The sequence below is a fragment of the Siniperca chuatsi genome, linkage group LG1 (genome assembly GCF_020085105.1).
Source record: "Siniperca chuatsi isolate FFG_IHB_CAS linkage group LG1, ASM2008510v1, whole genome shotgun sequence".
Taxonomy (NCBI): Eukaryota; Metazoa; Chordata; class Actinopteri; order Centrarchiformes; family Sinipercidae; genus Siniperca; species Siniperca chuatsi.
This window is the reverse complement of record NC_058042.1, coordinates 28,275,939-28,327,494: the sequence shown is the minus strand read 5'-3', so window position 1 is coordinate 28,327,494 and position 51,556 is coordinate 28,275,939. Positions and strand designations below refer to the sequence as shown.

Below are 51,556 nucleotides of genomic sequence, written 5' to 3'. Positions count from 1 at the left end.
AATAGGCATGTATTTTTAATTATTTTTGTAAATAAGGCAAAGGAAAAGGAAAAGTCCTTATTTACCAAATTAACAGTATTTTTACTCACATAGGAAATCATCACCAACAACACAGAAATTTGCAATACAATAAAATGAATCTTAGAGGCAAATACAGTATTTAACTAACCAAAACCAGGGACATGCACAGACATTTAATGGGCAGTGTCTACATTGTACGTCTAATATATGTTAACACACACACACACACACACACACACACACACACACACACACACACACACACACAAATGGTGCCTGGATAACAAACTGATCAGAAGATGTATATGTTCTGAATATAGAATATTGCATTATAGAAAATGCAATTTACAATTTTTCAAGGCTATAACAGTTAGAGGACACAGATCACGTGATTGAACACAAATACTAACTGATTCATGAGAATCAATTAAGACTAAAACTGTAATATTACTTTTTGACATACTGTTCTGTTTTTGCCATTGGCCAACGCCTGAATAGACCAGAATGAATTCCATCTGCAAGGCTGTTTTGTCTCAGTTTTCTTGAATGGAAACACCCATTCACAGACATGTCGAACTCACCATAACAAGTTTGGACCCCTTGATTTGACTCGGTGATGTCTTACAGTGTAAGATTATTCATGTTTTTTCTTGCCTTTCTCACTTAGAGTTAGAAAGACAATTATATTGTCGGCTTTCAACAACCGATAGTTCCCTCTCTGCAGTAGACCAATAGTTGCTCATCATCAGATGGTTTTGATTAATGCGATCGAATGCTTTTAATTCATCCCCTCTTGCTCCAATCATTGTTTATTAATGACACAACTTCCTTGGTATTTGCGTTCTGCATTGTACTGTGATGACGACCTTCACAACTCCAAATTTACAGGGTACAGTAAAGACAGCCGAATAATAAAACCAAACATTTACACAGAGCAATTGAGAGCTTTACCACAAGAAGTTTGCCCACTGTCCCCATCTGCTCCTGCTTACTGGTACCTTTACGGTTTAAAATCACCACTTCCCACTCATTTCCAAACTGCCTGTTCTGTAGAATAAAGCCCGCCTTGTTAAAGACTGCAGAATTTATTTGTTGCCTGAAGTCCAATTTGTTCGGTATTCGTTTACATTGCATCTCACATATCTTAGTTGGGCCCTCAGTGCCTCTGTCAGGTCTTCGAGGGTTGACCTGTAAGTCTGCAGGGACATGTGCCTAGTCGTCCTCATAAAGGAAATTATGGACGAATACTTTTTATTTAGGTCAGTGACCATGGGAACACTGCAGGTCTTATATTTTCAGCATGTATATTCATTTAGCAAGGCGAGTAAAAGGAAACTGTAAAACTACAGGTAGTTTTTAACCAAACAGTTTGATTGGCCAAAGACGTGTTCCAGTCATACTTATAATTCCTCATAAACAGAGCTAATGTTGCTTTAAAAACAAGAAAGTGGTTGTAATACTAAGTTCTTGTGGTAACCTGGAAACCTGTGTTGATTTTAATGTGGGTTGTATATCCCTGTTTAGAACAGCCACCCTGTTGTGATTAGAGAGGCAGTTTCAACTGATGTCTTTATGTTTAGGGACAGAAACATGTTAACTCAAACTGAAATTTACCGTACATCAGTAAATGTACTTTCCACCACTGTTGAGCATCATCACAACTCTTTGCAGTCCTTTGTTGTGTCTGGTGACATAGTTTATGTCCCAGCACCCATTCTGGATGACCCCCCTTTCTCCTTCGGTTTCTTCTGTCTTTCTGGTGTTCATGCCTTATTGTGTGCTTTCTCTTCATTCTTTCTTTTTTTCTCACTTTGATTGTGTGAAGCCTTTGTGATTATGAGTAATACAAATACCTTTGACTTGACCTAATGCCTCAGAAGGAATTCTTTGCTGTGACTGTGGGTACAAAAGTAATGCAATACATACGTTGTGCAGCTGTCTATAACTGATATTGTGAGTGATATAATTATTTTCAGAGCCCTTGCAATATTTCACCTTGTTTGTCTAACAAACCCACACACATATACAGAACACATGCTAACATTGTATGGTAGCAAGACCTCACATACGGGGAATAAGGTTAGTGTGCAGCTCTAATTAGAATTACCTGTCATCGTTATTCTTCCAGTCGATCTGATTAGCTCTGGGTTCCTAGGAAGCACATTGTCCATTTAATTAAAGCATATAGCGATTAACTTGGGAAGCCTGGTGCTGAGTGGACAGTGAGCAGACCTCCATTTTGGCTCAGTGTGCCATTAATGTCACTCATTAGTCGCGCTGTTTTTGTTCCCTTTGGGGCAACGTCACCTCCAAAGTCTGTTAAGACTTAAAATATTTCCCTTGAATGTAAATGGAATGATGAATAATCCTGTCTTTTCCATTGTGTGTGTGTTCTACCACCACCACCTCTGTGTATGACTTACTGCATGCCGCAATGTTTCTCCCAGGCCCCACAGATGTGTATGGTGCAGCCTGACTGCGCAGCCTGATTCATGACGAGGCTTTCACATTATCTTTTCAGAGCTGTTTAATTCGCAGTTTCACCGAAGAGATTTACACATTTTCCCCATTCCGTCCCCCACTTCAGGCTGGCAGGATGTAAATTAAAAGTCTGCTGGGGGAATAGAGTTCCAACTATGCACACTTTTTCATATATCTGACTTTTGTCTGCATGTGGTCCTATTTAGCTAAAGTGGTAGATCACTGCCAGGCGTAGGGCTCTGATTCCTACTGTGACAATGCATGCTGGAAATTGAATGCAATCATACAGTACATTTGGTTATGGACTTTTTCGTGTAGTGCTATAGGGTTAAGTATTTTGCCTTTCCAATGAAGGAGGACTAAATTATAGAGATCCTGATGCACATAACTAAACTCTATTTGTATTGTGGGTCATTCAGACTAGGGTCTTTGTAAACCTTGTAAGCCTGCATGTGCAGAAAAACTGTCGAGGGCAGCACCTAAAAGTCACAGACCCTTTTCCTTTGTGGCCCTGTGATGTTGCTGATCTGCACGTCTGACCGCAGGAGCTGCCCAGTGTGTGAAAAAACAGGAGCTGCCCAGTGTGTGAAAAAAGAAGGTCCATCCTCTCCCACATCTTGTAATCCCTCCCGTCCAAAGAGGTCATGGCCGTGTTGGGAGGAATTCCAGACATAGCCACCATTTCTACCCCATTAAACTGATCACTGAACACATACAAAGTGTGAGCCCTCTCCGCCTGGCTGGGTCACGGTGCTACCACAACGCGATCCCCATCTGACTGAGTAGGATGTAGTTGAGGGTTAATCTACCTACATTAGTTTACACAGGTTCTCATTTATCAAAATACACCCTCCAACCAAGCCAGTAAAAACCCTTATTCTTAAAGTAAGTACCACTGGCATGACTGATGAAGGTCACACATGGGACAGGATTTTTTTTAGAAAGTAAAAGATACATTTCCTCACAGTTTCAAAAGAAGAACTAATACTGTAGGTGTTGTCATTAGGGAGTATTTGTGCTATTGCAACATTTGCTGCAGGTGGTTCACCTCAATAACTCAAAGTTTTATCTACAACTTGAAGTTCTTTGGTAACCTGCTGTCGTATTTCTCTATGTAAATTAAAATAATTCTAACGTTTTAGTTTCTTGCTTTCTGACTTTAATGATATCTTATTGCTGTGGTGTTTCTAATCTGAAACCTCTTGGAAAACATTGTGACATGTTTTACTTAAAATATTGCATTGATAAGGATTGAGTTTCTGCAGGTAGTGCTCTTTTTATTTGTCTATTCAGGCAAGGTAGATATTGCTATTGCTCATGCTTAAAGGAACAGCTCGACACTTTGGGAAACTGGCTTTTTCACTTTCTTGCCCAGAGTTAGATCAGAAGATTAATACCTCTCTCATGTCTATACACTAAATATAAAGCTAGCCAGCAGTCGCTTAGCTTAGCTTAGCATAACGACTGGAAACAGGGGGAAACAGCTAACCTGTCTCTGTCTGAAGGTAACAAAATCTGCCTTCCAGCACCTCTAAATTTCAATAACTAACACTCTGGCATCCCTGGCAGCCTCACGGTGACGAGAAGACTCCAGGAAGTTACTGCGCCAGATCACAGCCCAGTGTCTAGTAGCATCTCACCTGTGATAACAATGCTCAGACTTTGAAACCGATAGTTATCTCTTAACCGGCCGGTAGATAAGTGCGTTAGTTACATCAGTTAAGTTACATACATGACATAAGTTAAATACGTAACGTAACTTAACTTACATACGTAAGTTAAAATAACTCAACATTGACTTCTGGTTTCACACAGGTCTCCTGGACCTCACGGGCGGGGCCAGTGGGAGAAACACACTTCTAGCAGAAGTAAACCCAGAAGCTAGAAAACTTTTTAGGCGTATGCACCAGACGAGCAGTTCTCATTGGAATGAATAGGCGCCATTTTGGGGTCCAGTATCCAGTTCTAATACATCCAGGACCCATTCACCCAACCTCGTCCCTACTCGGACTTTGTCGCTCTTTATGCTATGTCACCTGCCATTTTTTTCTCTTTGACAGTCAAAATGACAAGCCGTCTCTGCACAATATAAGTCAGTAGAGACTAAATGGCGTGAAATGACAAATGAAAAGTAAAAAATACATTGCGATAACACGTGAAATGACTTAAGACATTGGCATATTATTTGGTGATAGCCTGGCACAGATCTGCACTCTACTGAGTGCACACTTCTAGTAATTTTGTTAATTTGTCCCCAGAATTATCCGTTTTGTTGTTGTTCTTTCATCTTATGTAGGCTACTATATCACGTCATCATCCGCCGAGCTGAGCCAAATCCATCACAGTTGACACAGCTTCAGCACATGGCTGCAGTGCTGCACGGGGAGACATGTCGAGGTCTGAGTCATGTCAAAGCCGGACTTGCTTGTGAGAGTCTGTGTTTTCAGCTGCTGACTGTTGGGTGCACCTGTGAGAGCAGAAGGAACTCTCCCTTTCAAGGCCTCCCACAAACTATAAATCATAGGGGCTTGTGTGGGTACAGTAGTGACAGAATTCAAAGGGGGCAAAATGGTAGCGTGAATTCACTCAGGAGGACTGGTGTGAACTGTGAACAAAACTTTCAGCCAGAAACCAGCTTTTGATTATGGCAATTTATTCTTAAAGATTAGATGATTGTGGTGAGGTTAGGACAACAGCAGAGTGAATTTGTATAATTTCTCCACCATTACTTACACCATAAATGAGCATTTCATAAATTGTTTTGGCTTTGCATTGATCGCAGAGCCTGACAAATGTTAGCCATAAACATGTACTAAAAGTGTGCGCTTTCTTATCATAAAAATCTTTCATCCTCATCATTTTTTGTGCAAAAAAAATCCACCACTCTATTAAAATCCAGGCCTCTGACAAGACGAATCGATGCTAATAGCTCTCCCTTCTTCGGATATTGAGCATTTGCCACTCTTTTGCAATTTGTGCTCTTTTAAGGCACAAATACAACTTTTCATGTTGATCTCCCCATGAGCTCTCTGTCATTCTGGTTTGTTTTCTACCCACTGAGTACATGCACATCGCACAATAATTTTGATGATTGCCAGTGCTTGATGTACTGCAGAAAAATGGGAAACGGAGAAGTTGGAGTAGTAGTGACAGTGCTAGGAAATTTGTATAAATTATTCATACTGTGCATTTCACCTTTTTTCAACACAGCGAACCTGCAGTAACGAAGTATTAAAAATAACATTTTTCAAAAGAGGCCTGGTTTTCAAGCTGAAAGTCAGATTTTGAACGGCAGTTGGAAGGTGGATGGACAAAACCTTGTAAAGTAAACCAAAAAATCATTTTCCATTGGCCACACCACATCTCTAGAGCTTTTTATAAGCAGGAAAAAGTCTACTTTTTTCAGTTTAAATTTCATGAAACAATAAGAGGTGATGCCACTGTGTTTTTACAAGTTCATACCTTGTCCCAGTGGCGCAAAGGCCCCAGTTCCATGTCCGTGTGAGAATAAGGCATGTACTACACAACACCTTTAACACAACTCCTGCTGAAAAGTAGCAATGAGACCCGATAAAGACATTTAAAAGGAGAAGTCTGTGGTTGTTAAAGAACAGGTTCTGTAAAATCCATTGCTGTCTGCTGTAGTACAACCAACAAATTGTCAGAAATGATGAAGGAAAGGTCAGCCAAATGTCAATTTATTACTTTTTGTCTCTAAACATAAACCAACATCAAAACATTTGAGTTGTGCATATCACAAAAGATCTGACACTGATGGATCGCTTCTGTGTTGTTTGGCTCGAACAGTCAGGTGTTTACTATGATAAGAGAGGCGTGCAGCACTCATATTTCCTCAGTTTCCGAGCAACACAACTACAGTAAAAACAGAACTGCAGCAATGTATCCAACTGAAAGACATGAAAACCTTTGCCAGGTTTGCTTCATACGTCTCCATACAAGCAGCGTTTGGAGTGTTGCTAATGGCAAGACTACAATTATGAATCAAACAGATGAAGAGAGGTTACAGAGGTCTATTTGTCTTCTGAGTACACTTGTAAAAACAAGTTATCTCTGTGCAGCTCTGTGACATGAGGTCATGATACTGTATTACATTTATCAGGCAAAGGAGAATTGAATATTTTGCTAACACAGAGACTGGAAAATGTTACTTGTCCAGAGTGCATCATGATGGACTGTAAGGACAAAAAGCATTATGAGGAAATAGAATTAGTAACAGTTATTTTCTTCTTTTAACTTAGTCTCTGGTGTTTTCTTTATTTCAGTTCTGATATGCAGGTGTTTCACTGGATTAAATATCAAGAAATGCCAAACATTGCGTGCAGTATTGTGTCTCTTAACATTGTGTAACATCTGCAGTATTTAAGACTTTTTTTTCCTTACTTTACGAAAGGGGACACCGGTTCTTAAAATGACTGACAGCACAAAATTGAAAGAAGTGAGGGTTGTCTGGGAGGGCGTTTGAGAGACGGTTTGAGAGTTTATTCAAGAAAAAGTTTTGCAAGTACAAGTCAATCGTACAATCTTCTTTACAAAGGTGAAGAAAGAATCAACCATTTTTTTAAAAGGAGAAAGGCATCATACTTTAAGCTTATCAGAGTCAAAGGTTAAAGACTGCAATGTGTAAAAAGGGTGGGATACTTTCTCAGTTTCGTATGAGTGGCGGTCATGCAGTGGTTGGGATGGATTCATCATGTCCTTAAGATAAGAGATTGCAGCTTGATTCCTTTGAGGGCAGTACTCTGTTTAATTATTTAAACTTGCACCAAAACCAGCAGTAAGGTCATCCGCTGACATACTTGCATGGGTCAGCACTCTTAACTGATGGAGCTTTGATGCCTCTCCACCATGTTTCTAATAAGAAAGAGTGGATCTAAGTGCCAACATGGATAACCAGCAAGAGAACCATAAACTCGGCCTCTCCACCCAGATACCGCAACAACAACATGTTTCTAATGCAAGGAATTTGGAACTCCTACCTCATTTCACATGTTTAGATGCTGAACCTCACATGCATGGACTTGTCTGAAAGAAGAGACAAGGCTTCCAGAGAGTCAAATGTCTTCCACATAGTCAACACAGATAGTATCGTCAAGGACTTAGACTCCTGGAGTTAATGTAGGCAAAAATAAGAAAGAAGACAACACACATCTTTGAAGAACTCCTTCTGTCATTTGAGTCCTGTTGATGGTGTGCTGTTGCTAAAAACTAATTGGGTCCTGCAATGAAGGTACTTGAAAGTCGGAGATTATCTCACAACAATGATGTGTGGTCAAATGCCTTGCTCATATTAGTGCATTTAGGACTGGCAGGCTCTAATCAAACCAGTTGTGGTTGAGCATGTCTGTTGGTGGACCAGTTGATGTTTAACAGCTAAAAAGATGTGATCTTATTTTCATTTCATGCACACTTTCCCAGGAGGTTTGCTGTGGTATAGGTAGGAGAAAGTGGTCTGAACTGATTTTTGTTGATTTTGCCTTTAGGTATAGACACCACATTAGCACTTTCCCTAATCATTAGATGTTTGTCTTCTAACGGTGACGATCCATTTCAAGTGAACAATTTGCGCAACATCACCTCCATTCTTGCTCGTTGCTGTGGGTGTGCCAACGCCTGCAAGTTGGTGAGGAGCTTGCTCGCTAGCAAACATTATGTAAATAAGCAACCAAGACTTTTACTAACAATTGTGACTTGTAACAAATGTGACTTTGTGCCAAACAGCACTTTGTTTTAGTTTTTATCTGTAATTGGAGAAAAGGGACACACAAAAGAGGGATCCCAGAAACTCCATAGCAGGTAAAGACTAAACTTATTGACCCACCTCTGCATCACTTTGTCTTTGACAGTTTTTCTGCAAATCTCTGTGGAGTCACCAGGCAAATTTCACCCTCATCAAATTTTTCAACTTTTGACCCCCCTTCTTTTCTTTGCGCCACTGGTCAGCCCCGTGTCGCCTGGAATCCTGCAGTGCAAAGATAGAAAATGAATAGGGGCAAAGTTTGCGCTGTACTCAATGGGTCTTCACGGTAAGAAAGATTGTGTAAAGAAAGTACATGTTTGGCAGAGTGCTCTAGAAAATGGCTTCATTTCAACTGTCACATCCTAATTATTTTATGCACCAAGTTTAAAGTCCCCTCTAACTCTCTTGGGAAGTTAAGGATAAATGTCTTTGCTTCTAAGTGTTTCACAACTGGGCAGTTTTATCCATCCAAGAAGTTGGTAACAATGCAGAATGTGGCCGCAGCCCTCAATGAAAAACACATTTCTTCCAGCCTGCTAATATGCAGATAGACAAACACCAAATAAAAACCACAACCAAAGTAAATTGAGAAAAGAGACTCTCCTTCGTGGGAAGAAGAGAAACCATGGCCTGTGTGGTCGTAATAATGAAGCAGAGACTGCCATTTCAACAGCTGCCTTTTGCTGCGGTTCTTTAATAATGTTGCTTTATATATTTTATGAATTTATTTGATTCTAGAGGGAATGGAGCCAAAGGAGACTGTGCCGTTTAATTTGATGTGCTAGACCAAGTTACTGTGTGCATGCATGTATACAGTATGTGTGTTAGTGAGTGCATGTGTATTTCTAACATGATTCATTTGTGGTGAATAAAACCAGCTGTTTCTATTGAACAGTGGCCAAGAACCCCATGCACCGGGGGGAATAGACGGTGTAAGAGACCACTGAGAACAGAGTTACCTAACATCGCCTGACCGTCCACTGACCACTGTGCCGTGCTTTCCACCGAATAACCCTCAATTTCTTACGGGAATCATCAGAAACTGCCCACACAAAAAGAAGTAATGTTACTGGCAATCAAGTCACCCTGAATAAAAACTCACTACAACATTTCTATCATATTCAGGGACAACTTAAGTGTTTTTATTCAGATCGGGACTTATGTTGTGTGTGTGATGCTCAGTGTGAAATTATGAAGACCTTATCAATGCAATTTGTTTGTCTCATATGACTTTATACTGTACATTACTGAATGCACTTACAATTTTGTAGGGTTGTGTGTGTAATATGCCACCAAAATGTATTACAGATTTACTATGGTTTCTTTTTCTTATCAGGTTCTGTAAGCAGAAAATGTTGAGCACACTGCACAACTTGGCTCTGATTTCATTCAATTACTCATCTAGGGTAGGCTCTAATTTGTATTCAAGTTGTTTTATATTAACCATATGTCAAGAAGAAGAATAAAGACACAGCATCTTCTAAGCTGGCCAGCACAGACATTTGCATTTCACAGTAATATGAAAGACCTGTGAAAGGAATGAAGAATGTTCTTTTCAGCACTGATAAAAAGAAACTAAAATATACAGTTAACAGGGCCCGCATGAGTTCATTAATGTCCTTGATTCTAGATGTTAATGTGCATATTGCAATTCATCATAATAATGGGGAAATACAAATTCTGTACATAGTGCGCTGGGTTAATCAGATAGCAGTAATTGCAGTCCAACTTTAAAAGCATATGACAAACTTACAGCTCAAGTAATCAGGCTGTGATTGCAAGTATGATTTAAAAAAAACCCACACAAGCAGATAATTAATATGCATAGAAAACTGACCTCTACATGAAGGCGTTTTTAAAAAATCCCTTTCTTCTTTTTTCTTCTATTTTTAAGTCCTCCTCCCTCTGCCTTTAGCCTACTTTCCAAACCATACTTGACAGATAGATAAGGATTATCTTGTTTATTTCAAAATACACAGATCATGAGACAGCAACACACAGTAAAATCTCTGCTATTTGATTGGCTGTGAGTTTGAAAACACATGCACTGAGCACCTCTTGAGTGAGCCTTGGATTAGCACATCTTTCAGTTCTTCCTAGTCCTGACGCGAGCTTTGTTCTTGTGGTTCCAATAGCATTTTGGCAACGAGTGGACTCTACACCACGTTTTGTCTCATCTGGTGCACCACATTTGTTACTGCTATATGACAGCAGCCTGCTCTTTTCAAACTTTTGCAAAGATCAGAGACAAATTGTTCCAATCTTTCTCAAATATGGGCTGCAGATGGGACTTCAGAAATGAATGGCACTGAGGACCTGCTGATTCCTGCTTCAACAAAACACACTGAAAACAATACTTTTTCATATCATAATTATGCCGATGACACTTATTGTATTGTCTCATAGATTTCCTGATTAAATGAAATGACCAAATCAAGAACTCAGTAGGTGTACCACAATTCCCTATGAAATGGATAAAAGTGAAGTAATACATTTTGGTGCCAAAGAGAGAAGGCTGAAAGTTGGTGCTCATCTTAGCTCGCTGTCACTCAGTCATAATGGATTCTAAAATTTAAACAGATGTGAGAATTCATGTTCAAACATGATTTAGAAAAGTTAATCCATGCCTGTTTTTGTAGAATACTTGAAATTAGCTTTTCTCTGGTCTTTCTAAAAAAAAAAAAAGCTCTCAGACAGCTGCATTCAGCTCGAGTCCTAACAAAGACCACACCAATTATCAAATCTCTGCACTGAATTTCAGTCTGTCAAAGAACGGATGTCAAGTTACTGCTCCTTTATAAATCACTAAGTGTTTTGGGACCAAATTACATCTTGGATCTTCTGCTACAGCATCGACCCACTAAACCTGGCTCTGGTTTGGTTGTTCCCAAAATTAAATCCAATATCCAATACACATGGTGAATCTGCTTTTAGCTACTCTGCTGCACATATTTGGAACTTCTAGAAGATCTGGGACTCACCTCAACATTTATAATATTTTAATCAAATCTGTTTGACAGTGATTTTTATTAAATTCTGGGCCAATTTCACATTATGTCATTCTTATTGTATTTTCTTGACGTTTTAGTGTATTCATTAAAGCACTTTGTGTTGAATGTGCTACACTGAATGTGCCTTCATTTTGAGGTAAACTCGTATTGTTATCCATAGAGTCTTTTTGGCATTCTGTGTATTTGTCATTAGTCAGCCTAGCCTATTTTTTTAATGATTGATTTTTATTCCGGATTAGACATTTTAATCATTAACTCAATTTTCCAGGGTCCAATAGCGCCCCCCAATGCCTGAATTTCCTCCCAGCTCACTGTGATGTTGATGTTGTGAAACTCAATTATGAAATGCGTTGACTTTTAGCATATCAGCAGTGTAAGCTTGGAGGCAATTTTGGTATTAATGGGCGCTATTTAACTACTATTAATATTATTATGCTATACGTCATCACCACCAATGGGCAGTGCGGCTGTATACTCCGTTACTTTAAGTCTCTTCTTTTAAGGCAGGAATGTAAATCCAGAGGGATTAGTGAGAACACACTGAGCTGTAAACCCTTCAGTAGCTCTCCAAGGGGTCTCTGCCTCAGTGCGTAAAGTTGGGACTGGGCTCCGGACGCACAGCGCAGCACTTATTATCCCACAGGCTCCATGTGCGTCACCTCTGCGGGATACTTGAACAGGATCCCTGATATTTTGATACTAACCCACTACCCGCGCCGCTCACTGACAGATGAAAACGTTGGCGTGTTGCTGATGTGAAGGCGTTTTCACTTGAACAGATCATCTGTCCTGGAGCGCAGAGGGGACATGGGTCAACTTTATGGTGCGACTCTTTTACCATTTGGCGCAATCTGTGTTGTTTTCCTGTGGGAATCTGGTGCCAGCTCTATCAGGACGACGCTTGCAGTGGACACCTCGAGGTAAGTCTCATGGACTTGATTAGAGTGTCCTAAAAATATCTCGATCTTATGTGAATGAACTGCATATGCTGATGACGCCATATCAACATCATCCATAATGAGTTTAATCAGGGATGTAATGGTTTACAAATATCGGGTTTTCAGCAAAACGCCACGAAAAACCTAAAGAGAAAGTTTCGAAACAACATTCATTTGTAAGTTTTTCAACTTGAACCGCAACTCCTGAATAACAGTTTACTGATGATGATGATGATCTACAGTGGTTTTTAAGATTAGTGTGAAACTAAATCTCTGTAAACGTCTTGGCAACATCCATTCCACTCACATTAGGCCACTTGTTTAGGCATTTAATTTAAAGTCAAAACAAGATTTCAGATTAGCACACAGTGCCAAAAGCCATAATAGAGTTTAGTCTATGTTTTATTGGTTTCTGCTCTTTACGGCATACTGTGAGAGCAGGCTGTCAAAGAGGAGACCCCTGGATGAACCGCTGTAGCGCGTCTAATCTAATGTGATTTTCAAGGAAATGCAAAAGGCAAAGGGAAACTCCAAATGGTTGGAATCGGTCGCGGTGCAGAGAGCCAAATGTTACTTGTGCTCAGACACAACATGACAGATGCTATTAAGGTGTCCGGAGACAGTAGGTCAGGAGGCGAGGAGTGGATGTGAGTGGAGCACATGCACCCAATATTCTGAGGAGAAGAGGAAACCGCTGAGCAGCAGGTTAAACCCCAGACAGTAAGCCAACAGTGTTATTTTTTTATACATTCCCTCCACCTTGTCAAAATGACCCTCAGACTCATGCTTTAAAGGTTCAGTATAAACTAAACCAAGTAAAGAGTCTTTACATAGTTTACCTGAAACCTTGTATAGACTGTGTATGACTACACTGTAATATTGACATTGCCCCTGGCTGTTAAATTTACATTAATAAAATCAGACTAGTAGCTTTTATATATGTTGCTATTTTGGTTTACATCTTGAAATTCACATGTTCATGGCATTTCTTGCTGTATAACAGGAGAGCTGAGCTAAACCATTAAATCAGTCAGGCCAACATATCGGTCAATTGTAGATATGTCTGTATCAGCATTTATGTTGGGCGATAAGTAACAGTACAGAAATGCCAGAGATTTGTTTGAGGTTATTTAGTAACAGTGTCCATTGCATAGTTTGTCCAGCAGAGAGAACTGACATGGTCTATGGTTTTTACACATTTTTCAACTATAAAATGTCCCGCTCAGTATATCTTGGTCCCAATACTTCAGAAGCGTAAGTTAAGCAATCCTTTGGGCTCCAACTTTCATGAAGTCATGAAAACAAACAGTCCATTCATTTTACAATATTCAATTTACTAAAATATAAAACAGAGAAAAGAAGCAAATCATCACATTGGAGAAGCTGGAACAATACAATGTTTGGCGTCTTTTCTCCCAAAACAATTGCTTGAACAATGAATCAATTACCAGAATAGTTTCCGATAATTTTTCTGACTAATCAGTTAATCAACTAATCAAATGTGTTTCTGTTAAAAAAATTAATATAGGCCGATATATTGTAATCTGATTTTTTTTTATCTCTCAAATATCGATGTTGATATCGGGCTCTAGTATAATGCTATGTATGTATAATACTGTATACTGTACAGAGAAAATAGCGGCATTTTAGCCATTCATGTTAAAGTACTATTGAGGTTTAACCCCCTGATGCACTGGACGGCTGTTTAAAACTATGAATATGGGGGAGCCCTGTTGGCCTAGGGGTTAAGGCGCCGACTGCAATGTCCTCTTTTTACGTCCAGTCCTGGACCTTTGTTGTATGTCATTCCCCATCTCTCTCTCCCCCCGTTTCATGAGTATGTATAGAAGTGCTGGAAAACTGTGTAAAAAGTGCCAGTTATTCACATTTGTGTCTTTCTTTCGTCAGAATGGAGTGTCCAACCAATAAGATCTTGACCGTGGAGTATCCCTGTGTTAGAGCTGGGGGGAAGAACAGCACTTGTTTCAGGTAAGAGTCCCAACTGTCCCTTGGTTCACAGCTGAGGTTTCCACTGGGTCTTCGGTCTCATGAGTCTGAGCCACTGAGTGAAACACCAGGGAGTTACTGTACATTATACATTTATATTTTGTTATTCAGCTGACTGACTTTCCCAGAACAGTGATTTGCTCAAGGATACTGACAGGACAAGTGGCTGCTGATGCCTGTAGGGAGGATTGACCCTGAAACTTTCTGGGGCTATGGAACAGTTTCTGTAACCACTAAACCACCCCATCTTGTCATTTCCAGAACTCCACACAGTATATCCCCCTTTTGGAAACTATATATCCACTTGGGAGAGAAAAAGAGTAATTTCCTGAAGATCATCACTCAGAGACTGAATGATGATCTTCACTGAAGATGAAGTTTGTAAATGTGTTGTAATTTGTCAACCAACAGCAGCTACCCTTTAAGAAGTCAAGATGAGAAATGTTCACTTACCTTGTCCTGCAATATTCATCTGCACTGAACTGAATTCCACCAGCCTGGCTCTGTGACAGTACAACATAATTTGAACTTGAACTTTCTCATTCTCAGCTTGAGTCCAGAGCTAAAACATTTAGGGAAGGCACCCCCCTCGGGGAGTTAAGGCTGCATCATAACCTAAAATGTAGAAGTAGTCTGACAGGGTTATTTTTATTGCACTGCATCCATTCAGAGGAAGCCAGGGACTACAGGCTCCTTATCGTGATTACTAACACCAAATTTGGTGGTGAAGTATTGAATCATCAGTGAATAGAGAAGTGTTTTTTATAATTTAAACAAGTGCAAATACAACAAAGATGATATAGGAGGGGAATATTAGGCAGTTTTTGAAAGGTATGAAATATTTCTTGATGAAATTGGTTCCTTTCTTGCTCTTCTTTCTCTATTACATACAGTCTCCAGGGGTCTAATTTATGAAAATATCCTTTGATATCATATCGAATGAGCATCTTGAACCATAGGTTGAAGGAAATAATTGAATTCAATGCAGACGTTATGAAAGGTTGTAAGACTTTTAGCTCATGATACATCATAAACAACAGGAGAAAATCAATGGAAATCACTCATTTTGACGTTTCTTCTTGAGCCAAACTTGAGCTTGGATTTGGTTGTTGTCGTAAGAAGATCCTTTAATAAATGAGGCACCAGTTCTGGTGTGAGGCCAGACCATCTGATCTGTTTACTGTCAAGGTTAGACTGTAAGAGGCTCTGTGTCGTGTTTAATTTCTGGCTCTACAAGAGATGTGTGGTGCTGGAGGAGGTGGATTAGATGAGGTTGTATTTTCCTTGCTATGTTTCTCAAAGCAGTTCAGAACAGACCTGGATCAAATTGATTTTGCAAATAACTTCAGGGGCAACCAGATTGATCCATTGTGTCTGTACATAAATATTATTTTCAGTTCAGTTTCAATGAGAGCAGTGTGTTGTCCAGACAGGGCTGATGAAGTGGCCATACATATTTCCATCTTTTTTAGACCGACTGAAAGTTGAAGTTCGTCTGGATGGATGTTCTTACTGTAGGTCTGAGGTCAGTTTCACAAAGGTTTGCTGAGTTATATGGATGACTGTTTGTTTTACTGTCCATGTTCCAGATTTGAGGAGGTTCTGGGTTTTACTCTACAAAGTTCTCCAGACTCAGCTGACAATTGACCGTCTGTAAGCCCCACTCCCCTTAGTTACATTTGCTATGCCTGTCAAGCTTTCCACTGCAGGGCATTGCAGTGATAACGAGGGTAGGTTTACCACTCAGAATTCTTTTAATTTTTTTAAACAATTTTTGATTTCAGGCAGAGGTAGACAACAGCAGGCCTCTCATGTCTAGTCGGTGACCATCGATTTTGCCAGCTAAAATGACAACTGTTGATGGCAGATTTTAGCTGTTTTAGCTAGCAAGCTAATTAAGCTAATGTTAGCTTCATGAGTCTCAATCCAATTTTTTTTTTTGTTTACAGCTATCTCGTTTTTGAAACAAAAATTGTAAACAAGGTCTTAAATATGCATTTGATGGCTACATACATGATGTCGTGCTTAAGATGCAAAAAGTCCTCATCAATTGATGATCAATGTAGAAGACATGGAAGTAAAGAAACAGCATTGTTGTTCTTGTATTAGCCCTACTATTATAAGCAACATAAGGAAAAATGTTACACCATACCATTGTAACACAACCTTGTTTGGCTGCTTACCTTAAGAGAAAAGGCTTTTAGGATGCGGACTTACCAGTGTGTTTGGCAAACGTAAGGCTATCTCGGATAACATTGGTGGGGGTTGCTGAGGACTTCCCCAAATACAATAAAGAGCAGAACAGAGCTGCTAATGTTAGCATAAACTCTGAACTCATCCATGGCCTGTGTCCACATAGTGGGGAAATACTAATGCAGTTAGTTAATGATGTACTCCTTGGCCTTGGAAGTACTTCTTGGTTACTACCGTAGGTAGTAAAGTAGTTAGCTGGACATGCTAACAATTGCATCTTATTTTAGGACAGATTAACAAACTGTTTAATCAATTTCCTACACTTTTGCTGGTGTTTTTGGTTTTGAAGAAGCGATTTTAAAAAGGCACTACCCTCCTTAGATCCCGAGTATTGTTTTTACTACAGTGATGACTGCAACGCATGTGGTGAAATCCCAAGCTTGACAGGCCTACCGTGCCTAGTTACGGTTGCCAAGCTATAATTGGACAATTTAAGTTTTTAAACTGTATTTGACCCAGACCTGGTCGGCCTAACAGTCTCTCTACCCACAGCTCTGTTGTGTCCAGACAGGATGGACATTTTCCAATAATTTCTGGTTTTCTTCTCTTATTTCTTCACCTGGCATTACTCTCTCATATTCAAACATTCTGGGAAAAAGAATATATTTCTGGAGTTTTGATTGAAGATGACATGTTAACCATTTGGAAAAATTCACACCTTCCCAAAGAAAGCGGTCTTAGTTGCTATCAAAACAGTGAAGCAAATTATAGTACTTATGGTACTTAAATTATGATAGCACTCAACATGAGACATGAGATTTTATGAAACATATCCTTTGATGTTTAAAAAAAAGTCTTAACAGTGATATTTAAGAAATATTGAACAATTTCTTATGATGATTTATTTGTCCAAATAGAAACTGCCTTTAATAAATGTGTGCAAACTGGTCAGCGCACTGTGACTCTGACTCTTTCCACTTCTTGTACTTGGTTGCTTTTAATGTTGCTGTGGATAAAACTGTTTGCTAAATTCCAAAAATGTAAATGTAATGTCTCTGTCTCAGAGGGTTTTGTGGTGTTGTGCAGACGTAAACCCCCACTGCTCTCACCATCTAAACAAAGACCTTGCCCGCCGCAGGTCTCCTCCTCCACTGTGGTTTTCACAGTGATGAGGGTGAATCAGATCGATTTCTACATTTCTATTGTTCTGGCCAATTCCTGTTCTTATTCTGTCTTCGCTGGAGGTCAGATTTAAGCCGATCCAAGCCAAATATACAAGGTTCGTACCCAGATTCTGAATGATGCGAGTGTGTGTGTGAGAGCTTGTATGTTTATGTAGGTGTCTGTATGAATTGTCTCTGTATTGTCTGTGCTGGCTGTTGCAGCAGGTTTATGATGATGAGACTAAATTTTCTGCTGCTTTCTGATCCCTCTCTCTCTAAACACTCTCAGCTGTGGAGTCCAACTCTGACAGGACTGATGGGCTCCACTAAACTATAAACCATCCTTTCACTTGATTGGCATGTTGTTTTGGTTTAAATACTCTGCAGGGCTCATTACTGCAGTAGATAACACTCATAATATCACGCTACAGTATGTGAGGCTCTTACTCAGATTAAGTAAGGGATGATGATACAGTAGATGTCATGGAAACATGATTGGTTTTTATTGTTTCCATACTTTATGCTACTTTTGTTGCTACACTGATCCATCTCTCCCAGTGGGATCATTATAGTTTAGTATTCCATAGTGTCCTATAAGTTCATAAGCATTGATCAACTTCTGTTATAGTATCATCTCACAGAGGACAGGGAGGGTGTCTTAATAATTTCTGCTAGTGTTTTGAGGAAGTTAACCATTTACTGATTCTATTTCCACAGAATACACTTGTGTGTTTTATATTGTTGGAGAAACAGAAATGAAAAATGGACATAACAAACATGTGGGTTTCCAGCACCTGAACGAGTCACCAAATAACAGCCCTCACTGAGATTAGGCTAAGTAAAGCTTGAATTTTCAAGTCAGTAGTCACACATCGATACTAAATGCCATCCCGGGAGCTACATTTAAGTATGTGTGGGACGTCACGAGAGGGAATTTAATCTCGGTCTGAGGTCAGCTTGTATAGCCTGACAGCCAGTGTTGTGAATCAAATGTTAGCACTGGATCCACCTTAACTGAATTTGGAAGATAATAAATCCTGAACAATGAGCCATGATTGGAAAGCAAGTGGATGTTCTTGCTTTCAGATTTTTCAGAGAGAAAAAAATCACCAAGAGATGTAATGTAGTAAGTGATTTAAAGTGGAAATGATTATTCGATTAATCGATTTGATTTGATTAATCGACAGAAAAATTTATCAAATTTTGATAATTTGTTTTAAAAAAAATTAGACTATGTAACTTTTGAAAGAAGGAATAGCACATTCATTCTCTTACAAATGCAAAGTTTACTTCATTTAGCTTAACTTGACAGTTCATGCAATATTTCTTTATACCGTATTATTATCATCAACCGGTAAACCCACTTTGTACTTCACACTTATTTTAATTTTATACTTATACCCACTTGGTACTTAATTTATTTTCTGACCTGTATTATAGTGTATTATAATTTTGCTTAGAACTTCTATTCCTTTGTGCACTGACATGATAGTGAGCTGCTGTAACAAAAGAGTTTCCCCTCGGGGATCAATAAAGTATTTCTGCTTCTGATTCTGATAAGCATTTAAATGCACCCTTACTCATTTAAATACACTCAGAGGTTTTGCTTCTACAGCCTTACTTGGTCTGGTATGACCAGAAGCTTATGGTGGCTATAATGCTAGCAGACTTGAGGTTACTTGTTTTAGAATCTTATTCCCTATTTGGACCTGTTTTTCTCTGTGACAAAAAAGAGCTGGGCTGAAAATCCTGCATCTGGAATAAAGATAATAAAATGTGGGTAAAGAAACAACATTGAAGCAATTTACAGCAATTGGTGACATTTCTAAGAGCTAATGGCAAGACAACATACATAATTTACACCTATTGAGTGACAAATTCACAATTTTTACTTTCCTGTGCCTTCAAGATAGATATTACTGTATAACAGACATAACTGAGTACATTTTCAGACTTTGTAACCCTTCTGTATTTGTGCTACAGTTACGCTACATTTTAGCATTTTTCATTATTCCATAATTGCTACATACATTACAGCCAAAGTGGCCATAGGTCAGCAAAAGTTACACATAGGCAAGCTATAAGCAAGAAAGCCAAATGTTATCTAGTTCTAGCCTCTCAGTTGTGAGGATTTGCTGCTTTCCTTTGTCTAATGTGATAGTAGTTGGGTTTTGGACTGATGGTCAGACAAAACAAGTAATTTGAAAATGACACCATGGGCTTTAGGCAATTGTGATGGGCACTTTTCATAATTTTCTGACATTTTCTAATCTAGACCAAAGATTCATCGACTAAGCAAGACAATAATCAGCAGATTAATTGATGGTTGAAAATAATTGTAAGTTGCAGCCTTAAAATGATTTACAGATGTGATGACTGCAGCGCCCCAACTGTTTGGGTACTACAGTACATTATGAGTGGAAATACAAAAACAAAAGATGGTGATCCAGGTGTGTAGCGATCATCAGAAACTGACGTCACTTCAGATGATGCTGGAGGGAGAAGGACGTCTCATGACACATACAGTAATACCACATCTGTTTCCTCGATTCCTCTTTCCTCACATTTTTAAAGTGCATCTCTTTCTCGCGCCTTAAGTGAGAGGATCTAACCAAGGGAAGACAGTTATTGAATGTCGCTTTCCTCCACAAACACGTACCTGCAGTACAATGAAGTGCAAGGCATGTGGTCGGATGAAAACAGTGCAACACAGGCAGTATTTGAGACAGAAAAAAATCTGGGTTCGAAAAAAAGGAATGCTTACAATCAGTTTTTCTTGACTTTGCCTCCAGGAATATCTCAAGCCTGAGTCACACAGGATTTGATCATTTTGGCAGAATTTTTGCCTCTGAAGCTTCTTTGCGGGGGTCTCTGATATCATTACACTGTTGGCCCATCCCACACATTTTTGCTTTCAAATTCACTATTCATCTGTTATAGATGAAGTACTCACTCACTCACTTTCCACACATACAGTACACAAATACAGATTTGCTTGACCTGACTACTTCTTTACCAGCATCACTAGACATTAGGGCACTTCATTGCTGCCATGACCATTACCTGTTTCTGATCTTCTGAGCCTTCTGTTGTCAGAAGGCAGAAAAGCCTATTTATAGCTGGCATTCACATGTGTCTCATATGTGGATTGTGTTCACATCAGATATGCTGCTGCATTCTGTTTCCTCTTTCTGTTGCCAAAATATGGTTTGGATGAGTATATTCTTGTGATTTCCACCCTTTAAAATGATACACATGTATCCTGAAAATCCATGATATTAGAGTATTGTTCTATCCAAGTTGTTTTTTCCCTGTGTTTCCTGATTGAATATGGATGAAGTTTGTTGCCGTCTATGTAGCTGTGTGGTTTAAGAACTCTTTCAATCCCTCCAGGAATTAAAGCACAATTATCTAATCGCTGCTTTATTTTCAAGATTTTCAATTTTACTCAATCCCTTTAGTACTTGCAACAAATGGTCAAATTGGAAAAATGTGAAGCAATCCAGTTCAGAACCATTGTTACAAGCCAAGGCAGAGCAAACCACAATTCAGCTAAAGTTGTCTTCTCAGGCAAACCATCATTCCAAGACTGTGTATCACCCCTAACAAGCTCCACCAAACACGTTCCTATAGTTATTTAGTGTCAGCCTTGAAAATTTTAAAAAACAAATTTTATTGCAAAAAAATGACAGAAATGAAGAAAATGCTGCAATTAGCATCCTAATTTTTTTGCCACACCACGATATTGGGATGGCAATGTCCGTCTGTCTGTCAGTTGGTACATCAGTCGGTCCAAAACCTATTGTTTGGATTGCGATGAAGTTTTGTACAGACATTCACAGCCGCCAGAAGATGAAACCTACTGGCTTTGGTGATCCCCTGACTTTTCCTCTTTTTCCCAACATGAGGTTGAACTTTGTGGTTTTGAGTGAAACATCTCCACAACTATTGGACAACTAATGACATTCCCATCAGTCTCAGCTGTACTTTGTATTTAGTGCTAATAAAGGAATGTTAGCATGCTAACATGCTGAAATAAGATGGTGAACATGGTACGTGGTACTTGCTAAATATCAGTATGTTAGCATTGTCATTGTTAGCATGTCGACGTTAGCATTTAGCTTAAAGTACAGCCTCACAAAGCTATAACCAAAGAGAGGCTGACTCAAAACATTAACATTTTGCTGTCAGTTTGGCCAGGTGTGTCTCTGACCACCGGTACTGATGATTTGGATTGTGGGGTCCTCAGCATTGTGTGTTTCATTGACACCTGTAAATTACAGACCAGATTATGTGTTTTTTGGTATCTAATTAACAGTCTGATCACCCACATACTGTAGGATACGATATCGGCATCTGAAGCGTGTAAAGTAAAAATGTGGAAGTGACAGACCCAAAAATATGAAGCCATGACTTTGTAAAGACCACATGAGGTTAAAATTTTTACTTGGTTGCTTTTAGTTGGTGAACATTGTTGTCGGCTTGTCTCAGTGAGTTTAAATCTTTCATTGGTATTTGCTTGTTTCACTAAGTGAACCACAGTGTCTGTCTTTTTTGGGTTGAGTTAGTGGGCTACAGCTTTAGACTTTGCTTTGTGTTTTATGCAATCTGTATGACTTCCTTAAAGGAGTTATTGAAGATTAGCTATTGTTTGCTGATCTCTACACATCAGTTGTTCCCTCTCTTCACTTAAGAGCTGGTTTTTGCTCCTTATACAGGCCATGCCAGCTCATGTAATCATATTCGGTCTTGGACATGAAGACCTGTCACTTACTGGAGAGTGGATACCAATGGTTTTGAAGGTCATGCCACAGTGTATGATTATAACATAATTTGAACATCCTGCCAAACAAAAGTTCAGCATGTTTCTTTTGTTTTCTTTGTTTTTTGGTCAGAAAGTACAAGGTGTTAACAAGACCTTGTTAACATGTATTGGAAGATTCCCAAGCACCAAGTCCAAGTATAAACCCCCCACCCACAGTTGCCCTGTGTGTCACCCAGAAACATTTAAAGTGCTCATTAATGAAACCCGACTCATGGCCTGGACTCCATCTCCACTCTACAGCTTCTCTTGTTCCTCTTGTTCTTGTTGGACTCAGATTCTCTGTTTTGCTCTGGAGAGACAGAAGCCAGGCCTCCGTCTAGTAGCCTGAGTATTAACACTGGGGTTGAGGTCAGGTCAAATGAAATAAACAACAAGTTTCATACATGCTAAGTGTTGTTTTGAAGTGTGCATAATTACAGAACTTTGACGGTTGTTTTGGGCTAACCAGAGAAAGTCAGTGAGGTTAGTGTTGAGAAATTGATCCTGTCCTCAAAGATGATCATGTCTGATCATTTCTAGATATATTTTTAAGTATGAGAGGAAACACTTTAGTCTGTCTTAATTTGCTCTTTTCTGACCACCAGTAGCCTTTATTTGTGTCCTGTTAATTCCACCTCTTCGGACCATGGTGTCTTTGGATGGGGGAAGGATGAGGCCACAGGGGAGCATCTCTGGTGTCATGGTCCTGCTGAGAGATGAGGATGTGTAAAGTTTCAGCAGTTAAACCTCTGAAATAACACTGAGATGGGAGAGTCTGCTTACAGACTGAATGATGATTGAATGTCTGACTGACTGACCAATTTGCTGACTGACTGATTGACTTGCTGGGATGATTGATTAACATACTGACAGCTGGAGGCTGAGATCCAAGCTTGAATGGTGTATTTTGTATGTGATCCATGTGTGAGAGTGTATGTGAACTTTTCTCCTTGACACCTTCAATGCAGGACAATTCCCTCTTATCTCCTTTGTCTCCCTCTCGATTTATGGCATTAGACTTGGCTCTTACCTCAACCTTGGATCCTACATGGTCTTTGCACATACTTTCAAAGCTACTAACCCCCCCCCCCCATACATGTCCTTGTGAAACCCCAGTGTTAGTAGTAATGATGCATCACTAAGTGGCAAACTTGCCAGAGAGTCTGAAGAAAAAATCTTTCCAAAACAGGCCAACTGAAAGCAGGACTTTCAGTCAGAATAAAGTGCATAAACAAAAGAGTCACCAGCAGTTCAGAAAAGAGCAACAGCACAGCAGATTAGATATAAAATAAACTGAGGTAATGAGTTACCCAGCTAACCAAAACTGACATGACAATCATTGAGACTAACAAGGCACATACAGAGTAAACAAGGCAGATAAAGCTATGAAAGCCTCATGGCCTCACAGCGTCCCCAGTAAACGAGATAAAACATAATGTAGTATGCTGCTGTGAGGGGTTCTTCACTCTCTAACATGATGGTGACTTTCATGCAGTCATCAGTTTACTAAATTAGTTGACTAAAAATGTGCACGACAGTTCCTCCAGCTGTTATTCCAGCTATTACCATGCCCATCACTCATAAACGGAAAAGCTGATGCATGTTTCTTTGATAGTAATCTGACTCAGTAAACTCCAGAAACTGGGGAAACAGGAGGAGAGATGAATGACAGAAGAACTCTTTTAACAGTCCTGATCCCCAAAACAGTTTTCACTGCCCAGTTTTGGCTTGATGCTCTGTCAAAAAAAGAAATGGGACATGGGAAATGTCTTTTATTAAAGGAGACCTATTATGCTCATTTCCAGCTCTACATTTTATTCTGGGACTCCACCAGAGTAGCTTTGCATGATTCACAGTTCCAAAAAAAATCCCTATTTATCTTACCTTTATGCAGACCCTCAGTTCATCCTCAGCCGTTTTAGCTCCTGCTCCCCCCCAAAAAAAAAGCTAAGGTTGGCAATCATCCCATAAAATATTGAATTGTTCCGCAATTGGAAACTAAAAGACATGTTCCATCTTGAACTGATACGGGACACGCGTTTGTGCTGTATTTTTGAGAATCAATTCAGTGCAAGTCTATGGCAGAGAAATGTTACAGGTTAGACTATAAAGACAGGGCAATTTGTATGAGATATGAGTTATCCCTCAGCCTGTCTGTCATGTCATGTTCCACTACCCAAACAGAGAAGCAGGGGGGAGCGCTTAGAAACAGCTGTTTGCTCTCTCGCTCTCCCTCATTGACTGTCCCTTCGCTTCGTCGACGTTAAACGTTGTTTTGTTGGCAAATTTACCTTAAGACCCTCTTGATTTATAAAATATCTAAGATTAGCGAGTTCACTAAGTGAGTGCCTCTGTACATCAACAGGAAACAGAACTGTAGGATTTATGAATGAAGTTTGGTGAGTAAGCCGAAATCACCGCTCTTACCATTTACAATCACTGCTAATTAATGCCTTCTTTCATCCCACACTGCATCATCATTAGGTTGGTTTCTCACACAGACCCTCGTGGAACTCCTTGCTTGAGTATTTTGGGCTAGCCAGCTCTGTATTTCAAATCACCTCTTAAACCTTTTCTGAAATTCTAATTATGTTTTTATACGGTTTTGGTTTTAGTTTTGTAAGCTCCTTGTTTTACTGTTTTATTCTGTGCAATTCTTTTAAATTTGTCTTGTCATCTAATTACTTTAGCATTTTTACAGTTTACTATGTTTCTTTTACTGTTAAACACTTTGTACCTCTGTTTAGAAAAGTGCTATATAAATAAAGTTATTATTATTTTGAGTACAAAACATACCTAAATTTACAACTTACAACTTGAAATCTCTTTAATGGTCATGATAATTTTGGGACCTGAGAATGTGATCCTACCCCAGAAAAGTTTGCGCAGTCCTGCATTATAAAATCCTCCCTCGACAGGCGTTCTTCTTGACTTTCCCTCTCTTCTTTGAGATTTGATCTGCTCAAAAGCACAAAAAGGAAAAGCAGAGTTAGGGTGACAAGTTTCCTTAAAGTGTCTGGAGAAATTAAAATAATTTCATCTGATGCACATTTTTGTGCACAATGATCCATCTTTTTCATTTGGACTGATCAGTGCTGATATAGACCAGTGAAGACAAGGATCATTGGACATATATTTGGACATTTACAAAGAGCAGCTCCTGGGCCGCTAACAAACAGCGTAGTGAGGTTAATAATACAAAAAGATCATACAAATTTGCACAGACGGGAAAACTACAGGAAGGTGGCAGATGCAGAAAAGGAAAGAAAGTATAGTCAAGGAGAGGGGGGCTTTGGAAGCAGAGGTATTGTTTTGATCCAAACGAAACAAAGCTGCACCATGGCAGGCCGAGCGCGCTCAGTGGGAGATTTGCCTGGAAAACCACGTAAAGGTCTTTTAAAAGAGCAAGAAGGGGAAATCAGAGCAGGGAGGGAAGTTCCTACGTGTTTTTGTCTCTCTCCTGTAATTGGCTTCCCACCTAGAGGAGCACTAACCCTAACCCTGACTGAGGCTCCGCTGACGGCCGCTGTCAGTGACTTAGACGTTCAGCAATAGAACAGCAGCTCTGCTCTGTAGACGTCAACATTACATTCACTTTACGCTCCGTCTTGCATTCCCTCTCAGATTCTTTCCTCCCATTCTTTTTTCATCCATTACCCTCACTTTCTCTGTTTTGCCTCTCTCTCCTCTCATCCTCTTACATCTCCATCCATCCTGCCCATCTGTCTTCCTTTTTCTCCCTTTCTCTCTGCTGTGTCGTTTTCTCTTTTATTCATCTTTATCCAGTTTGTACTTCCTCTCTCTCCATCTCTCTCTCTCTCTCTCTCTCTCTCTCTCTCTCTCTGTCTCTCCCCCTCTCACTTGCTCTGTGATTCACCTTCACTCTTACTTGTGTGTTTCTCTGGCTTCTCTTCCTCTCACATCCCCTTCCTCTTTGTTTTCCTCTTCGGATTAGAAACATCAGTCATTTTATAAATACAGAAGTATATTTGCACGTTCCAGCAGTGTTTCCTGTTCAATTGGTCCCAGATAGCATGAAATACAGAGCACCTGCTCCAAAAACACTCTAACTTTCCTTGTGTGTAACAATGCTGTTTAGTCTAACTAGCTGCCTTGTGTATAGTCTTATATAACTTTACATGTATACAGTGCACAGCAACAGGGATTTCTCCTCTCCCAAAGCACCTGAACTCACCACAGGAGATCACAAAGTGACTGACAGACAGGAGAGAGAGCAACGGTAAAATATATAAACAGAGAGAGAGAGGAGTAAAGGACTAATTATATTTGTGTTGTTCTGATTCAGTTTTGAATACATATCTACAGTTTTTTTGACAACTTGACAGCAACTGACTTTTTTCACAGCAGCCATTTTGACTTATCATAGCAGGAGAAGCACAGGTGTTGCTAATAACATCAACAATGGCTGCATTCAGTTTATGTTCCCTGGTATTGTGCATGCTGCCTGACTGTCATGGCTTACTAAGACACTTCAATGCTTTTCCTGCTATGACACATTAAAATGCTTTCAGTGCATTGTAAGGCAACATTTTCAAAACGACAGTGACTGACTGACATGTTTATCACTCATTAGTTTGGAGGGTCATCATCACTAGAGGGGATTTACAATTTTCTAATGTACAAAATGTGGAGCATTACATTGGATTGTTAGCAGAAAGTAGTGTACAAGTGATGGACACTATAGGCTATAGAAAATAAATTAGGGCAAATATATATATATATATATATATATATATATATATATATATATATATATATATATATATATATATATATATATAAACATATAATAAATACGGAGTAAAATAACAGGACACTGAAACTGTAGCAGATAAATGAAATTCAGCCATTATTAATTGTATTATTTATGTGTTTTTGCTCTTGTCTGTAGGAACATCCTCAGTGTGTTATGTTAGCAACATTTCATGTTAGAGTCGGACACTGACAAAACAGTAACCGCAACCTAAGCAAATGTTAGCACTAATAACATTAGTCAAAATGAACAATCCTTTGACTGTTGGTCAAATGAGTGGCTCACTGTCAAAGACAAAAAGCCTAGGTGTTAACTTTCTTTTTGTTCAGTTGTATTTAAGTGCTTTACCATACTGGTTAGCCAATATTTATGTGAATGAAATGAACTGCAAACTGGCAGTGTCTCTTTCTCTCACTGTGTCAGAGAGACAGATACAGTGAGAGAAACAGGCAGAATGTATCACATCATTGAAGTGCTATTCATCTGTATCTGGTTGTAAAGACAGATGGCTGCTTTCTATAGCAGGTGATGAGAAGCAGGCGTGTGTGTGTTCGCATGTTCTCTCTTCATCCTACTGCAAGTATGATGTTTTAGTTTTTCTCACTTGAATTGAAAATGTGCCTCTGTATTTTCCTCTTCCTTTCTAAAAAATGAGCTGTTTGTACATGTTATCATCGCTCAATAATAATATAACTCACACATTTCACCAGCAGCCCCAGTGGCCTGTCCTTCAATGATAGGATCAATACAAAAATGGACAAACACTAAACAGTGAAATTAGGTGCTGAAGTGAGTTATGTCAAACAGCAGGAAAGCCCTGACTGAAGAATGGAAGGAGGAGATTTGATTTTGGTCTGAAACAGGTAACAAGGACCAGATGCCTGCATCAGTGTGTGTGTGTGTTGTGTGTCTGGACATATGTTTATGAGTAGTATGTGAATATGTTTGTGCATATGTGTGTGTGTTGTTATACTTTGTAGATGTCTGGATTGAATATCACTGCATTTGATACTTTTGTGTGTGTGTGTCTGTCTGCGTGTGTGTGCACAGGTGCACATAAATGAGATCATCCTTTACGCTTGTAAATGTGTGCACAACAGCGGATGCGTATGCAGCCTGACTTTGTAGATGTCTGGTGGTACTGAGTGGGACAGCATTTGATAAACTGTAAACATATGTGTGTGCATATATGGTATGTACATATTGCGTGTGTGTGTGTGTTCTGGTGATTAAATTCCCCCTACCAGCAGTCTACTGTTTATCATAGAGGATTTTAGCAAGGCGCTGACAGCTCTGTCTTCAGCTCAGTCCTCATCATTAACACTTTTTTTTTTTTTTGCCTTAAGCTCGTGAGCTCAAAATGTTCAAATGCTTGGTGAAATCTCTGCTCTCACCAGCGGAAACAAATAGTCGACTCGCACATGAGGGCAACACATTCGGACTGAACACAATCCACTTACGGATTGTTTGCGCTGCATCCAGAGGTCCACAGGGGCATCCTATTCAAACTATCACTCTCTTTTCTCCCTTCGGCGTTTGCTGTCTGTGTACTTTGGACGGTGATCAACAAACCCCAAGCTGTGGGAGCAGTAACCTGTTCATTTTTCTCACACTTGGAGTTGTCACAAGATTCTTTCAGCAAAGCTATGCTGCTCTGAGTTTTGCTGTTTCATTACACTGAGAAGCACTTAACGCTGTCCTCTGTCTTCATTTTCTCAGAGAAAACCTTTATGAGGCCTTCGAGTTACACTTCCTGTGTTTAATGGACTTATAATTGTCTTCGTAGAGCTGTAGACCAGAGTCGTACCTCCCAAAAAACTCCAGTCACCATTTTCCATCTTTTTCTGATTAGTGCGCACCTGAATGGCCCTCTGGACAAGCACAATGGGAGTTTTTTCCCTCTGTTTTGTGTACAATCTGCTCTAGATTAGCTCTTTTCAGCCCTTTTATGGCTGCGCTGTCACTGTCAATACCTCAACAAAACAAATCACCAGCCAATTGATAACAGACTGGAACGACATTGTTGTTGCAGTATTGTTTGAAGTCGACAAGCACAGCGGGGTGCATGTTCCTGTATGTATGAAGCTTTGTCTCATGTAACAAAATTAAAAATGGAGAATAGAGGAGGTGTGGAGTATAACAGCTGGGGACTTACAACTGAACTGTTATAAATCTCTCAATACCACCAGGATTTTTCAATATCAAGGCAGTCACAAGGCCATTTAGAAGACTTGGAAGACCTTCTTGGTCTTATCAGTCCATTAGTGTGAGCCTCAGTTACAGTCTCTAGTGGGATTTTTAGTAAAAGGTCCTCCTTTAAAACAGCTTTCTTGTCTGGCATGAAAACTCAACCAGACACATCATTATGAGGGATCTGTCGTTAGCTTGACCTCATTGCTTAGCTGCTCTCACTCACCCTTATCATGCGCTTACCCATCCCACTTTGGTCACTGTTTCCCCTCCTCCCTATTCCTTTATCCCCCGTATTGGAACATCAGCCACTATCTCCTGCACAATTCATTCAGCTAAAGTGTGTTTATTGGCATTTATACATATACAGCTTCTCTCTTTGTCACACATACATACTGATGTGACACATTCTACCAGTCCACAGCTGGGTTTTCAGCTGCTTATTTTTATGCCAATATGTAATGCCAAAAAAATGATACAATGAATAATGATGGAAACATTGATCTGGTAAATAACGATATTGCAATATGTCTTGTGGCTTCCCAGATACTTTCACAATATGGGCAGGAGGCATTAACATCTGGTATCAGTGGACCAGTGTCTTTTTGGCCTAAAACATTGTTGACAGTTGTTACAGACATTAAAATGCTATTTGTAAAATATTTGACAGAAAGAAATGTGTTTAGCTGACATTTAAGATCAATACTGATCATTGCAAAAACTTGCATTATAATGTGGATGTGATTAAAAGGCCTTGATTCACTTCAGTCAAGCTGATGGAAACCTAGCCTAATTATATTTTATTTTATAATTATATTTTTGGCAACATTTTAAACATTTACTCCCATTTGTCTGCATATAGAAATATAGCCAGAAACTTCTGTGAATGTGAATGAAGTGTGGTCTCACACAAACACTTTTAATAACCCTGCCAATTACATGATTCCACTTATTTTCTTTGCTGTTTATCATATTTTAAGGATTTGACTGGCTTTTAAAGAAATAGTTCATTATTTTTGGGTAATTGGGACACGGTTAGCTTAGCTTAGCATAAAGACTGGTAACAGCACCCCTAAAGCTCACACATGCGCACACAGGGAGAATTATGTGCTGTAACTAACTGTTCTTGGCAAAAACACTAGGGCGCAGTCTTATCATCACATGAGATTGCCAGGTTTGGTACCATTATGCCTGTACAGAAACCTATAGCAAAACTGCACCTGGCAACGTGCACTATAGCTAGAGATGCTGCATGGAAGTGCTGGGCAGATGGATAAACTGTTGTTTGTCAAAAATAGCTACAGTATTAAACTCCCTCTAAGATAAGCGTATTTCCGAAAATGTTGAACTATTTTTTTAAGTGACATTCTTTAAAGAATTTAATTCTTCATAAGTTACAATATACAGCTTGTGAAAATCAATATATCTCAGACAATAGGGATATTCTAAATGCTTAAAATACAAAATATAACACAGGCTTGAAGAAAATCAATATATCTCAGACAATAGGGATATTCTAAAAGCTTAAAATACAAAATATAACACAGGATCATGAGGCTTAATGTGTTTTTTGACAAGCCAACTACTTTCTTAAAATTATTCTTTTGGCATTTTACGCCTTCACCAGATAACGCCAGCAGAGACATGTCATGAAACAAGGAAGAGAGAGATGCAACAAAGGTCCCTAGCCAGACCCGAACCAGGGATGCCGCGGTCCACGGAAACTTGTTTCATCCTTGAAATATCACATCTTTAAGGAAAAGTCTGACACATCGGGAAATAGTTATTCACTTTCTTGCCAAGAGTTAAGAGTTGAGAGTCTCTGGTTTCCTGGCAAACTCTTGGTGACGACAAGACTCCAGGAAGTCACTGCACCTGGTCAAGAAATAGTTATAGCATGTAACTCCCTGTCAAACCAATAATTGTTATGTTTGTATACAGATTAAACAAAGGAGATGTAACATGTTAATAAGTGATCTTTAGAGATTCTGGCAGGTGGATTTTTTAGCTTTGGAGTGAGCCAGGCTAGCTGAGTGAGCCAGTCTTTATGCTAAGCTAAGCTAATCACCTTCTGACTCCAGGTTCATACTTAGTGTACAGACATGAGAGTGAAATCAAACTTGAGCTATTCCTTTAATAGCTCAAGATAGTAAGAGAGAAAGAGAGACTGTGAAGGAGGAAAATGTTCAGCCAGCTCCTTCAACTTATGTTGAATATCCAGAAGTTATCACAAACACTAAAACCTCAGCACTCATTAGCTGTGAGAACAAAGGCAGCAGGGTGCCAGTGGATAGAAAAGAGGGGTGGGCATTTACAATAGCAGTTAGCAAACACTCATAAAAAATGTTCATCTGATAAAATTACTAAAATTGACTATAATTAAAGGCAATGAGAAAAATAAAAGCTGAGTGTATCTGTTCAGATGTTCATTGGTTGTATCAAAATATTCCTGTGATCCTGCAATGATGAAATTAGAGCAAGAGACAAAAGGTTAAAGGGTGTTTTTAAAGAGGGGGTCAGGATGGGAGAGTGGCAGGAGAAATGATGGAAAGATGAGGCGAGTGGGGAGAGGTGAGCCATAACAGAGGGGAGGAGGAGTGCAGGTCAGCTTGTATTCTGGTGGAAGTGGTTCAGACCTCCTGTGCTCCCAGTCAAAGCTTCCTCTGTTAGGCCGGAGCTATGATGTTTCCCCTGAGGCCTGGGTCCTGGAAGTGGGCTGGTAGAGCAAATATACAGAGAGGAGGTGCTTACGCTCGCCACACTAACACCTTCACATATGTATACTTGCACGAGTTTCAAAAGAATACACACACACACAAACACAATTATACGCTAACACTAAAAGAGCTGTACATGCGGCTATCCGCAACACCTTCACACCTTTAGGAGGACACTGACGTAGAGGCTGGTTTTGTTTAATTTGTAGAGAAGAAACCTCCAAGATCATGAGAGGATTTTTGGAGTTTAGGACACTTTGAATATAAAGATTTTTAATCTTCAAACAAGTAGTCACAAGTTGGAGTTCTCTTGATTTCTTGGTTGTGTTGTGAGACAAATTGGTGGAAAAGTACCAATTAGTTGAGCCTTCTTATGAAGTAGTATAAATGGGCTTCCACTGGGGATTTAAAACACACACAAAGGGCTTATGGACAGAACAAAAAGAAATCCCAGCAACAGCAGAAAAGTAGCAACACATTGAAAACACAAAAACACAAAAAAGCTCAACTTCAGAAATGAACGATACTGACTCCCAAAAGAACATATATAAGAAATGGACATGGCAGCCCTCCAGAAATGTGTCAGTCTCATCATACTAATGTGTTTCAGCGTAATCCATCATCACACCATCATACACAACATGACCAGCCAAGTTTTTGAACTGCTTGCGACTGTGAGGGTTGCTGAGCAAATAAATTAATTACAGCATGGTTGATGAATACAACATGCTGTAATTGTAACACGTATAAGCCACATCAGTAAGGAGCATCCATCAAAATGACAAGACGTACACACACACACACACATACGTTTATACACACACATGGCTGGTCTCCTGTCCTGGCGTGTCAAGAGGCCATTGACCTCCACTGAGTTCCACTTCCTGTGTTCCTCCCACCAGAGTCCCAAGAGGGAAACTCTAAGCTGACAACAACCTTCATCCCTGTCTTTTAACCATCCTCCTCCTGCTAATGTCCTCCTCCCTCATTTCTTACTTGTGGCATTTACTCCCCCATCATCTTAACATCCCCCTAGGATCATCCCACATCTTTGCAATCTAACGCAGAAGATGTGATTTATTTCAAAGGACATCAGAAGAGAGTGATACTGAAGCCTCTAAGCCTGAAGCCCTCATGTGTAGAAACTCTACCTACAAACTAGGAGAACAACCCTCTGTAATGTGAATGGGACTCATAATGCATAGTGACAGCATCATCTATGGAAAGAATCATCCATACTGTGCCCTGCTCTCAGGACCCCTGCACTGAGCTGGAAACTTGGGGAGGTAGTGAGGTTTTCTTTGGGTGCTATAATGAATATCCTGTCTCTGTAGCACATTTCTGCCTGTGAATGCACAAATAAATCACATTAATGCTGGATGGGAAACCATAACAGTGAGCATCGCCCCCCTGGAAGGAGACCCCTTGCTAAAGTACATTATCTTCAGTGTAAAGTTATCCAGGCCCAGGCCTGCCTCTGGATCCTGTCTCAGTGTTTCTTCCAGTGCCGCCGTGCTGATTTTGGCAGCAGCTGGCGCAGCAGACTGGGGTCGTACATGCGCCTGCCTGCACCCTTCACTGGGCAGGTAGCTGCTGGGTCAGCCACCACCAGCACAAGGGACCGGTGGGAGAAACTTGGTACCCAAAGACCAGAGAGGAGGATGGGTAGGGGTGGAGTTTAGGATGCTTTGGATGGGATCAGGTCAGTGTGGCATGAAGACTCAATATGGAGTGGTTATGACATGCTGGAGCTTGACTGTAGACATCCTCAAGACACACTACTGGGCCATGTTAGAGGCCTGACACGGGTGACTTAATTTTTTACCTTGCTCACTTTTTCCCTCCAAAAATCAGCAAGAATCATTTTACTACTTGCTACAGATCCTGTCCCTCTGCAGGATCTCTATCAGAGCCAATCAAGACATTTTGTTAATGGCTTGGTATGAGCTATGTAATGTCCAGTCCATTTCCAGTTCTTGGTTTAATGTAATTTATCGTGCGCTGGGTACACAAGCTGTCAAAAACAGCAGCCAGCAGTCACAGTTACTGAAATCCACACTGACAGTGTGTCAGCAAAAGCCAAGAGAGACTGAGACTGTCCAATTCCTCTCGAACCCTTTCTATCATCCATGTATTTTCTTAATGCAGAGCTAATCATCTGCGAAACATATGCAAATTGCTACAAATTACAACATACATTTTAATCCTGGCTTACAAAGCCAGAAGAGTTAATACTGCAGGTCAGCCTATACAAACAATATCCTACTTCATCTCTACTATTTAGCACAAGGTTTTCAATTCATTACAATAATTGAACAATTCACTACTAATTTCGGACACTTCAGTGCTGTGATTGTTTAGTTTAGTTGATTTCTTGTTTATGTCACCAGTCAGGCTTTTTGTTTTATTGCACAATATACGCTGTTGAGAAAACACTTTAAATGGATCAGTATAGGGTCTATAATCTAGCAATATTATCTACAAATGTATGTGGAGCGTTGTGAAACTATATTTCAATCTGTACGTGTGTACTCGGGTACACAAATCTCTAAATGTGCATACGACTGAAGTGTACTAAAAACTGAATGTAAAAGGCCTTCTATTAATGAGGTAAAAGTCTTAGGCTTCAAGAGATGGAAAAACAGAACATTCTTCAGTTACGCCTTGGTACGCCTCTCATGGCTGTATTTTTAAATATTCACTCACTAAGTACACTTACAAAATTTTAAATACACAGAGATTCATGTACACGTTCACAAATCTGAGTACATATGTACAGGCTGAGACACAGTTTCACAACTTTCAACACAACTCTCTTGTAAATAATATTGCTACAATAAACAACATAAGGAGGACATAAGATGTGCTGTGGATATGAAACCAACACTTCTCTTCATTGATCAGTCTGTTCTCTGCTGGTGAAGCGGTGGATAATCCAGGGAACTCAAATACCACTAAAACCAGCTGCTGTATCGTTTCCCTCGCTGTGGTTTCTGTGGTTGCCATAGTCACATGGCGAGCCTGTGTGATTAAAGTTGAAACCGCTGCAACCGCTGGCTGCTGAAAAGCACCTTTATGGTATAGGAGTTGATCCTGAGATGTGTATGAAGTGTTTTGGTTGCATTTTGGATGTGTCATTAACTGTTGCAAAGAGAACTGCGTGAAGAGTTTTGAAAAAGAGAACTTAGTATGGAGAAATGCCTGTAAGCAATTGTAAAAAAAAAACTAGCAGACAGAAAGCCCTGTTGTGGCTGTTAAAGGCTTTGAGCAATCCTCCTGGCCTCAGCAAGTCTTATATTCCTCTGAATGAAATAAAGATGGAAAAGTCAGACACCTCATCAGGTTTCATGGACAGAGGGCAACATGAGGTCAACGACTAGTGAACCAATGGAGTTCACTGTGAAACAAGAGGCCGATAGAATGGTTTGAATATAAATTGACATGTTTCAAATCACAGACTAGATGTAGGTGGAGTGAAGTAAAGTGCACAGAGAGGACATGAAAAAGGAGAGAGTAGGAGAGGGACCTTGCTAGCGTCATGGATTGCTCTCACTAATAAACCCTGACTGACATTAAAAGGCTGTACCCAATTACTGGATGGTATCCCAGCCCTCACACAGACACACACACACACACACGTATGTGCAGATGTATTCTCACAGATATGAACACACACACACAGTTAGATTGTTCTAACTTCTAACTGTTCTGATATTTTTTTTTTAATCACTGCTGATAGTCATATTCAATCATTGTCCATGCCAAAATAATACTACTACAACTTCTATTTCTATTATATATACTGATAAAAGAAACACTCTTGTATTCCCACCAGACAAATTTCTACACACACGTACACATAAGTCAGATTCCATTGAAATGGTCTGTGTTTTAGAGGCCGTGTCATGTTGACCGGGCCTGTTGCCTTCCTGACCAACATACTTTTACATTCCAAAACAAAAACACACGAGTCACCTCTGCCTCCTCCCTCATCTGCTTGTCCATACGCCCCAGCCTCCCTGTCCTGTCCATCACAAACACCCAGGGAAGAACTGCTGAGGCTGATGCATTTCTGACTGACAGACGGCCTGTCAGTCACCCTAGGAAAAAAACATATAGCTTGGGCCTCACTGATCACTGTACAAAAGCACAACTTTATAACTTTATTCACTGATTTTGGTGAAACTGGATCATATTTTATGAATGAATTCTGTTTTTTGTGTAGTCCTGAATTGTTGGTGTCAGAGAAATTACCTGTTATAAAATCGGGATCATCATCTTGAATAAAGAGGTTGACAGTCTCTGATTTAATAGAAATTGTGACTGTCACATCAGAACCAGATTGACTTGAATCTTTATGTCAATCTTTTAGTGGCATGTATTTTAGTATCATGCTAAGGAATAAACTTGTGGCGTTCCTCCCCAGGACAGACTTACATCTGCAATGTATTAACCCAACTTAGATCACTGACTAACTGATTGATGGATTGACTGATTGACTGACTGAATGAGTGACAATGTTCATCTCAGCGTTCACTGTCCTTTCTCCACCTCAGTTCCAGGCCCGGCCTTATCCATCCGTCTCAACACTCCCAGCTACAGGCTGCAGATTAAAGCTGCTCTCATCTGGATCTCATCAGTTTAGGCCGGCCTTGCCGTTTTATAGGTTATTTTTCATTCAGGAGAAGGAGGGGGGATCTTGGAGTGATTTAGGGTTACACTGCATGGAGGCTGGAGGAGAATAAAAGCAACTTGTTGTCTTGAGGGGGAAGTGAATGAGGCAGCATGTTAAATCCCCTCCGGTAACAGCATGCAATTTTTAGGACAGGAGTTGTGCATTCTTCCCCTTTTTCTTCAAATGCGTGTGATATTTGTTGCGTGGCTGTGCTGCTCCAGTTTCTGAGCCATTTCCTCTCTGTTTTTCCAACTGTAATGTCTGTAACATGTGGTGGATTGTTGTGGGATGGCTGGACAAGTGTCATTGCCAAACGCCATAAATCCATTTTGAGAGAAATAGTTGCCCAGTTTTCATTGCACAATGCCGTATTTCAAAAATACTGCATCCACTGAACTGTTACGAGCTTACGTTACAAACGCAGATACTGTAAAGGAGTTAAAAACTTGAGGTTAAGTAATAGTTTTTAGTTGTTTATTTAGTCAGGATTCAAGTCCTGGCCAGGGAACAAAACAGGAAATAAGCCATATCAGAATAAGTAGTGCCTAAACTGCAGCTACTGTTCCAAATATATTTAAGTTTATCAGTGGACTTTTTTTTTTACTGTGGAGTGAAAACAAGAGAACAGACCAGAGGCCCTCAGACAGCTGGAGTGACAATCTCCTGAAATGTTTGCAATAATGCTTAGAAGTGTTTGCAGCAACTATTCAATATAAAACTGGCTGCAATGCAGAAACGGCAAAAGAATGACCACAAAAAATGATTTGATTGAACTCCAACTGTTGTGCAAGATCCTGTGTGTCAGAAGTGCTTCAGATGAGCGTCAATTGACACAGATTTACAAAGATGACTGTGGACTGATAGTTACACTATTATTAGAAGTTTGACATTGTTTATAATAATAATAATAGAGTTGTAGGCCTCTCTTAGTTACCATGTTGTGATGTAGGCTACTAATAAGTAAAATGTTAACTGGGCTTAGCTATCAGTGCGACCGCTGTCCCTGCCTTTCGCTGCTTCGCTATGTCTGGTCTGTATGTTGATACTTTGAGCTGCCTCTGAATGATCTGTTGTCAGCCGACTGTGAGACATGGGATGTCATTGATTTCCAAACTTTAATCCACAGCCACACCTGTGCATTTGTCAGTGCAACAGTTTGCTGGATGTGTACATTTTATGCCATTTCATAAATGCGCCTCTCAACCTTGCTAGTGGACAGAGGCAAGTCTTTAGTCCCGGATATGATGATGTCTTTATTCGGCAGTCCATCAAACTAAACCTCTGCACTGACAAAAGCCTCCTTTATGTATTCTCCATCTTTATGCTAAGCTAAGATAACTGGTTGCTAGCTGTAGCTTCATATTTACCATACAGACATGAGAGTAGTATTAATCTTTTCATCTAACTCTTTGCAAGAAAGCAAATCAGTGTATTCCCAAATGTCAGACTATTCCTTTAATGATGACAGGCTGAAGGGCTGGCCCTGCTGATGTGAAAATGGTGGTAGAAATACAAACATCGGATTATTTTTTCTTTTTTTCAGGAGGAAATGCTGTGACGGATTCAGGTTTGTAATGGGCCAGTGCATACCTGAAAGTAGGTAAACCATACACTCCACCCTCTAAGTTTAGCTGATTCACATGCTCCAAATCTGATATAGTTTCTCCATTACAGCTATTTACTGTATAGATTAAAACAGGCTGCACAAAACACTGCCTGGAGACCACATTTGTCTATTTGGACCTCCAAAGAAGTCCAAATAATGCACTTATTATGGTCGACTTTTGTCAGTTTGGGAGTAATTATGTTTAAGGAGTCATTTCAGATAACTAGCCCATTGCAGTGGGCACTGGAACAAACAACATAACAGCCAAAAAAAGAAACAGCCCACAGTTTTGGCACAGACAACTGCCACATTTTGTTGTGGACATTCATAGAAAAAAATCTGATAATTGTGAAAATTTGACTTACGTAATCATGATCAGGAACACTGGTGAACAGTATTGACAAACAGGCTAAGTGTCTATGGCGTCAGTACTTGGAATATAGTGTATATGTTCCTCCATAGAATAACAGTGAGTTACATCGGCCACTAGAGAACACTGTTCCTCCATGGACATAACAGCCTTTTAAGAATGGATCCAAGAAAGAGTCAGCTGATGCAACTGTGCCTGAAAAATCATATTGTATATATATATATATATATATATATAAATAATGGGCACTAGTACTAATAGTACTAATACTTACTAGTTTGCAAGATCATTCAGTTTTTTTTAATCAGCCATTAATTAAACTGTAAATTCATTCTGGCAGCCACTGTAAACAAACAAAGTTCAGTTATTGTAATAGGCCTTTTTCACAGCAGACATTTGGGCTATATATTACCATATAGTGCAATATATTTACCCACTGTCATTTTATATGAGAGTGTGAAACTTACACACTATATGTTACCCTCAAAAATTCCCACAGTGGAACGAAAAAAGTAGTCTCCATGGGTGTAGATTATGCTAAAAATCCCACAATGCAATAGGTTGTATTTTATAGATGCAAAAATGACAGTAGTGCGATCCTACATCTGTCAGTGATGACGCAAAATACTGATGATTCATAAGTGTCCAAACTCTCAATTTACTGCTCACTATAGAGTAAACTACTGGGGTGCAGTGAATGAGTGAACAAGGGAGTGATTTCGGACACAGCTTTTGACCTGTCATAGCAGGAAAAGCACTGGTGTTACTAAAAACATTAACGATGGCTCTGTTCTAGTCAAGTGTCCCAGTAAGCCATGACAGCGAGCCAGGACCCTGACCCATTAATTTTCTTATTTACACCTGTGCTTTCCTTACTGTTACATGTCAAAATGTCTTCTGTGAGAAAGGGCCTATAGGGAAGCTGTGCTGGTCAGTTCCCAGTTGTGGATGTGGAACGTTTTGTGTAAGGAGGTGGTAATAAAGACTAATAGTGCTCCTGGGTGATTACAGTAATGTTGATTTTCGGACAGTGATCCTGAATAACTTTAACATGCTCTGGCCGCGTGCTCTCTGCGTCCTCTCTCTCTGTAGACATGGATGTGTGTGCAGCGTCGCCCTGCGAGCAGCAGTGCACTGATAACTTTGGACGAGTTGTCTGCACATGTTACCCCGGCTATCGCTTCGACCGAGAAAGACACCGCAACCACAAATCTCCTTACTGTTTGGGTCAGTACACTCCCTTCTCATCTCCAGGTTAAATACTTTGACTATCATGTCTATCACTGTCATGGGACATTTCTCACCCATTTCATCACACACCTGTATTTTATTCCTTACATTGACCCACATGCATATTAAAAGAGATTCCTCAAAAAAATTACATCCTTTTGGCTTCTTTAAACAGCACTAACATGTTGGAAGTGGTTTTTCTTGACTGGAAAAACAGCGCCCTCCTCCTGTTTTGTGTAGCAAAGCAGTTTCCCTCTTTGCCATAAAGCAATTCAGCAGATTTCTTCTATTTCTTCTATCTGCACCCCAGTGGCACATAATGTAAAATGCATGTAGACGCAATTATATTATAATGAAGTCACAACAGAGTTATTATACATAGCTCTTAATCTCAAAGGGCTTAACATCTGTCACATAATGAAAAAAAGATGAAAACAATCTTAAGACACGTGCTGAGTTCATGTTAGGAATAACTTTAGTTCCAAAACTCCAAACTTTGATTTTTATTTTGTTTGTGATCATGTACACTTTCTTTCCTCTTTTTCTCCCCCTCACACACACACACACACACACACGCAGACATTGATGAGTGTGAGCACCCGGACAGCAACATGTGTGACCATGAGTGTGTGAACACAGTGGGCAGCTTCCTGTGTCGCTGTCGCAGCGGCTACATACTCGCAGCCGACCAACACTCCTGCATCCCTGTACACAACTGTGAGTTTATATGTTTTGTTGGAGTCAGAATCTGTATCCATCAGTTTGTGGGTTCATTGCTCCATCAGGGCCTGTACAACATAAGATGCATGAAATAAGTTATGAGCTTAAAGAATAGATTCTTTTAGGCTTCTTATGTAGTTAATATCATAATCAGTAATACATAAAAATCTATGTGGTCACTAGGAATCTGATGTATATATGTTTATTTGTCCATGTTAACAAAGGGTAATGATGCTGCAGATGGCTGGTTTAATGTTTGTACAGTAATTGTTTTACTATTTCACACTCTGGAAATGAAGTAAATTATGATTGCGATTGAGTGTGATTTGACATGTGTTGCTCATATAGAACAGCAATGTCAGTGTTAGGGGTTTGATTCCCAGTGCGGCCATCCATGCTGAAAATGAAATGTTTTAAAAGTATGTTTTGTCTTGCAGTGAGTTCTTCGGGGAAGTCAGACACCTTGATGAGTGCTGGTACCTGTTCGTTCACCTGTCAGGATTTTATGAACATGAAAAACAGTCTGCTGCAGCTAAAACTGAGGCTGGGCAACACACAGCCACCCAACCAGGTAACATGTCTACTTTAGAGAGGCTAAGTCCTCTTAAAATTGAACCAAATAGTATTTACCAGTAGTTGATTATTTTTACCGAGATGCCAGATAGAAGGGTTTCCACCTTTTCGTACCCATAGTGTTTGATTGTACTTGGAATTCTTTTTATATATTTATATTTTATATGATTGATAACACTCACTGATTACTACAGCCACTGTGTCAACTTGTTGTAGCATGTAGCAGACTGGAAAATAGATGTTCAGCTTTGGTTTAACTCATCTAAAAAACTGAGGGTGGCACAAAGCAAAATGTGGGGAACTACGGACTCTACCTTGCTTTCCTCCATTCATCCTACTTCCTCTGTGTGCTGTTTGTAGGTACCTGGCCTGGCCAACAGCAGTGACAAGCCGTCTCTGGGGAGGGCAGGAAAAAGTCCTGATAGCCCTTGTCTTCCTGGTCTACCTGGTCCTCCAGGAGCTCCTGGAGTCCCAGGTAATGGAGATGTAACTTTAAGATTAGAAAAGTTAAGTTTACGTTTAATGAAGTTTAATGAAGCATCTGCGACAACAAGTTTAAAGTTGGTAGAATAACAAAAAGGAAAAGGATAAAGAGGAAGAAAAAGAAAATGCTCTACACTTAATAATTTAAGCACTGCAAGAAAAATATATATAAGATTAAAGCAGAAAAGTGTGGGGGTTCATGTCACCTTTAAGCTTAATTTTGAACACTGATTATTTTATTTTATGATAGTGCAGTTTGTAACTCTGAGGCTAATGACTACCCAATTTTAAATAGTTCTCTTTATCGCTGTATCCATCTGTCCTCACCAGGACACCCAGGAGAACCGGGAGAGAGGGGGGGCCCAGGAGAGAGGGGCCCACATGGCCCTCGGGGTCCACGGGGAGACATGGGACCCATGGGTCCAGAGCCTGACCTGAAGCACATCAAAAGAGGCCGCAGGGGGCCAGTGGTAAAAAAAACAAAAAAAACACCAACTATTCCATAATGTAGGGGTTATCATATGTTTTGTACTCAGAAGTGTAAGTGTAGTTCCCACTAGAGCCTCTACTTCAGGACATCAAAGTAACATCTCAAAACCTGGAGCAAGTCATATGAATATATGGGTTTGGTGCCACTGTCAAGTTACAGTGCTCATGAGATGGCAAAGTCAGCCATCACCCACCACCTTCCCATAAAGAAGGGAGGAACTAAGGTGGAGAGGCAGTAGCCAGTGTTCATTTAAAACAGTATGGTGGAATTTTATGTGGTGCAAGTTTTGCTAATCTGATTTAAACTGACAAATCTAGTCACATGTCACAAGAACCATTTTCTGGTTTTAAACAGACTTGTCATAGCAGAAAGGTCTCTCTTAAGAAGGACACTGTTGCTTCGATTGAAAGGAAACCAGCTTCTCTGCAGTTTAGTTCAGTAACAAATTAATGTATTTATGAGATCAAAAGGTGTGTCCATTGGTCTGTGTCACGAATGCCTCTCTCATAATTATTAGCTTGACAAACCTTCTCACAGCTGTGTCTTCTCACTCATACAGGGACCCACAGGGGCACCAGGAAGAGATGGACTAAAGGTAATTTTATATATCTTTATTTTCCTCATGTGTTTTGAATTGTTGTCTTTGTGCGTCTGTGTACAGTATGCATGTGGGAAGTTGTACTGTTGCCATCTAGTGTTGACAATGCCTTTAGACACCTGTAACTGAGTGAATGGAGTCCACTAAAGCCGCGACGTTGGCTGCTCTGACTGGGTCACACACAGTGGCAAAATAAAGTGGCCATCGAGTTATAAAAAGTAACAAGTAGTTCTGAAAAGCTGCATTGCCATGTATCTGGTTTCTTTCTTTATTCCTTATAGATATACATTGACAATGATTATACACTACAAATTGGTGCAATACTAATCGCTAGTTTTAACCTGTTTGACAGTCAATTGAAAGGTTTTCAGGACACTGAAACAAAATGTTCTTAATTTATCTGAATCAATTTGGCACTGTCGTTTGTACAGCTCTTATGATGAAATTGGGTGAATTTGTGCTGTTTCTCTTCTACAGGGTGACAGAGGAGCTGCAGGTCCCAGAGGTCCACCTGTAAGTTAACTTATACTCAAAATATATAGTACATTCTCATTTAAAGCTACTTTATGGATCTACTCATAAACATGGTCTGAAAATGCTGGCCATATTTTTCTATATGCTAATTCCTTAGTTTATTTTATATTTTCTAGGATTAGAGTTAGTCTTTGACCTGCCTGCATCTTTATTTTGTCATCATTCTATAGTAATGAATGATAAACAAATGTAAGTGACAAAATGTACACCTGCACCCCATTAGTGAAACTAATCAGGGCAGAGGAAACAATCAAAACTGGTGGGAAAAGCAAACAAAGACAGGAAGTAAAACTAACAGACACATGAGGGGAAAAGAGCATTTCAAAATAAAACTGGAAATACTATACATATACTTTGTATTTACACACTGAAGCTTGAACTTGGACTGTGTATTTGTATACAGATTGCATTTAAATAATCTATTTATAGTCACCTTAACAAGAATGTGTTGAAACCAAAAACAGCTCTGTATCTGCATGATGTATCTGTAATGTAAATATGTTTTATTGCATTTATTGCATTTTAATATAACATTTATTCATTATTGCCATAGTGGCCAAGTTTTCTTTCCTGGATCAAGAGCTTTCATCAAATTTTTATTTCATGTTTGAAGTGGATGTAGTAGCTAGTGTAAAGAATATGTATTTTGTAATAATTTTGTATCATTTTGTATCAGTGTAATAGACTGATACAAACTGTGAAAAAGGTTGGTAACACTTTACTTGCATAGTCCGCCTATAGATAAGTTATAGAGTATTTGTAACAACTGTTTCGCTGTTGTCTGTAGATGTTTGACAGATTATCAATAAAGTGCATGTGACAATTCATGAACATACCCTAACCGAGATGTTTTTGTGCCTAAACCTAACCAAACCTTTATTTTTGAAACAGTTGAATTGTTGAATCTCAACTAATAAGCTTTTGAAATGTTACAAATACTCTATGAACTATATGTAGGCGGACTAAGTAAAGTGTAACCAAAAGGTCTATTGGGCCTCAAACCTCCCAAAAGGAAACCCATTTTACTGATTGTCAAACCCAGTTAAAAATGACATGCAGGGCATCTTAATCAATTCTTCAATTTGTCCTCTGTCCCCAGGGACCACCCGGCTCCTTCGACTTCCTTTTGCTAATGATGGCTGACATCCGCAATGACATAATTGAACTGCAGGAGAAGGTGTTTGGGGAGCGCCGAGGCATCACTCTGGACAGTCCTCCTCATTCCAGTGGGGAAGTGGAATTTGTAGACTGGGGCTCTGGACAAGGAGATCTCATGCTCAATACCTGACGTTTGACATGCCACCCAGACTAACAGTCACTCAAACACAGAAAAACTTGACTCTTTGTTTCTTTCTTGATCAAGGATGCTGGTGGTCAAAGCGCCAACGTGTAAATAATTCCTAACCTCACAGCAGGGATGAACTGGGCAAGGAGCCTTGATTACACTCTCAACGCTGCCACACACAGTAAAACAGAAAGATACACAAATTATATAAACATAAATTGGACCACAGACTCTCTTAACCACTGCAAGCACTGTCTGGCTGCATTTCATATGCTGTGGTGTGAGTGAGGGATGTGTGTGCAGGACATAGAGTGAAAAAGACGCAGTGTGTGCCTTTATGTCTGTGCCTCTGAGCTGAACCACTTGAATTTTTATCGTCTACATCTCTTCCTGTTCCTTAGTCTGTCCATGGAAGCTCTGCTGCCATTGACAGTTTGCCTGCAGGGTGTTAGTACAAAGACCCAGGACCCGCACTGTGAGCCTCCCTGGCATGTCTGCAGTATCCAGCCCTCAAGTCTGAGCGCTGCAGCCAATCTCTACTCTGAGGCATGTTCAAAAACAAATTCATGAGATTCATGAGTATTACAATCCCAATCCTGTACTGTTGGACAAAAACAGTAATGCCTGATGTATTTTTGAAATTGTACAAGTAAACAACTCAAGTTCAAGAATAGGGGGAAAAAACCCTGTTGCTGCAATATGTTCATCTAAATATAATCTAAGAGAGATGTTAAAAATGTAACACATTCAATATTTTGACTGTACATTTTAAATAAGTAGAATCTGCTGGTATCTGCTGCTTAGAAATAACATGCAGTATTAAATATTACACTAAAAGGTTGTAGACAATCAAACATTTGAATTAAAAGAATCAAATGGATTTATGCATTGGGAAAGGTCCAGGGAGGCAGAGAATCATTTTTTAAAATCCCTTTTATAACCCATATATTATCAGGCAAGTTGATGTGAACATATTAATTAGAGAAATGGCTTGAAGGGAACAGTTTCATGGGGACGGGGGTTGCACATATTCTCGTACTTTCACTTGGGAGTTAACCAGAAATAAGAGACAGCTGCTTGAAAGTTTATTTTTACTGTGAAGCAGCTGCCAATAAGGGCTAACTCAATAAAGGTTTGTCTTAATCTAGATTGTCTAAATCTACATTTGAACCTTTTAATTTTTATTTTGCAAGTTTGTAAAGAAGTAATAAACATTACATATTCTGACGAAGCATGGCAAAATGAGTGCATCAAAAAATATAGTATTGTCTTGTGCCATGCAGTTCAGTTTTCATTTATGAGCAAAAACAATAAAATGAAGAAGATGGAGCAATAAATTAACCAATTAAAGGAATAGTTTGACATTTTGGGAAATATGATTTGCTTTCTTGCTGAGAGTTAGATGAGAAGATACCACTCTCATGTCTGTCCATTAAATATGAAGCTACCAACAACCACCGGTTAGCCAAGCTTCACATAAAGACTGGAAACAGCTAAAGTTTGTTTTTTGCAAAAACAAACGAGATATATCCAACAGATATGGTGTGTTAATTAGCGGAGTTGGTAGGTGAATTTTGTTGACTTTGGACAGAGCCAGGCTAGCTGTTTCCAGTCTTTATGCTAATGTTAAGCTAAGCGAACCAGCTGCTGGCAGTAGCTTTATATTTATCGTACACATACGATAGTGGTATTGATCTTCTCATCTAGCTCTAGAGCGAAAGTTTACTAATTGACATATTGTATCTTGTTTGTTGAATCCGCTCAAAAAACCTTCAGAGGAGCTTTAGAGGCGCCGGTAGGCAGATTTTGTTCCTTTCAACAGAGCCAGGCTAGCTGTTTCCCCTGTTTCTAGTCATTATGCTATGCTAAGCTAACTGTCTCCTAGATCCAGCTTATGTAACAGACATAGGCCTATAAAAGAGCAGTATCAGTCTTCTCTGCAAGAAAAGTGACTATGCACATTTCCCAAAATGTTGCTCTATACCTCTAACTTCCCACTATAGATCAAGTTGAATCTTGATCTATAGTGACTTTGCAGTCATGTTAACACTTCTACAGTTCATTCAGCTAAACTGGAGATATCATATAGCCGTCAGAAATGTCTCATATCTCCTACTCGCAATTACAACTAAGGGGCTGATGTGATGTTTTTTTCCCACTTGGCTGCGCATGTTTATGATTTATACAATATGATGTGAATGCTGCATTAACATGATCAACGATACCCTAAATGATCTGTTGGAAATGCAGTGCAGTTCACCACTATAAAACATTCATTAATTGATTTGCAATAGTTCAAAGAGCTGCATGTAAGTGTTGCAGTTTGGGGATTATGTAACCTTCAGCCAGGATCAGCAGCTCCTATATGTTTATATGTCCATGGAAGCACAGTTGAGACCATGCTCTCTGTAAGGGAACTGATGGTTTCTTGTTGTACACTACAGCTAACATGTGCAATGTATACAGTGGACAGCTCAATTAAATCAGTTGGGGCTTTAATGTCTTGATCAAAGGAATTTTAATGTTGGCCAAAGAGGGAGAGATGAGACCTGCATTTATCTGTGGCATCCATGAACCATGAATGCCATAAGCAGGCAACAGCTCCCCAGAGACTGAAGGTCATCAATTCAAATCCCAAAATGAGCAGGGATTTACAACCCAATTTGCACCAGTAGCACTGCTGGCGCTCAGTAAACCTTGGACAAATAAAGGTTTAAAAAAAGCAATTTTTTCTGACCACCCTGTATTCCTGCTACTAAATAACATTTTAATCTGCACTTCTGCTACCTGAAGTGAAGCGTCTCCACCAGCAGAGGGTGCTAAATCACAGATAATCCCCTGAAAGTTCCTCACCACTGTATCGCTCTGAATATCAACCAGGTGAGACAACCAAAGCTGCAGTGAATTTTCACAGCACTACATCCTCATATAATTACCAACCATAAATATACATAGTTTTGCCAAACATGCAAGTTATAGAAAACAACACATGCCCCCACTCATTATCCTCAGCACGCACTGTTGAACTGTAGCGTGGCTGGGTTTATGAAAGGTGTGTCAGAGGTTAGAGGTCAAATGCCTGGGTATAAACAGCTGGAGGGATAATTAAAGACCACAGGCTGTCAGAGGGGCCTGTCTGGTCTCGTACCCACCACCAAGACATGGTTGAAAGATAACACACTGCGTGTTTGATCTGCTGTGGTGGAGTTCACACTGTCTGGCCTTTTGCTGCATTTAATGCTTTGCTTTGTTCTTGATGAACAGATCTCAGTAAATTCTGCTGTGCTTCGGTGTTTGTGTGAGTATATTGATTGTGTGTGTATTTATATCTAATTTATGTATTTATTTCTGTATTTATCCTTACACCTGTATCAATGTGTGTGTGTGTGTGTGTGTGTGTGTGTGTGTGTGTTACTTGACAGGCATCTCACCTAACAGCTCCGCCCCCTGCCGTGCGGTCACTGCTCATAGTACAGTCGTTGCCGGAGCAACCAGGATCAGGAAAAACAACATGAAACAAATTAAGAACCATGTCAGTGAGAGAAAGGCAAGCGAGTGATAGAGATTATCTCATTTCCTTCACCACTTGTCATGCAATTGGAGGCTTTCCTCTCAGCCTGAAGGGGACAGCAGAGACGAGGTCAACAGAGTGCATGTCGAAGCAAAAAGTTCACATACCACCGGTGACAATAGATCTGTCAGCTCCATCATAATGACATCAGCAATAGGAGCAAAAACTGTCCTATTTTCAGTACACATTGAATTATTTTATATTTTAATATCTTGCATTTACAACTCATATCATAATTCATAAAAGTGAACATAATAGTAAAATCTCTTTTTTATTGACATCACTGATGGCAGCCCTTTAACATCACAGGTCTTCTAAAAATATACAGTATGCTGTATCTCTTTTTAAAACTCTTCATACAATCATATCTCTGACTATCTATGACATAACAGATTTTACAAGTGTTTTCATCCAGGATGTTGGGATGCTAGACTCCGTTGATGTTGTACTGTGAGGAGAGTTGTGTAAGTATTTGTTGGCATCTTTAGATGAGAATAAAGATACAACAGATCATATTTGGCCAGATGTTTCCTAGTATGAGAGGAATTTCCGTACTGGCACACTATAGCCATTCATAAATACACCTCATGCACGACAGAGCTGTCACTTCAAACAGCCTGGGCCTCTGCATGTGTGTGTGTTTACGTGTGTGAAGGAGCTTATGAGAGTGGCCTGTTTGCATGTCTGTTAGTGTATAAGGGAAGTGTGTTTATACATTCTCATTTAAAGCTACTTTATGGATCTACTCATAAACATGGTCTGAAAATGCTGGCCATATTTTTCTATATGCTAATTCCTTAGTTTATTTTATATTTTCTAGGATTAGAGTTAGTCTTTGACCTGCCTGCATCTTTATTTTGTCATCATTCTATAGTAATGAATGATAAACAAATGTAAGTGACAAAATGTACACCTGCACCCCATTAGTGAAACTAATCAGGGCAGAGGAAACAATCAAAACTGGTGGGAAAAGCAAACAAAGACAGGAAGTAAAACTAACAGACACATGAGGGGAAAAGAGCATTTCAAAATAAAACTGGAAATACTATACATATACTTTGTATTTACACACTGAAGCTTGAACTTGGACTGTGTATTTGTATACAGATTGCATTTAAATAATCTATTTATAGTCACCTTAACAAGAATGTGTTGAAACCAAAAACAGCTCTGTATCTGCATGATGTATCTGTAATGTAAATATGTTTTATTGCATTTATTGCATTTTAATATAACATTTATTCATTATTGCCATAGTGGCCAAGTTTTCTTTCCTGGATCAAGAGCTTTCATCAAATTTTTATTTCATGTTTGAAGTGGATGTAGTAGCTAGTGTAAAGAATATGTATTTTGTAATAATTTTGTATCATTTTGTATCAGTGTAATAGACTGATACAAACTGTGAAAAAGGTTGGTAACACTTTACTTGCATAGTCCGCCTATAGATAAGTTATAGAGTATTTGTAACAACTGTTTCGCTGTTGTCTGTAGATGTTTGACAGATTATCAATAAAGTGCATGTGACAATTCATGAACATACCCTAACCGAGATGTTTTTTGTGCCTAAACCTAACCAAACCTTTATTTTTGAAACAGTTGAATTGTTGAATCTCAACTAATAAGCTTTTGAAATGTTACAAATACTCTATGAACTATATGTAGGCGGACTAAGTAAAGTGTAACCAAAAGGTCTATTGGGCCTCAAACCTCCCAAAAGGAAACCCATTTTACTGATTGTCAAACCCAGTTAAAAATGACATGCAGGGCATCTTAATCAATTCTTCAATTTGTCCTCTGTCCCCAGGGACCACCCGGCTCCTTCGACTTCCTTTTGCTAATGATGGCTGACATCCGCAATGACATAATTGAACTGCAGGAGAAGGTGTTTGGGGAGCGCCGAGGCATCACTCTGGACAGTCCTCCTCATTCCAGTGGGGAAGTGGAATTTGTAGACTGGGGCTCTGGACAAGGAGATCTCATGCTCAATACCTGACGTTTGACATGCCACCCAGACTAACAGTCACTCAAACACAGAAAAACTTGACTCTTTGTTTCTTTCTTGATCAAGGATGCTGGTGGTCAAAGCGCCAACGTGTAAATAATTCCTAACCTCACAGCAGGGATGAACTGGGCAAGGAGCCTTGATTACACTCTCAACGCTGCCACACACAGTAAAACAGAAAGATACACAAATTATATAAACATAAATTGGACCACAGACTCTCTTAACCACTGCAAGCACTGTCTGGCTGCATTTCATATGCTGTGGTGTGAGTGAGGATGTGTGTGCAGGACATAGAGTGAAAAAGACGCAGTGTGTGCCTTTATGTCTGTGCCTCTGAGCTGAACCACTTGAATTTTTATCGTCTACATCTCTTCCTGTTCCTTAGTCTGTCCATGGAAGCTCTGCTGCCATTGACAGTTTGCCTGCAGGGTGTTAGTACAAAGACCCAGGACCCGCACTGTGAGCCTCCCTGGCATGTCTGCAGTATCCAGCCCTCAAGTCTGAGCGCTGCAGCCAATCTCTACTCTGAGGCATGTTCAAAAACAAATTCATGAGATTCATGAGTATTACAATCCCAATCCTGTACTGTTGGACAAAAACAGTAATGCCTGATGTATTTTTGAAATTGTACAAGTAAACAACTCAAGTTCAAGAATAGGGGGAAAAAACCCTGTTGCTGCAATATGTTCATCTAAATATAATCTAAGAGAGATGTTAAAAATGTAACACATTCAATATTTTGACTGTACATTTTAAATAAGTAGAATCTGCTGGTATCTGCTGCTTAGAAATAACATGCAGTATTAAATATTACACTAAAAGGTTGTAGACAATCAAACATTTGAATTAAAAGAATCAAATGGATTTATGCATTGGGAAAGGTCCAGGGAGGCAGAGAATCATTTTTTAAAATCCCTTTTATAACCCATATATTATCAGGCAAGTTGATGTGAACATATTAATTAGAGAAATGGCTTGAAGGGAACAGTTTCATGGGGACGGGGGTTGCACATATTCTCGTACTTTCACTTGGGAGTTAACCAGAAATAAGAGACAGCTGCTTGAAAGTTTATTTTTACTGTGAAGCAGCTGCCAATAAGGGCTAACTCAATAAAGGTTTGTCTTAATCTAGATTGTCTAAATCTACATTTGAACCTTTTTAATTTTTATTTTGCAAGTTTGTAAAGAAGTAATAAACATTACATATTCTGACGAAGCATGGCAAAATGAGTGCATCAAAAAAATATAGTATTGTCTTGTGCCATGCAGTTCAGTTTTCATTTATGAGCAAAAACAATAAAATGAAGAAGATGGAGCAATAAATTAACCAATTAAAGGAATAGTTTGACATTTTGGGAA

The 51,556-nt window shown here is 39.5% G+C and overlaps 1 protein-coding gene across 3 annotated transcripts; it reads left to right on the top strand.

Moving 5' to 3' along the window:
* The first annotated feature begins 11,689 nt into the window (after positions 1-11,689).
* On the top strand, positions 11,690-51,328 carry LOC122876776 (collagen and calcium-binding EGF domain-containing protein 1-like). 3 transcript variants are annotated; one of them, XM_044197499.1, is made up of 13 exons: positions 11,690-12,191; positions 14,118-14,198; positions 38,276-38,328; positions 39,801-39,935; positions 40,518-40,655; positions 41,096-41,229; positions 41,592-41,706; positions 42,045-42,184; positions 42,764-42,799; positions 43,280-43,315; positions 44,436-47,919; positions 48,044-48,656; positions 49,997-51,328. In XM_044197499.1, exons 1-11 carry the CDS (start codon positions 12,079-12,081, stop codon positions 44,622-44,624), a joined length of 1,170 nt encoding a protein of 389 aa, XP_044053434.1. In that variant the 5' UTR covers positions 11,690-12,078; the 3' UTR covers positions 44,625-47,919; positions 48,044-48,656; positions 49,997-51,328. The 3 variants fall into 3 exon arrangements, with proteins under 3 accessions (XP_044053434.1, XP_044053445.1, XP_044053454.1); XM_044197510.1 differs by lacking the exons at positions 48,044-48,656; positions 49,997-51,328 and having other exon boundaries at positions 44,436-46,416; positions 47,886-47,914; XM_044197519.1 differs by lacking the exons at positions 11,690-12,191; positions 14,118-14,198; positions 48,044-48,656; positions 49,997-51,328 and having other exon boundaries at positions 31,862-38,299; positions 44,436-47,914.
* Positions 51,329-51,556: the final 228 nt, after the last annotated feature.

Coding starts and splice junctions, on each gene's coding strand:
- LOC122876776 (XM_044197499.1), top strand. CDS start 12,079: ATGGGTCAACTTTATGGTGCGACTCTTTTACCATTTGGCGCAATCTGT. Junction 42,800..43,279: donor CAGGAAGAGATGGACTAAAG/GTAATTTTATAT, acceptor TCTCTTCTACAG/GGTGACAGAGGAGCTGCAGG. Junction 43,316..44,435: donor CAGGTCCCAGAGGTCCACCT/GTAAGTTAACTT, acceptor CTCTGTCCCCAG/GGACCACCCGGCTCCTTCGA.